This window comes from Gossypium arboreum, chromosome 13, assembly GCF_025698485.1.
Source record: "Gossypium arboreum isolate Shixiya-1 chromosome 13, ASM2569848v2, whole genome shotgun sequence".
NCBI classification, from domain to species: Eukaryota; Viridiplantae; Streptophyta; class Magnoliopsida; order Malvales; family Malvaceae; genus Gossypium; species Gossypium arboreum.
The window spans coordinates 96,514,135-96,586,223 of NC_069082.1; the positions used below are offsets into that span (position 1 = coordinate 96,514,135).

General features: G+C 31.8%; 1 protein-coding gene across 4 annotated transcripts; it reads left to right on the plus strand.

Annotated features, from left to right (window-relative positions):
• The first annotated feature begins 12,452 nt into the window (after window positions 1–12,452).
• On the plus strand, window positions 12,453–32,935 carry LOC108470155 (uncharacterized). Of its 4 annotated transcripts, XM_053023989.1 has the most exons (21): window positions 12,453–13,067; window positions 14,390–14,443; window positions 19,747–19,814; window positions 20,933–21,037; window positions 21,188–21,244; window positions 21,370–21,440; window positions 22,173–22,272; window positions 22,584–22,654; window positions 22,759–22,859; window positions 23,040–23,143; window positions 23,252–23,305; window positions 23,400–23,455; window positions 23,593–23,631; window positions 23,939–24,083; window positions 24,456–24,631; window positions 24,719–24,786; window positions 25,423–25,495; window positions 25,582–25,643; window positions 25,711–26,638; window positions 31,854–32,144; window positions 32,468–32,935. In XM_053023989.1, the coding sequence occupies exons 3-21, from the start codon at window positions 19,752–19,754 to the stop codon at window positions 32,754–32,756; spliced, it is 2,853 nt and encodes a 950-aa protein (XP_052879949.1). In that variant the 5' UTR covers window positions 12,453–13,067; window positions 14,390–14,443; window positions 19,747–19,751; the 3' UTR covers window positions 32,757–32,935. The 4 variants fall into 4 exon arrangements, with proteins under 4 accessions (XP_052879949.1, XP_017626890.1, XP_052879950.1 ...); XM_017771401.2 differs by lacking the exon at window positions 14,390–14,443; XM_053023990.1 differs by lacking the exons at window positions 14,390–14,443; window positions 19,747–19,814.
• Window positions 32,936–72,089: the final 39,154 nt, after the last annotated feature.

The following is a 72,089-nucleotide window of genomic DNA, read 5'->3' on the forward strand; positions in this document are numbered from 1 at the left end:
AATTCATCCCGCCTCCCCAAAAATGATTTCTCAAATATCAAGCTGTTTAAAATGATTTCTCACTCAATGAACATATATCATAACTTTAATTAAAATTGTATTAATTAATTGATATTTTCGCCGCTGCATCAATAAAATTATTTACTTGATATTATTGTTAATTTTATTTTCAAAATTACATCTATGAAATCAATCAATTATGGTATGTGCATCCATGAATCCAAAAGGATTAGCTTCTATGGAGCATAAAAGGGACACGAGATAAGAAACTAAATCCTATTATCTTTATCAGTCAATATTTTATAACATACAAGTCTTAATTTACGTCAATGAATAGTAATATTTTAAATTGATTTTTGGTTCAAAAATATAATTTTCTTTGTTTATTAATAAACAAATACCATATAAATATAATTTATATATAGTAAACATATTATTATATAAATCTTACAAATATTAAAATTTAATTCAATCTTAAAAGTAAAAAGGTAATTTATTTAAAATTTTAATAAAAGGTAAAAAAATAACATATAAAATTAAAAGGAGTAATTTATCTAAATTATAAATAAATTTGGAGATGGATAGTGAACATTGAGTAAAATAAATAGAAGATTCTATTTGAAAAATAAAATAAGGGAGTTGATAAGAGAGAAAATGGTGGTTTGGAATAAATCTTGATTCCAAACTTGGAATTCAAATCTATAGTTTTTGTTTATAGTAAAACGCGGAGGGTTGAATTTGGACCCAATTAAACCCTTGGAGAATACGACATTCATCACATCATCATTTTCTTTGGTCATATATGACCACTCAATTTTCATTCCAATAATTTAATATCAAGAAAAAGGGAGATACGTTTCCTTATACATAGGAGTGAACGAAGAGGACCGGCACCTAAATAAGACAATTTTAAACATTTCCCATTCCACTAAAACTTTATCATAATTACTTTTTACATATTTAAAATTATTTATAGCATTTCCTCAACTTATAAACAAGAGAGTAATGCACTTCAACTATAACTAAAATTTGAATGAAAATTATGGTAATATTTGATTTTTGTGACATCTTTACGGAGGATTCAATGTTGATGTATACAATTTGATAGTGTTATGTTTAAAGTTTTTTTTATAAAACAAAAATTTGTTTTATAAAAAATTTAGTAAAACTATAATTTAAAAATATTTTTGTAATCATAATTTTAAGTAATATATTCGTGTAATCACAATTATGATCAATAAATACAATACACATATGAAATTTATAATTACCATTAGATCAAACAATTAAAATGTACAAATGAATAAACTGATAATTAAAATATATCTAGACAATTCTTACAAATGATGAGACTTATACTAAAACAAAATCTAGATTGAAAATTCACGCATGATATTTATGCATGATGGGACTCGAACTTGATACTCAAGGTGTTTGTCAACATTGCTAAGGCTTTATTTGTAAATGCAATTCAAACTCTTTAAACCCTATCTTTTTTTTTGCACCCTTGAATTGAAAAATTATAGAAAAATATAGCTTACGAAAATATAAAAATAGTAAATATATTTTTACCATTTTTGCAACAAAAAAATTAAAAATATATATTGAACTCAATCAAAGCTTGATGGAATCAAACATAATGATTCAAAACAACTTTTTCCTCTCAAGTTTTTCCCAAAAGCGTTAAAAACCAACATGTGTTTTTTGGCGTATCATTCACCAACTTATCAGCGTCAACATTCACTATTCCGAGAGCATGGGAAATAAACCATGTTTTTTAGTTCATCTAAACTTTTTTTATGTCAAATTGGTGAACAAAGTAGGCTATTTTGGGAATTCTCTTAGGTCATAGATAATTTTCTAGAATTTTTATTTTTATTACCTTTTATCAATTTTATATTTTATAATTTTTATAATTTTAATTTTAATTTTCTATAATTTATTTTTATATTTTTAATTTTCTAATATAAATTTATTTTGGGAAAATGAAAAAATTTATAATTTTCTATATTTTTATTTTTAATTATTATCATTATTTATTATTTTTAAAAAATTTAAAAGTTTCTGTAATTTTTTATAATTTTTACGATTTTGTATTAAATTTTAATAATCATTTTATTATTTTCTTTTTTAAATTATATTTTTTTGAAGTTCTTATCATTTATATTAATTTTTTATGATTTTTTAATTTGTTATTAATTTTTATATTTTTATATTTGTTAAAATTTATAAAGAAAATATCAATTTTATGATGTGGCACAATTATAGCATGTCATTTAGCAAACATAACCCCAAATGTAGAAAAATATGGAATTGTTAGACATTACCGATCAACTGTTAAAGCGAACGATTAATGGTCCTAATTGGATGTAGCTTTATAGTTTAAGGGTACAATTGAGTGCAAAAAAGTAGGGGATTAATTAATGTTTTGGAGAAGTTCAATAGCTTTGTATACGCTTACTCCTTTTAAGTTATAATGCAAGTAAGGTATCCAACAGTGGTAGCAATGACTGATCCCCATGATCGCCTATAAACGCATTATTGTTTATAGAATAAATATAACACCAAACATATAAAATTAAGAATGGCGGTGTCCGCAAGTGTACGAGTCAAATTGTAATATAGTTTGTACAACGAAATATTTGGAAGTATTTTGAGGATCATACCCAAGAGAGGATGGAATAAATAATGAAAATGTTTTTACAATAACAAGTCTAAGTAGTAGTAATTAGTTCCTATATTACGATAAACCATAAAATAAGTTGAAGAGATAAAAATAAATAAAGAAAGAAAAATAAACAAATGAAATAAATCAATAAACCAATTAGGAAGATTAACTCGCTTTTGGATTTGTAACTAACTTCGGATTAGAGTTTAGGGTAGATTAGCCATCGATTAACCAATTATTACCTCCTGGCCTCTAATTAACCAAACGAATGGTTGATGCTCACTTATCTCCCAACCTCACTTTCTCAACCAGGATAAATTATGATTTTCTCGGTTCGACTTATCTCTCGACCTCGTCTAGCCTATGATAACTTATTAGGGTTGTTAGTCCTAACAATTTAAGAACACATAATTTATACCAACCAATCCTTCTCGAAAAACCTTAAATCCTTCATTAATCACATCTCCATCCACTCGTTAATCTCCCCTAAGGGATTTAGTCACTCATGCTATTCATAATCTCAACTCCGATTGAATAAATCATGTAATTAACATAATCGGTTTGAAGAAGAGAAGAGATTTGAATAATCATGGATTTGAATACCAAATAGGGAACAGAGTAGTAAATCTCTTGATTGGAATAAAGAAATAAAGCGCATGCAAAAGAACATAAACTGAAATACTTGAATAATATAAATAAACTCTTGAATCAAAATTTATTTTAAGAGGAAAACGAGAACGTATTGAAAAGCCGAAAAGAAAAGAAAAACTAAACTACTTCTAAACTAATAGGGGTTTTGAAGGCATCTAGGATGATTTGATTACATCAATCCCCTAATGTCTTATTTATAAAGGTGTTGGCAGGCCAAATTAGGTCTTCAGCACGTCCTAGGTCTTTATATAAGTTTGATTATGTGGACGAAAATAACCTTAATAAACTTGGGCAACACGTTGACGTGTGTCGCGCCACACCCCTTGCGCGGCGTAACATGACACCAAAGATCTACCTTGTGTCGTTCATTCGGTGCTTTAACATCCTAGGAAGCTTGTGCATCACTCGACTTTTGCTTCCATGTTAATTGGGCCTTCATATCTCTATCCTACACACTCAATTGAACCAATTAGCACAACCTAAGGCCCATAACGGCCTATTGGGTCACAACACCTACAAAATGTGTTAAAAAACACTTATCTTATTAACTTTTTATCCTAAGGCGTAATTATTGAAAATGAAATATAAAATCCTAAAATGCCTAGCAAACAAACTCCTTAAGTGCAAAATTGACCCGAATTGATTGTTACAATTGACGATAAGTCAAATACCCCTACACTTAAGTCTTTGTTTGTCCTCAAGCTAACTACCCAAAATAAAAAAAAATGAAAATAAACTAAAACTGGAAACAAGAAATAAACATACAAAGAAAAAGAAATGTACTTGAGCCGGCTTGATACACAATATTGGATCGGAGCATCAACACTAGGATGATTTGCCTAAATATATAACTCTAGCTAGAAATTTAGGGTGTGTTTGTTTACCAGTAAAAAATTTTACGGAAAACATTTTCACTGTTTTCCATTATTTGCTTGGTGCAAAATAAAATTCCACTGTAAAATCTTTTCCAAAACACGGCAAAAACAAACCCTTATTTTAGGAAAACGTCTTACCGTTTTCATTTCGATAAGACATTTTCCAATGCTTTTCAATCGAAGCCCCTTTCCTCTTCCTTTTTGCCACACCCTAAACCTTAGGTTTGCTATCCCTTTCTTTTTTTTTCCTTTGCAAAACAAATAAAAAAAAAAAGGTTTTTGGGTTTAACTTTTCTCAGCATCAAGGTATGTTTTTTTTTTCTTTTTTATTTTTATCAGTTTAAGATGATTCAATTGATTTTTAGTCCATGCATGTTTGGGACCAAATTATATGTTTTAGGATTTTTTTTCTTACTTTCATTTAGGGCAATCTAAAATGGTTTTTTTTTTTTATTTGGTTAATTTATGTTTGTTTCTAGGTTGATCTTGTTGCTTTTAATGGATTTTAGGGTGTTGGTTTTAACGAAAACATGAATCTTTGAATCGTTTGTTCTATTCTTTTCTTATTCGAAATCAAATCTATGCTATTACTATTTTTTAATTGTTTGAATCTTTTTTTTATTCTGTTGTGGCTTTCAATGGCTTTGGGTGTTTACTGCCGTACCTTTGCCTTTGGGTGTTTATTCCTGAAAAATTAGGTGAATAGTCTGACTTTGATGTTTAAAATGTTTAGCATTCTCTATGAGTTTCTAAGATCCTTATTAACTCTCAATAGGCAAATACCACATGAGTCGCCCATTGCTTTTCTTCTCTTACTTTTGATATGCTCCAAACATGATCTCCTTACTATAATGATTTATATCTCTTCCTTTTATTGTACTTCTGTTAGAGTTTGATGCCACATTTGCCTCTTAAACCTTGGACCATTGATTCCTTTTGTAGCATAGAAATGATGTTAGTTCATAATACTGATCAGATTTGGGTCAAATAAAATACTAGATGGCTAGTGAGCTTTGTCTCAAATTAATGATCATAGAATATTACCATGAAGTTGTATAGAGCTAAGCTTACATGACAATTAGACCATCATGTAGAGAGTTTACCACGAAATATTGTTTTGTTTGTGGGCCTCGCAGACCAAATGCAATAGAGACTTGTGTTTTAACCTTTTCTACCCAAATGTGTAATATTATTCTCTATAATGTTGGCTTTAATATACCCAAAGCAAGAATTAGATTGTTTGTGAGCTTTGCTAATTATAGCAGTTGTTTCTAGTTATTAATTCAAAATATGGATCCCTCAAGAGGCCAGAACATCTATAAGTAATGAATTGCCTAAATTTTATAAATTTCTTTTAACCATGAATAGTCTGAAGACTAAATCAGTGCTTTGCTAATTACTGTACTTGTACATTAGAATATTATGATTTATATATCAAAATAGTATAGAAAATTGCTCGATTTGTATTGTTTATTGTTGATTTTGGCTTCGTTAATTCTTGAGCTCAAACACAATTTGAAATTATTTTTTTGTAACGATCAAATATTTGTATGGTATTATTTTGTGTAGATGGATTGTAATCAAGATCATAATGCAATTGTTGGGGTCGTGGCTTCAACTTTAGCTTTTGGCGCCCTTTGGTTTAAAAAATTAAAAACTAGGAAGGAAATCTCCTCACGCTCATGTGAATTGAGATTATGAAAGAGAAAATTATATTAATAGTATTTTATATAGATGTGACCAGCATTGTTTTGATGTAATAAGGATAAGACCGGTTGCCTTTTTTAATTTGTGTGACATTCTTAGTAGGAACAATTTGTTATAATCAACTAAATCGATGAATATTAGGGAGCAAGTAGTTATATTTTTACATATAATTGGTCATAATGTAAGGTTTCGAGTGATTGAGTCTAGATATTAAAGATCAACTGAGACAATTCACCATTACTTTAGGGTTGTATTGAGAGCTATTTTGAAATTGTATAAATTAGTTATTAGATTACCTGATGAGTCAACTCCCAAGGTTTTATCCTTATTTTAAAGATTGTACTAGAGCATTAGATGGAACTCATGTTCGTGCATCCGTTCCACTTAGCATTCAAGGAATATTTTGCAATCGTAGAGGGGGGACGACACAAAATGTATTGGCTATCATTACATTTGGTTTTAAATTTTCCTATGTTCTAGCTGGTGGGGAAGGTAATGCAAATGATTCTATATTTTAAGTGATGTACTTTCATGCCCAAAAGGATTAAGAATTCCAGAAGGTAAGAATTAACATTAAACACCAAATAGTTCAAGTAAGCTCATAATTTATTAATAATAATTATATTTTGTAAAATTGTAGGTAAATATTATCTTGTTGATGTTGAATATGGCATCCGAAATGGATATATTACCCCATATAGGGGTGTCTGATATCATTTAAAAGAGTTAAGTGATCAAGGGCCAGAAAATGCGAAAGAACTCTTTAATCTTCGTCATTACGAATCATTGTTGAACATGTTTTTTGGATTTTGAAGAAATGGTTTTGTGTGTTAGATGCTGAACCATTTTAGAATTTTCAAACTCAAGTAGGAATTATTTTGGCTTGTTGTATCATTCATAATCATATAATGGGAGTTGATCCTAATGATTTACTTAATTAAGGATTATATGAGGAACCTAAGTTTGATTTATTAATATCAACTCTTACGGAGCGAGAAGAAAGAGAAGAAGCAAGAGAATGGTCTACTAAGAGAGAAGAAATTGCATAAACTGTATGAACTGACTATATGGTTAAAAACATTAGGTAAGTTTAGGGCTCAAGGTTAACATTTTTATGTTATGTATGTTTTAGTATTAAAATTGTTATTTTTTTTAAATGTTGGTTGGATATTGATATTGAAATTATTGTTGGATATTGAAATTATTATGTTTTAAGCTTGTTAGATTTTGAAATTATTGATAATGACAATTATTACTGTAGAATGGGTAAGGGCAACAAAGAAGGGACAATAAAACAATTCAGGTGGACAAAACTGATGGAATATCTTTTTCTCAAAATTCTAACAGAGGAGGCAAGGAAAAGAAATAGGCCTTTTAACACTTTCCAAGTATTTTTTATTAATCAAGTTACTGCAACTATTTCTAAAAGATTCCAAGTTCAATGTGATGCTAAGCATGTGGAAAATCATTTGAAGATTGTAAAAAACCAATGGCAAATTATATGCATAATTCGGGCAAAAAGTGGTTTTGGATGGGATGATAACATGAAAATGATCATATATGATATATTGGCATATGATGCGACGGTGATGGTAATATATTTATATGTTCGGTTTGTATTTATGCATTATATTTTTACTTGTTATCCTAATTGTGTATAATATCCAACAGGCACACAAGAATTATGAACCATTTTTGAACAAAAGCATTGATCATTATGATGAAATGGCTTTAGTTGTTGTCAAAGATATGTCAACAGAGAGTTTTGCTAGAACATTTGCTGACATAGACTCGGATTATGGTAACCAAGATTCAGTGCCTGTAGACTGCGACAATGAGGAGGTTGAGAAGGTAAGAACAAATGTATCTTCATCTGACGCATCTAAATGTAAAAGAAGAAATGCTCAAGAAAGTGTCGTCGATGAACAAATTAAATTTGTTGGTGAACAACTTGGTAAGATTGCTAATGCATTGGAATAATTTACTGCGAATAAGACATCGCCTCTTTATGAAAAAGTAATGTCGATGGAGGTGGAAGGATTTGATGACGACTTCCTTTGTAGTGTGTTTGATTATCTTGTGGGTTGTGAATCCAATGCCGAAGCTTTCTTAGCCAAAAGTACGAAGCATAGAAAAATTTGGCTTCAAAAATTTTCTCAAAGTTGAAGATATTAATACTTTAATGTGGTTTAGTACTAATTATGTGATGTAATACTAGTTATGCACTTGGACAATATTGTAGTTATCATATAGTGTACTACTAATTATGTACTTGAATAATATTATTAATTTGTAATATTAATTGTGGTTTGGAAGCTAATTTATTATTATTATTCAATCTTTGTTTTTTTTAATAACACAATTAGGAACCATATATTTGCTTTGGTTATTTTCAATTTATGACTATTAATATATTTAATTTGATGTATTTATTTATAAATAAATCGTTGCAACATATGTAAAAACAATATAAAATATAAAATTAATAGATATAAAACATACTCAATTAAACAATGAAAAATAATAAATTCTCAAATGTATATTTGTTTCATTTAAAATTGCTTTTATGAAATACTTTTAGAAATCTACCAAATAACAAAAAATATTTTACATGATTCATTCAAATACCAAAAATTATTAACTATTTTAGAAAATTAAGTCATGTTCCGAAATAATTTTTGGAAACCAAGTTCAATTAAACAAACATGTCCTTAAACAATTTACGTTATTTACATTTAAATAGATTAGTTAAAGAAATTACAAAGTAAACAAGTTAAACAAAATTAAATATATTTCTCCATCAAAATGTATATACAAATATAGTATTTATTTTTATGGAATATATATTTTTCCTACTTGTTTATTTTCATTCATGTTTTGAACTTTAATGTAGTAATATTTCCCCGATAACCCTCATGATGATTTTTTTATTTGTGTCAATACTATTGAGATTTTTCTCAGGCACTTTTTATAAGGGTTATACTAGTCATATTGCATCGTTCCAATAACCATGAGTTTAACGAGTATTTTCTTTTAACTTCAAACATCTTATACTTCTACAATTATAATTACCTATTCATATCTACATTTATCACTTGGTATATTTAATCTCTTTTACCCATTTATAGTCCAATCAATTAAACTAATTAGTCTAAATATAAACAACATAAATTATTTAATCTCAGGCTAAATTTACAATTTAAACAAACAACCTAGTTATCTGCTCCTAACCAATCACTTGTATTTTTACAAGCTCAAGCACAAACATACAATAAAAAATAAAAAATAAAAAATAAAAACTAAAAACAAAAGAAAAGAAATAAAGAAGAAAATTTTTAAAATTTCCTAAGTCACTCCCATACTTTATTTGACACATTGTACCTAATCTGCAAGAAAAATATAAAGGAAATAGGTTATTTGATTGGCGTGATGCATTCAATCTCAGTTGGTGGGACTATTCCTCCTTTTGGTTTTGGCTCGTAATGATTGTGCTGTCAAAAGTTGTGGGGTTCCTTGATCTGCCACAAATTAATGTGACAAATTAGACTTTCCAAGCATAGTTAATGAGCTTTTTCTTGAGCAAAATAGCATTTTTTGCATAGTTTTTTGTTATTTTTAGATTTTAAGTTAATGAGTGAAAATGTCTCGTTTTTACTCATTTTGTGACCCAATTTGACCAATAGTGCCATTGGGTCCTAACGTGTGATTGAGTGGTGTAGGGACATGTTGGAGGTTAAAAACAAGCAAAAATGACACCAAAAGAAAGTGTATCGCGATATCCACTCATTAGAATTGCAATACCTCCAACAATATGGAAGATTAGAGACACTCTTCAGTGGTATCGCGATATCCTTTTTGGATATCATGATATCCACCCTTCAAGAAGACCCCAAGGCTCGACACTACCCGAGTTATTGTGATATCCTCTTCTGGGTATCGTGACATTGACATTGTTAGGGGGAAAAATAGGACAAAAAGGGTAGTCTTTGTCCACCTGATCCACCAATCACCCAAGGCTTGTGTAGGGGCATTTTTTGCAATGAAAACTCATAAGAAAATAGCCTAAAACAACCAAATTTGGTTGAGGAAGAGAGAGACACACATTAGCTTAGTTTTAGGTTTAGTTTTCTTTAGGTTTTCTCTAAGTTTTTCTACACTTTTTCTAGTGTTTTTATTTTATTTTCTTCTTTCTTAGTTTATAGTTTATTTTTTTGCATTTTCTTCTTGTTCTTGATGTTCTTAGAGTTAAGTTAGTTGTCATTGTAGATTAGGTTTATTTGCACTTTCAATCCCTATACCTTGGCTGTAAGACATTTTTAGCTTTAGTTTAATATATTTCAGTTTTTTCTACCTTAAATCTATTAAAGTTTTTCCTTTTATATTTATTGCTTAGATTTTCTTGTTGGATGTTTTTAGTTTCATATTCTTTAAGTTTTATTGCATAAAAATCCCAACTTTATATTTTTTTTAAGCTTTACTTTAATGACTATTTTGTTTCTCGTTTCCATGTTTATCCTTTTTATTTTTAACATGAGTAGCTAAACCTATAAGGGGGTTGGTTGATGGAGATAAGGGTAAGCTGATTTTTGGATTAAGGACTAATCGAATAAATTGGAGTAAATAAAATAGACCTAAAAACTTAGGAAGTGACGCCCCTAAAAGAATATCTAGGTAAGTGAGACAGAAAGGTAATCTTGTTACACACCTGTTTATTAGTCACAAATTAACCGGTGAGATCGAGAGATAAATTAGAACTAATTTGTCTAAGTCGGTAAAATTGAGATCAAAAGATAAAATGGAGCCACTTAGTAATTTAAGCGATTTAAGTCCCTTGTTTGAGAACCGATGAATCACATCAAAATCAACCAAGCACAGTTAGTCATTTTTTGGTTAATTTCTTAATTTCATACTTTTTGCAATTTAGTCCACAGATTATCATAATTAATTTTCTTGCACAAATTGTTTATTATGGTTTGTTGTACTATAAAATCGTATTAGCAGCCACTTAAATTTTCTCGTGTATGCTATTTATCACTCAATCACCATCTCCTTTGGGCAAAATGAAACATGGATCATTGTTTCTAAATATGCAAAGAAATGAATTAACCAAAGAGGAGTGGTAGTTGAAGTTGAGCACAAGCCTGGGTAACTTTGGGCAACCCTATAGATATCTATATATACTAAGATTTGTGGTGTTGATCAAATATGACATCTCTAATACCTTTCACCATTTTCCTTCTCTTTAGAATCTTATTGAATTAAGCATTGGAGGGTGCTCTAGAGTATAAATTCTAATACCATCTAACTTATTTCCTACCTTGCAGATCATTTGAAGCACCATCCTGTCCCTTTCTAACCATTTGTCCAAATGACCTCAACATAACCATATTATCTTCTATATATTTAATAATAACAAATGTCTAATTAAAAATTAAAATTGAAGTTACACATATATGAGTATAGTAGCCATTGAAGATAATATGGATAAATGAAGGTGCATAAGATTTAAACAAATACACATATTTATACTATTAAAATATTGATATTTTATATCATAAAATATTTGTTATTAAGTATTTATAATTTTTTAACATATTAAGCATTTATAAATTATAATATGTATTTATTAATAAAATTTTAATATAAAATGTCTTTTAAAAATTAAGAATACTACTTAAAATTTAAAATAATTATTAATAAAATTTATTATTAAAATAAATTATGGTATTAAATAATTTTATCAAAATAATATTTGTATTAATTTATTAATAATTTATTATATATTATAAAATATAAATATTTATATTTAATAATCATGAAAATTATAATAGTTGATATCAATTTTTTAATATTTTAAAATTAAAATTAAAAATTTATTATTAATATAATAGCATTTTGATCTATTCAAGTTAATTTTTATCCAAAATTATGTTACTTTAATTTTTCAAAAGGAAAAGATAATTTCTAAGATGGGGACTTATTTTTCCATTAATCAATAAGTCATTTTTCGCATAACAAACAAGGTAATAAATTATCATTCGTCCACTATGTGGGTGATTTTTTTTATATATTTCAGCACTTATAATTAATTATTTTATATGAGTGAAAACATGTTTTAAAAATAATAGTTGAAAAAGATAAATTAAAACAAATTAATAAATTTTTAAAAAATATATTAAAAGAAAATTATGTTATGAATATCTTATTAAGTAGATGTTCATCATAATTAAGATAAAATTTTAATGTACTTTAAATTTTAATAGTTATTAGAATTAGATCTCTACTTTTTTATATTTTTATGCTTATAAATAGAAACTCGATGAAATATTATAATCATCTCAATTGATCAATAAAGTACATTATCTATTACTTTTATATTCTCTTTGTTCTTTATTCTTTATTCCTTAATCTCTCTTTATTTTATAACAAATTAATTTTTTTATTAAGGGACTGTTGTTTTAGCTTTAATTATTTATTAAAATTTAAATATATTAAATACCCTTAATTTTATTTGTTATAATAATTTTGAATTAATCCTTTTTTCAATAAGAAAGGACGTCATGAGGCAAGAACAATTATCAACACAAAGCACTTAGGAGAATGCTGGCGCAGAAACTCCAGCAACCTTCTCTTGCTCAATAGTGGAAATTCTGCGAAAACTTGCAGCATACCCGGATTCTGGGATCTCATTTTCGCAACCAAATCAGCAATAGACGTGGTTTGTGTTGATATTCCAGCATCTATTTTGGAGCAGTTTGATCCTCCTTACCAGAGCATCATTTGTTTGTTTGTTTGTTTTTAAGTTAATCTTTCCTAAGTGAATAGATTTTCCACTTACTCGTAAACCTAAGTAAATATATATATATAATAAAAGTGGCCAAGGGAAAGGGACAAATCACATCAGAACAAAAAAAAATTGTCAATTATCAACCAACCTTTTCTCTTTTTACTTTTCCTCGCTTATTATTATTTTTTTGCCTTTCTTTCTCATTCCCGTGCTCCACTTGGTTTTGGTAGTTTCTGAAATGTTCAAACAAAAACAAATTCAACCAAAACCAAAATGAATTGAAACGCAGGTCAAGCCAACCCAAATTCCTATAAATCTATCTGATTCCGATTATTCATCATCAACTTCATACAAATACGAAGAAACGCTGTTTTTCCAGGTTAGACATGTATCTTCTCGCCACATCTTCCTTTATTTATTTATTTTGTCTTCCGCACTGTGAGTTCTACTTACTTTCATTCCCAATATTCAAAGTTAAAAGAAAAAAGATGATACATAAATGGATTCTTTGTTCTACTTTTGAGCTTAATTATATATGTATTATTTAAATATTGAAGAATGGCTCTGTGAGTCTCCAAAAAACCTTGCTCTTAACGATTGCAAATAGGGAAGGTTGGTTTTTATGAACAAACAATCATTTATGAAGCAACTTTTGTTTGTATTTCTTTAACATCTTTTTAATTTTTCAACTTATATACATTGAAGATTTAAATTTATAGCTAAATAATTTTAAATTTTAAATAATTCAACATCATAGTTTAAATATGAATTAAAGTATAAAAGTTTATTTAAACATGAAAATTTGTTTGAATAAAATGGTAAGATTTAACTACCTTTTAAAATAAGTTAGCCTAATAAATAAACACAATTTTTTCCTGGTTTCTGGTAACTGCATTTTAATACTTATATTTTCTTGGTTGATTTCACTTTTACAACATCTAAATTCAGATATTAAAATAAATTAAGTAGTAAAATTTAGGAATCAAAAGTGCATAGTAAAAATATAAAAAATAATTTAATTATCAAGTTATATAGGTTAAAAATTACGTTAACCCATTTTAATTTATATAAAAGACTATACAAGTAATTTAATATATATTTCAATAAATAATTATAATATTTAATATTATAATTCTAAAATAATTATTTTTATTGAACTATCCTCCACCTATTAGTTGACTTTTAGGGTTTTGTTCTTGGTATAAGATTAGAGACAGTAGACGGCTACCAGTTGAATGTTTGAAAATGTATGGTTATTTTACTAAATTAATCCAAAACAACTAAATATTTGCGAAAATAACTCAAGTTGAAAAACGCTTGAAAGAATAGTGTAGTCTCCAATTCCTAAAAACCCACTTGATGGGTGGAACTGTGATCAGAACAATATTTTTTTTGGTGCCGGCCATTGTATTTCCTACACCCATATATGTATTTATTTTCCACTCATATTTTATATAATACGTGTAATACCAGGTTTAAAAATGTTTTTTTAGATGCCGTGTGCTGTATAAAAAAAAAAAATTCCCCGTAATTTTTTGTGCCGGTACCCGCACTGTAAAAAAAAATTGCCCTTCCATTAAACCCCACTTGTATAAGCAACAGAAGCTTTTGAAATGCACCGAATTGAAGAGCTTCCATTAAAGCTTTTTCATCACCCTTACTCAGTTTCCAAATGGCTGAAATAGAGTACTCTGTTGCCAGTGCTGGAACTCGTAATATCTTCTTCACTTAAACCGGCATCACAAGCGCATCATTGTAAGCAAATCCCCTTCCCTGTTCTGTCTCACAAAGCTTGTCTATAATGGCTAATGCCTTTTCACATATTGTTTTTTTGGGAATCGATCATGGTTTCTAAAAGTAAAGGGATTAAACCCATGTTGATGAACTCTGTTTGGTGTTTTCATTTGAAAGTGAAACCATGTGGTAAATCAAAGTGAGAGATGGTTTGGTAACGGAAGGGCAAATTGGGTTATTAATGAAATGGAAAAGGGTTTTGTTGATTCCTTCAATGGTTTGTCAATTCTTGGGTGTATTTTTGGTTACAAGACGGAAGCTCTGCGAGGACGATAATGGCGTTCTCTTTCAATGATTTGTCTTTGGATTTTTACTTCGTGGCTGCCGGACCCAAAAAAAAATATTTTTTATAATATGTATCTTTAAAAATACGAATGGAAAAACTACGTATGAGTGCCGAACACTGCAATGCCGGCATCAAAAAGAATATTTTATTAATCACATCAAGTGGTTTTCCGGGGACTGGGGATATGGGTGCGGGTTATGGAGTGGTCATAATCTCTAGGCACTGTTTTTTCAAACAATTTTTGAATCTAAGTAATTTTGTAAATATTTAATTATTCTGGATTAGTTTTGTAAAATATAGCCTTATGAGTGATATGATTGAACCTAGAAGTGGATCCGTTTAGACGAGAATATTAAGTGTAGGCTTTTTTTGTTTTCCTCTTTAAAGAGAAATCTATCAAATTACTTGTACGAAATTGGTAAAACTTGAATACTATTCAAAAGATGGAATTGAATTTGTGAAAAACTAATTCACGCATTTTTAATTCAATTTCTAAAACTGACCAGGTCGAGTTCGGATTTAGCTCAACTAAAATTTAAGCTTGTTTGCTAAACCCGAATCCGACTAAAAAAATGGGTTTAAAATTTTGCTCAAGCCTGACCTGAATAAAATAGTAAAATCTAGACCCGACCAGGCTCACTCATATTAATTTTTATCTAATTTTATATAATTTTAAAATATATATAATACATCAAAAATACTAAAAATATCAAAATAAACATTTTCAACAAATTAAAAATAAATTTTAAAAAATATGTATACTTAAATAACACTAAGATAGATGCAACTTAACAAGCAGATGTCTCTAGAATAATAAAAAATTAACAAATGTCTTTAAAATAATAACGAAATTAATAATAAAATAAGTTTTATACAATATCCAAACAAGAACAACAAAATTGTAGTAATATAATAGTAAAATGGTAGCAAAATAAGAAAAAAAAACAACAAGAAAATAATATATATAAAAAAATAGATTTTTTTGCCTTTAGTGAATTTGGGCCGGGCCGAGCCTGGGTCAAAAATACCTTACCTGAGGCCCAGCCCGTTTTTTAAACGAGTCTTATTTTTTTGTCCAAACCTATTTTTCGAATCTATATTTTTACTTAAACCCTCCCATATTTCAAGTAGGTCTTCGGGCCAGCACGTGGCCCAACCCATGAGCAGTCTATTTCAATTGCAATCATTTATTTTTTAGTATATCAATTAGTCATAATTAATTTTCAAATTAAAAAGAATTTTTTGTTTTTTTCCAAATTCTTTTACTAATTTTAGAACTAAGTTTGTTTTAATTATTCTTTATTTTAAAATAAAAATATATGTATTAAATAAAAAATTTCCTCATAATATTATACTAATAACCAAACATAGTATCATTATTTTGATATATGAAACTTTATTTGAACACAATACTAATATAATCAATGAAGCTTTAAAATTTTATATAAATTATTATAAAAATAAAAAAATGAAATTTCTATTAAAATGAAATAGTATTTAAATTAAGATTTAAATGATAAACTAATATCTAAACTATATATACTCTATCATTTTGGTACTTAAATTTTTAATTAAAAGTAATACTCAAATTAATGATAACCAAGTGATAATGTGGTTCAATCAAATAATGACATATGCATTAAAAAATCACATAAATATTGGTCGTTGACTTGGTGTTGATCATCATTGATCGGTCAACCCCGAACAACGTGTAATTTATTTTTTAATTTTTAAAAATATATATTAAATTTTAATTATTTATATTTTATATAATCTTATATAAATTTATTCATATATAATTTATATATTATAAAATATATAATTTTAAAATTTTATTTTAAATATTTGAATAATTTTAAATTCATATATATCTTTTAAATTTATATAATATATTATAAAAAACTTGGTAAATATATTTTTAAAAATATTTTTTATTTTTGAGATTTTTTGATACAACTAAATGCATGGTAATGATTATTATTTTTGTGTGACGTGAGAACTTTTAATTGGATGATTTTTTTAACGTTATAAGGTTTGGAGTAATTGAGGTAATAAAAGTATAGTTTAGAAATTACTTTTGACAAAAAAAAGTACCAATATAAAAAGTTGGTATAATTTAAATTCTAAATTATCATTTTATAAAATATAAATTTTATATAGAATTGTATGTCTTATTTTATATACACATATAAATATAGCTCAATTGTAAACAGAAAAATATTTATATGTAAATATAAGTTTTAAAATTATAAATATTTAATATTCAAACATTTTTTGGACATAATTATGAGTTAAATTAAGATTAGTTTAAAAATAATTAGTAATTAGATTTTAGTGTAACTACTTGTAATTATACATTTGGGACACGTTTAGATAATTACTGTAATTAGTAGGTCTAATTAAATTGAATGTAATTGAAACATTAAAATTACACCCTTTAATTTTTAGGGAAGAGTAAGAATTTGAGTAATTCCATGAATATTACACTCAAATCCAATTATCTTAATGCATTCTAAATATGTTCATATATAATTTAAGTTTAAAATGTTGTTTTTAAAAATGATATTAATATTTTAATTTTAAGACATTTTATTTTTGAAATATAATTACATTTTTAATAATATCCTTTGCATAATCTGAATTTTTTATTAAGAAAATATAATTTCCTAACTTTTTTTTGTAACATTCTAACTCTTTAACGTAATAAATAATTCATTAAATTATAAGTTAATTTGGATATTTTTATTTTTAAGTGTAATTACTAAAATATAAAAATATAAAAATTATCTCTCCATTTAATTTTTTTACCTATTTTAACATTTAAACTTGTGTTGTTTGTCAAATCATCTCAAGATGAATAGAAAATTTTATTGATGTGGCAATCCAAAGATGTCATATCAACAATTAATTAATTTTTAATTTAAAATTCAAAATTATTAAAAATTAAAATTTATAGAAATATATTTTAATTTTAAAAATTAATTAATTATTGATATGATATACACATAGATAAAATTAATATATTAATTTTACATCTATTTTTAGTGATTTGATAAAAAATATAAGTTAAAAGATTAAAATTTAAAATTAATTTTTTCTAAAATTTAATGACGAAATAAATCATTATGCTAAAAGTTAAATGGTAGGCGTTGGCATGTGGGTGGCTCTGGCAGTCGGCCGCTAAAATAAAAAGAATTCATGTCTGACTGTAAGTTATAAAATTGCGTTTTGATGTTCAAAAATCAAAATTATAAATTAATAAAATGATAAAATTTTATTTTAATTTTTATAAAAATATAATTTAATTTCTATTTAAAAACAATTTCACCCTAGAATGAATAGTATCGTTATAGGCTAAATATTGATAGTTATACTGATTGATGACTTCAAATCCGATTGATATAGTTATGACAACTATTATAATTGGAATTCCGATTGCAATGATTTGACAATTTAAAATATTGTTTATTTAATCATAAATTTGTTGAGAAGAGATGGAGATTATTTCCTCTTAATTATGATTTATTTATTGTAATCATTTAATACTATCTTTTCTACCAAAAAAGAAAAATGTTTATTCATATAATTATTATTTTTAAAAGTATTCATAGATATTCTATATTTTATATAAAAATTTACATGTTATATTTTTATTGAAATATAAGTCTCTATTACGATTTAGTAACGCCAAATTTGATGAAAAACTAATTAAAAAAAAAGGAAATGGGTCAAATTTGATATTTAAGAAAATAGATTGATTTTAGAGAGAAAGAGCGAAAACACGCCTGCATTCTTTTTGACTCTTTTGATATATTAGTTCTTTTGGTTAGATGATTAAATATTATTGGTTTTGTCAAGCCTTAAGTTTAATTCTTCTCTTATTCACATTTATATTTTTATTTCATGTTGTTTAAAGTTTTGCTTTTATTTTTAATTATTATTTTAATACATTAATTTCTCTAGTTAGATAATTAAATAATAGTAATTTTATCTTTAAGCCTCATGCTTAATTCTTCTTCTAATTATGTTTGTATTTTTATTTTATTTTGTTTCAATTTTTAATTTATATTTTAATTATTAAATATATTTTTCAAGTATCACGAGAAAATAAATAAAACAATGCACAAAGTATGATATGACAGAAGTATGACATGAGAAAATAACAAGAACGCTGAAGTGTGAACACATGTGCTTCCCCTAGAATTTTTACAATTTATTTTCCATTGGCCAGAAACTAAACTCAGTATTTGCTTTTTTTTTTTTTGTTAATGTTTAAAAACGTGAATGTGACAGTGTATTGAATTTTATTTGCTATGCATACATTATGTATAAATAATTTACAATTTAATATGATTATATATTTTCTTAAAAAAAGTATGATTATATTATTTAAAAATAAAAAATTAATTTTAAAATCACATATATTCATAAGAATTTCATTTTCATCATTAAATATCCTTCACAAATCTATGAATTTGTTGACGAAGGAAAACGATAATACAATTTTGAAATCTCATTTTCACGGTTTAGTGTATTTATTGAAATTATTTAAATGTATTCTAATTTGTTAGTTTTGATAGTTGAGTTATTTATTTATATATGAATGTAATGATAGATACGTGACTATATGATTATAATTTCTCTCCTACTTGTAATATAAAAATGAGAAAATAGTTATATATTTTTACATATATATTTTATTAACAATTTATACTAAATTATTTAGAAAAATAAAATTTAAGTGATATATTACATTTTAAAAGAAAACATAAATTAATTCAACTTTTGTAGATAATATTATAGAAAAGAACAGCCACATTAAATATAATAAAAACCAAACATCACTTTTTTCCTCTCTACAACACTCCAATCCCACATAAGGAACTTTGAGAATCTGTTATAATATGTATAGAGAGATTTAAGCGTACTCTAATGAGCCAAAGCTCATTATATCTTGTATATCTTTAAAACTTTGCAGGTAATATGGAGAATGGAGTCAAAGATACACTTGAAAACGATTTCACTAGCTGTTCTGCTTCCCTAGAGGTCAGTTAGACAAATCATTTATTCCAACATAGATTCCCGTTTATAATGTCTTCCCTTTTTTCCTTGTGATGTAAGGTATGTATCGGATACTCTTATGTCTGAATACATGTATCAAACACAAGTATTTAAGGAAGAAGAAAAGAAGCCCTTTTTTCTATATATCCTTATTGATAAATAGAAATACAATTTTTTTTTCTCCAAAATCCCATAATTCCATTGCAAAAGAAGCCTTACATGTTCTTTTCTGTTGCTTCATGAAGGAAGAATCTCAAAGATGTTAGATTCTAGCAATATAAAAAGAATTCATGTTTTGGATACCTTCAATTTGACCTAATGTTGTTTTGTGAGTAAAGCTACGAACAATGATTGTTCTTTCAAGTATCAAGCTCAACCTTGAAGTAATCATAAACATAGATTGCTTAGCAAATGACATTTTTGTGGATATATTGATGAGACCTTACATTTCTAGCCTGGTTTCCACATTGTATTGGTAAATGATAACTGCATTTTGTTTTGAGATTGCTCGGATAAAGTTCCTGGAATCTCAGTAGTTTTCATCGTCTATCGTTTCTGACGTAAACTATGAATTATGGTTCCATAGAGAAGCTGCTGCTTAAGCCAGAAAAAGCTTAGTCCCACTGCCTGCAAAATGTTGGATACAAGTTCTTGCCTGATCTCCTACTTCTAAAGCTAAATCTTCTTAATCACTTTATATTTCTTCAAGATGCTGTAGCTGACTCAAATCTCTTCATGGAGCGTTTCTGTTATTATATCCTTTCTAAACAGATTATTTGCAGTTGCTTTGATGAATAATGCAACGTTGGGTCTTAGCACTGGCTTGTTTCTTGGTTTTAAGTTGATGAAATCAACTTAGATGCTTACTTACTGACTAATAAACTGCCCATGTCAAAATTCATTTTTAAATGTAGTTGTCTCAACGTGGTCAACATAAACAGATATGATTACACAATTAGGTTGAAGGCACTGAATAAGAACAAAGCATGAAAGAGCAATGAATGATGTATATTGAGCAATTCACTCACTTTCATCCATAAAGTCGCATATTCATGTTTCGTGCTTCCTTTTGAACTGGCCATATTTGCTTTGCAAATTTCTAGGTTGATCCGGCGAAACCTGCTTCACTCACATGGCTACGGCAATTGAACAGCATTGGAAAACCCCCTGCTGGTTTTGGCCTAAGTTTTAAAGAGATAATGTATTTGGTATGTCTGTAGCTTCCTAAAATTTACATAGCTAATGTTGTAATCTGGTAAGTAGTCTTCCAGCAGAAGATTAGATTGTTGAGACAAAACCTACTTGATGTTATAGATGCTAATAAGAAAACCTCACTTGGCTGCTTTATTTTCTGAAAGGCACCTATTGGTTTCCGGCTGTGGCGTTACACGAGAGAAGAAGAAGCAACAGGGAGAGTAATACATCTTATCTTTTAATGTCTAAACCTGTCTTCACTCTTCCGTATATCCTGCTCTTTCAAATGCCTTTCATTTCATGATTTTTTTAAGGCAATCACCGCAACATCTTCCTTTCATTTCAGATACCAATATTTGATTTTTTCAGAAAGCACCTTGTTACATGTGATCATGGCGTTCCTTTGGGTGGTATAGGGTATGTTTTCTCTTCTACTATTATTGATGAAGTAAGCCTATGAATTTATGTTGTTTGTTAACCCTGTTATAGAGAAGTTCCTCCAATTTTTGCTCGACAAAAACCAGATTGAACACCTTAGCACTATGTTATGAATCTAACAAATTAAGTTAGTATTGCCCAGGTTATGGCAATTGTAATATGTTTTTACTCCCTGGAATGAGTATCATACCAAATATTTTCAGATAAATTGGTCCATCTCATGGATAACGAAAATTTCTCGTTATTTTCGGTTTAAGAGAAAAACATAAAGGTAACCAAATAGCAAATGTATTTCTTTTGAATTCGAATTCTAGGATTTTGGTGAACAAGTTTACTGTTGGTACTGAAACCTTGAACCCCAGACTAGAGAGTTCAGTGTTTTTGCTTGGCATGTAAAGGACCAGGACTCAATTTAGGGTTTAGAGCTTAATTCTAGCCTAATTATTCCATTTTCTTGACAAGCAGCTGGTTTTGTAACATATTTGTTCCGTTTGACAAAGATCATACTATGAAGAACGATAAGCAACTATTGGTTAAATAAAGACTACACTGGAAGTATAATTCGATTATGAGTCCTGACAATTTCAATGAAGCCTCGTTTAATCCATAATTCTGCTTATTTAACCTTTCTAGTTCATACAATAAAAATCTTGAGAATGTTCGTACTGTTGCTTTACAAATATCGCTTACATTTTAATGCATCAATTTTAGGGCAGGAAGCATTGGAAGAGGTTACAGAGGGGAGTTTCAACGCTTCAAACTATTTGGTACAGTATGTGAAGAGGGTCCGATCCTGGCAAATCAGTTCTCTGTAAGTTTTCTTCTCATAGTTTAAAGCCATAGCTGGCTTAATACTTGATCTGATATGGCTACTGTACCCACTAAGAAAAACATAAGATCAAAAGTCAAACCCAAGAACATGAAATGGTCCAAGATCAATTTTCACAAAAAAAAAAAAAGAAAAAGAAAAAAAGAAATGGTCAAGATAAAAATTATTTTAATCCAAAATTATTGTACCTAAAATGCTCTGACAGTATACCAAATAATTTTCATATATATATATATACACCTTTGATATCTCCCTCGATTTAACTGAAAACTTCTGCACTACTTTCTCATCAGGCATTTGTATCGCGTCCGAATGGACAAAAGTATTCAACCGTATTATGTGCAAGAAGTCCCGAAGTTACCAAGTAAGCCAGCAATAATTGATAACCTTGATTCTTTTAATATTTTGAAACTTATTTGAGTTAATAGATGCACTATTGATGAATATAACAAACCGCACTATCTGCAGAGGAAGTACAGGTTCGGGCATTGAATCTTGGGACTGGAATTTGAAAGGGGAGAAATGTACATACCATGGTTTGTTTCCAAGGTCATGGACTATTTATGAAGGTATAACAACATCAAACACTGTGGATCAGGGTTTTGAATTGTCATTGCGGACTTGTTATTCCCCTTTTTCGTTGTTCTGATCATAACATCACCTTGCAACCGCTATTTAAATCTCTGCTATAGATAGTTCTGTTTTGTTATACCAGTATATGGAATCTTATATGGTTTCTTGGAACGCAGGTGAACCTGACCCGGAACTTAGAATCAGTTGTCGTCAAATTTCACCATTTATTCCCCACAACTACAAAGAGAGCAGTTTGCCTGTATCCGTGTTTACATTCACGGTAGGACATAGAAAATGCTGGCTTAGGGCCTTCAAGTATAATCACTACCTTTTCATATACAGAATAGATTGTTATAGTTCTTATTGAATTGTTTTGTACCTACTTCAGCTCTCTAATACTGGAAGAACCTCGGCTGATGTCACCTTGCTTTTCACGTGGGCTGTAAGTTAAATCTTATCCTTCGTTGCTCATTGCTTTGTTCATCATTTTCTGTTGTAATCAACAATTTTGAAGCATATTTCTACGACTTTTTCAGAACTCAGTAGGTGGAGTCTCTGGATTTTCTGGTGATCACTTCAACTCAAAGATGAAGTAAGATAGTAACCAGTGGTCTTTAATCAAATTATATTCAGATTAGTTTATTGTATGCTATTCTTCTACTTATATTAATTCATCCCTTCATCGTACCAAATAATCCTATTCCATTAACAATGTTCTCTTGCTACCAGAATGGTAAATGGGGTTCGTGGAGTACTTTTACACCACAAGTAAGTTTTTTCCTTGCTTTCAGTAATGATCTTCCAAGAGTAAAAGAAAGGTGCAAGCTGAGGAAAAGATTAGAGCAATAATTAATAAAGCAAAAATCTATGGATGTTAAGATACTGGGTGGTGATGAATTAAAAGGAAAATAATGGTTAAGATTTTATGCAAGTGCTTTGATACCATCATGTTAAATTGGGTGACGAATTATCTTCAAAACTTAACAGGAAACAAAAAGAAAAAAAAAAAAACATTATTATTTTTAAATTTGAAGAAAACGTCATACATCACTAATAGGAGGTACATCTTTCACAGAACAGCTAAAGGACAACCTCCACTTACTTTTGCCATTTCTGCAAAAGAAACTAATGAAGTCCATGTCTCAGAGTGCCCTTGCTTTCTCATATCTGGCAAGTCTAGAGGAATTAGTGCCAAAGATATGTGGCATGAAATTAAAAAGGTTGGTGATATTCTTCATCTTTATCTCCTCTTTTTTTTTTTTTTTTAGGTAAATTAATTCATTGCATTTTCCCATCATTTGTAAGTTGTGTTAGATTGTGACTGTAGCACTCATGCATGAACACCTATGGCACTTTTTTTTCTTAATCACAGTATTTCTTCATTTCACTTTATTGAATTTGTAGAAATAAAATTGTGCTTGATCAGTTGAGTGAAGTTATAACTAAGGCTTTTAGTAATGGTCGCAACGTGAATTGTAGTTGTTATTTTATGATTTTAGTTTTCTCCACACCTAGTAAACCAGAGAAAAAAAGAAGAAGCTGATCTCTATCATATCTAATGATTCCTTGATTCCTTTAATTCATTGTTACAGAATGGATCATTTGAAAACCTTAGTTATGAAGAATGTTCACCTTCAGAGCAAGGATCATCCATTGGAGCAGCTGTAGCAGCCTCTGTGACTGTTCCTCCCGGTTCTGATCGTAGAGTCACTTTCTCGCTTGCATGGGACTGTCCAGAAGTCCGATTTGGTGACAAGACATACTACAAGTTAGTTTCATTCTTTTGGGAACTTATTACATCTAATTTGTGACTGTTATACTACTAAGAGCTAATCAAAATATTCTCTAATAACAGGCGCTATTCAAAATATTATGGCACTTTAGGCGATGCAGCTGGAAATATTGCAAGTGATGCTATTTTTGGTATGTTTACATGATCTAGCTTGACTAAATGTTTCTTAGGGATAAGGTTCAGTTTACGACACTACTTAACCCTGATGGATCATATTTACTTGCCATCTTTGAACGGCTGCAATTTTACTACTATTAATTTTAATTAAGCTCAAAGATGGTCAAAATATGATGGCAAAAGAACATTCATGTTCGTAAATAAAGAAATGTTTTACAAAATATTCTAACTTTTACCTTTTTTTTAATCAAATTAGAAACTATAGCGGTAAAATAGCTCCCATTCGATGTAACTTAGGCAACTTAAAAGATATCTACAAAGAACTTGTTTTGATCTTTTACTCACGTACAAACTAGCCTGGAAAATTTCTGAAACACAATATTTATATGTGGTAGCTAAAAGTCTCTGAATCTTTTCCCGGAAAGTTATAAGTATTCTATAAAGCTAACATGTTGACTTATCTTCATCTTTGTGATAGTAAATTTGTTTAATTTGGTACCAGACAGTGTCTGCGGTCTGAATGGCAGACATATACACTAGTACAAAAATAAAACAACCATGGAAATAGTTTTATTTGAAATATGTCATTGGGTGAAATAGAAAAATTGCTAACTAGGTGAATATTTGTGTTTTGATAATTTTGAACCTAGATCATTCCACCTGGGAATCGCAGATAGAATCATGGCAAAGACCAATTCTTGAAGACAAAAGGCTTCCTGAGTGGTAAGATTAAATGAATTTTGTGCTCCGGAAATATGTGATCATCCAACTTGTTGAACAAGTTCTAAAAGCAAGAAAAAAATTCCCAGGTACCCTGTCACTCTTTTCAATGAGCTCTACTACCTTAATGCAGGGGGGACGATATGGACAGGTATTTATATGGAGCTTAATAGATATATTTAACCTGAGTATTGAAGGCTAATTTTTACTTTCTACAGATGGATCAGCTCCAATGCAAAGTTTAGCATCCTTGGGAGACAGAAAGTTTTCTCTTGACAAGTCCAGATCACATCTGGATAATGCAATTAACACTGCAAATCATAAAAATATAGCTATTGAAATCCTAGAAAGGATGACATCTACACTTGAGAAGGCACATATTCCTCTGACATCAAATTCTGCTTTAGGATCCCAGTTGCTTCAGGATGGAGAAGAAAACATTGGTCAGTTCCTCTATCTTGAAGGGAGCGAGTACCTCATGTTTAACACTTATGATGTTCATTTCTACTCATCTTTTGCACTACTCATGCTATTCCCAAAGCTTGAACTGAGCTTCCAGAGAGACTTTGCAGCAGCAGTTATGATGCATGATCCAAGCAAGATGGAAATTATGTATGATGGAAAGTGGGTTCCAAGAAAGATTCTTGGTGCCGTTCCACACGATATTGGGCTTAATGACCCTTGGTTTGAAGTAAATGCTTATAATCTATTTAATACAGATAATTGGAAAGATTTGAATCCCAAGTTTGTTCTCCAAATACATAGGGATATTGTTGCTACAGGAGACAAAAGTTTTGCACTAGCTGTTTGGCCTTCAGTGTATACTGCAATGGCTTTTATGGATCAATTTGATAAAGACAGTGATGGGATGATTGAGAATGAAGGGTTCCCTGACCAAACCTACGATGCATGGCCTGTTGATGGTGTGAGTGCATACAGTGGTGGGCTATGGGTGGCAGCCCTCCAAGCTACTGCATCTATTGCTCATCAAGTAGGTGATGATGAAGCTGCTGCCTATTTTCATACCAAGCATCAAAAGGCAAAATCTGTATATGCAACATTGTGGAATGGGTCCTACTTCAACTACGACAACACGGCAAATAGTTCCAGCAGGTGTATTCTAGCTGATCAATTGGCTGGACAATGGTGAGCACATAGTTACTCTCCCCCACTCCACCCCTCAACTTGCATTAAAATACTGCATATACGGAAAAGAATTTGACATATTAGTACTAACATTTGATAATTATGTTCATGCTTTCAATCATTCCCCTTGCGCTAGTTCAAGTGCCATTAGACAACATATCAGTAATTAGTATAATACCATTATGTTTACCTCTGAAAAAACAAATTGCAGTTTCTACGATCTGAATATGTTACAAGAGCCTTTATAACAACTGTTTCTTTTCTTTCCCAGGCCCTGTCCATACCCTACTTACTGGTCTATATATGTTTGACATTAATTATTTGTGGAAGTAAAGTAGTTATTAATAGCTCATTCATATCTTTATCTTGCATTTCCAGAACTTTCTACTTCTTTAGCTGATCAAGTGAACCTTTATGCACTCCTAGGATTACTTTCATAACTTATAAATCACATATGAGAAGTATTTTAGTTAGTGTTGGAATTCCTTAAATTAAGCAGATTTTCTACCTTAGTTCTAGGAATTTTCTTGTACTATTAGCCATAATCAAATTACTAATTTTTAGGGATAGGCTAATTTCTAGAGATTATTTCCTTTTATTTTTCCTGCTATTTTTAAAAGGCTATAGTCGATTAGAAAAATAAGAATAATTCTTCTTCCTAAACTTGTCCATGGTATCTAGAGCATCGAATTGATTGATCCTACTCTTTCTTCTCTTTTCTTGTTCTTTTTCTCTGTTAGAAACCCTACTCCCATGGGTGACACCGAAAATTCCTCTGAGACTCTTCATAAACTTCGCTAACAAAACTCAACTTGAGGCTCTTCATAAACTACTCAGACTCCTACAGCCAAGTGGGTCACTAGCTATTCAAGGTCTTGCTTTAAATACTACACACGAACCTATCACAACTTCCGGATACTAGACTTGGGTGCATCCGACCACATGACGTAATCTAAGTTTGTTTCACACCTATTTACCTTGTCATGATCACTCTCGGATTCGCATAGCTGATGGATCTTACTCACTGGTGGCTGGAATTGGGACAGTTATACTTACTGAAAATTTTTCCCTTGATAAAGTTTTACATGTTCCAAATCTTTCCTATAATTTACTCTCAATTAGCAAGCTTACCAAGGATCAAAAAGTACTTGTTGAATTTTCGCTTTAGGTTGTGTGGTTCAAGAACGAGAATCGGGAAGATGATTGGCACTTGCTAAAGTTGATGATGGCTTATATGTTTGGAACAAAACAGTTCACAAGAAGGGATGGCCTTATCTACATCAAAAGAAGATTCTATCATGCTATGGCAACGAGACTAGGACACCCAAATTTCATGTACTTGAAGAAATTGTTTCTCTACTATTTCTAAATAAGAAAATAAGTTCATTGAACTGTGAAGTTTGCCAACTGTCTAAACACACTCGTGTCCCTTATCCTTTGAAACCTTATGTTCAATCTCAACCTTTCTCTTTAATCCACAAAGGATCTATGGGGAGCCATCGAGTAAAAAACATCACAGGGGCTAGGTGGTTCATAACTTTCATTGATGACCACACTAGAGTTTGTTGGATCTATCTCCTTAAAGAAAATCCAAGTCTCTAGAGTCTTCAAAATTTTCATTCAATGATTCGAACCAGTTCAATTCAAATATTCACACCCTTAGAACTGATAATGGGAGAGAGTACTTTAATTCTATCCTAAGTCCTTATCTTTACGAGCAAGGAATCATACATCAAAGTTCTTGTCCCGACACCCTCAACAAAGCGGGGTTTCAGAGAGGAAAAATAGACACTTTGTAGCCGTGGCTCGTGCTCTTATGTTTACTATGGGTGTACCAAAGTATTTATGGGGAGAAGCTGTCCTCACTGCTTGTTATCTTATAAATCGACTCCCATCTAAGGTATTAAACTTTCAAACACCTTTACCTACTCTTCAAAAAAATTTTCCCTTGTTTCGTGTTCCTAATCTCCCAACCAAAACATTTGGTTGCAAAGCATTTGTCCACAACCATCAACCTAACCGATCTAAACTTGATCCTAGAGCCCACACTTGTGTCTTTATTGGTTACTCACCTACACAAAAAGGGTACAAGTGCTACTCTCCAACTTTACACCGGATGTTTGTGTCCCTTGATGTTACTTTCTTCGAAAACGAGCCATATTTTTCAGCCTCTCATCTTCAGGGGGAGATACTTAGTGAAGATGAGACCTTGAGCAATCTTCTCATTATACCTCAAGACTCTATCAGCCCTACCACCACTACAAAACCTGCTGAAAATCCTACAGCCAATTGTTTTTCCTGTTTTGGAACCTGTTTTTCTTATCTCCACTGTTCAGCAACAAGAAACAAGGGTGATTAACCATACTAATGAAGAAAAACAGCCCACTCATTCTGAAAAACAACAAGAAAAAACTCGAGGGCTTGTGTATACTCTCGGAGACATCACCGCTCAAAGCGAAACAGCAATGCTAATGCGATCTTTACTCGAGGACTGTCTTGAGGAAGAAGTTTCATCTCCTTCATCTTCCATCTATCTTCCAATTGCAGTAAGAAAGGGCACTAGGTGCTGCACTCAACATCCCATTTCTCGGTTTGTATCCTATGGAAACTTGTCTAAATCCTACAATGCCTTTGTTTCTAATGTTGACTCTATAGAAACTCCAAAAAACATAGAAGAGGCTCTTAATTCAACCAAATGGAGGCAAGCTGTGTTGGAAGAAATAAAGGCTCTTGAAGACAATGGAACTTGAGAAATATCTAAACTACCTACTGGGAAGAAGACCGTGGGTTGGAAGTGGATTTTCACCACAAAATTTAAATCAGATGGGAGCATTGATCGATATAAGGCTAGACTTGTGGCCAGGGGTTTCACTCAAACATATGGGTTGGACTATGAGGAAACATTTGTACCAGTGGCCAAATTGAATACTATTCGAGTGCTTCTCTCAATTGCTGTCAACTTAGAATGGCATTTGATCCAATTGGATGTAAAGAACGCTTTTCTCAATGGAGAATTAAACGAAGAAGTCTACATGAATTTTCCGCCTGGATTCGAAGGAAGCAAGGGCCAAGTATGCAAGTTGAAGAAGTCCTTGTATGAACTAAAGTAATCCCCTAGGGCTTGGTTTAATCGTTTTGCCAAAGCCATGACTAGTAGACATTATACTCAAGGTCAAGTTGATCACACCTTATTCTACAAACACTCGGATAATGGGAAGTGTTGTATTCTCATTGTCTATGTAGATGACATAATATTGACAGGGGATGATTCTATTGAAATTGAAAGACTAAAAGAGTTCTTAAGTCTTGAGTTTCAACTTAAAGATTTGGGGAATCTTCGATATTTTCTAGGAATGGAGATAGCAAGGTCAAAGGCAGGTATTTTAATCTCTCAAAGAAAGTATGTTCTTGATCTACTTTACGAAGTCGGACTGTTGGGTTGCAAACCAGCCGAGACTCCTATGGAACCCAACCTTAAATTAGGAACCGATAAGGATGGAGAAGAGGTAGACAGGGGAGATATCAGCGGTTAGTGGGAAAACTTATCTATCTTTCTCACACTAGTCCCGACATAGCTTTTGGAGTAAGTGTTATAAGTCAATTTATGCATGCTCCTAGGAAGAAACATTTGGAAGTTGCCTACAGGATATTGAGATACTTAAAAGGGACTCCTGCTAAGGGGTTGCATTTCAAGAAAGATGTAAATCAAGCATAGAAGTCTACACCGATCAGATGGCAGGGCGATTAATGACAAAGCGCCCACAAGCGGTTATGCAGCTATGTTTGGGGTAATCTCATGACATGGAGGAGTAAAAAGCAATCTGTTGTGGCACGCAGCAGTGCTGAATCTAAATATCGAGCTTTGTCCCATGGTATATGTGAAGGAATGTGGTTACAACGGCTAATGGGAGAACTAAAATTATCCTATCTGAAACCTATAACATTATCTTGTGACAACAGAGCAACAGTTAGCATAGCTCATAACCCTATACACCATGACCGTACCAAGCATGTGGAAATTGATCGCCACTTTATTACGGAGAAAATTAACAAAGGGGAAGTTTGTGTTTCATATCTACCTACAAGACAACAAGTAGCAGACGTGTTAACCAAAAGCTTGAGCAGAAAAATGTTCGAAGAAATTATGGGCAAGCTTGGTTTGATTAACATCTACACTCCAGCTTGAGGGGGAGTGTTGGAATTCCTTAAATTAAGCAGATTTTCTACCTTAGTTCTAGGAATTTCCTTGTACTATTAGCCATAATCAAATTACTAATTTTTAGGGATAGGCTAATTTCTAGAGATTATTTCCTTTTTATTTTTCCTGCTATTCTTTAAAAGGCTATAGTCAGATTAGAAAAAATAAGAATAATTCTTCTTCCTAAACTTGTTCAGTTAGGACTACTTCGTGTAGATGATTTTGGAGTTGAGCCTGGATTATATCCTTGAAAGCCTGCTATGCATCTCTGGTTCCCATGCTTCCTTCTAATGGAAACTGTTAACAGAATAGATCTTTAAGTAGCACGACTTTACCATAATAGATTATCCTTTCCGTATCCAATTTACCACAGTTGAACTGGAACCTTCCTTTTATGTTCAGAAAAATCATAAAAGTCGTATATTACTCTAACTACTTCTAGTAAAGAAATGCAATAGGATTCGTGGATCTTATCCCATTTTTTGGTTGAAGGTTGAGCTAGTTTAAGTGCAGTTATATCAGTCTTTGAGTTACTACCTGGTTTTGTAGTCCATTGGGAGCAATTTATTGTTGAAATGCTAGTCAGACATGTCTCTTCTTTAACCTTGGAATGTCTGTTGAACGACATCATGCATTATGTGAAATGTAATAAATCTGTCTTCTCCGGAAGCATCTATGCAATTCCTTTTTGAACTTGTACACTAAAACTTTCGAAGATGCAAATTGCAATCCCTGAAAACTTTGTCTGGTTTCGAGTTGCGTTAGTTGCGTTTTTTGTTCGAGTTTTGTCCTGTTATTGTAATTCACAAAAAAAAAAAAAAAAAGAAGAAGCTTTGCATGATTCGTGAAGTTGGACTCCCTTTCAAGTTTGATGCAAATTCGGATTCTAATGTCCTTATGAATACAATAATCACATTACTTTTTGAACTATGAGTACCACCATGCTACCTATTCTACGTAAGGACTCTTTATCTGTTTAAGCCATGCAAATGTGGACTAAATTGAGTGATGATATAGGTATACTGGAGCAAGTGGTCTCATGCCAATTGCTGATGATGACAAAGTGAGAACTGCACTTCAAAAGATATATGATTTCAATGTCTTAAAGGTGAAAGGAGGTATGCGTGGTGCGGTAAATGGGATGCTTCCAGATGGACGAGTTGATATGACTGGTATGCAATCAAGGGAAATTTGGGCTGGAGTTACATATGCTCTTGCAGCGACGATGATTCAGGAGGGGATGGTGGAAACGGCATTTAAAACAGCAGCTGGTGCCCATGAAGCTGCTTGGTCACAGCAGGGTCTCGGGTAAGTTTCTATTCTTTCAAGTTTCGAATATCAATCTTGTGAGGTGAAGGCACTTGGATTCGCTTCTGAAAAACAGGAAGTTCCTTTTTTCCAATAATCCGAAGGAGCACCATGGTATTGTGAAAACATAACAGATGAGATGACATAATAGAACAGCCTTATTTTGGCTGTACTTATGTGTGCGAGTGTCAGATATGTTCATGTGTCCAACATGATAAAAGAAAACATAGGTTCCAATACTAGGAAAATCCAGCCAAGTGTCTCTCCCATTTGGAAGTTTGATTAAATTAAATTAATGACTAGTGCCGTGTTTTGTTTTACAGATACTCTTTCCAGACTCCAGAAGCGTGGAATACAGATGAAGAATATAGATCCCTGTGTTACATGCGACCATTAGCTATATGGGCAATGCAATGGGCACTGACAAACCCAAAACTCTCCACAGAGGAGACAAAACATCCATATGGAGAGATTGATGAGTGTTTATACCAAAAACAACATCTAGCATTTTCAAAAGTGGCTCACCTCTTAAAGCTGCCTAACAAGGAGGAAACTTCTAAAACCTTCCTACGATCTCTTGTTCAGTTCATTTGCAGAAGACTTCCGATTTGATTTCTTTTACACACTATTTAACAATATAGATTGCTGAAAGTAAATACGCTTAAAAGAATAGAGTGTAAGATAGTTGGATTGATTCGTTGAATATTGCTAGATTTACCATAGATTAAATATTAAACAACTAAAGAATAATCCTTTATTGAGAGAACTGAATAAGAACAATTTTGTTGTTAGTGTTGCTGGATTTTTCTATTTATCCCATTACTGGTTTTCTGTTTATCTTGTATGCCCATTGAAGTTTAAACCCACATGCAACTGCCTTTTGGAAGTTTGGAACACTCCACATTCTGATTGTGAGAGTTCTCTTTTTTCTTTTTTATTTATTTAAAAAAAGTAGTTAATGAAATCTTGGCTAAATAATAAGGTTAAAATTCTAAAAACTTTTAGAGATATCATATTTGAATAAATTGCACCCGTAAATATTTAACACTTGACTTAATTAAGTAAAAATAAAAAGTTGCTGTTTCTTTTTTCTTTCAAATCTTTATTATGAAAGTTATAATTAGGTTTTATTTATTAAATATTTACCTTACAAAATCCTTTCTCAAAATTCCACGGAGTCCAAGTCTTACTTCATATACTTGAATCATAAATTACAAACATCGTTATTCTCATGATGCGGCTTTCAGAAAATGGATATAAATACGGATAGAAAAATGAAAAATAAATTAAAAAAACAAAATTTATAAACATTTTAAAATATATAATATTACAAAATTTATAATAAGATTTTTTTAAAAAAAAAATATTATTAAATGTGATGTCAACAAAGTTTTTTTTTAGCACGAGTGTTTTTGTTAGGGTTTTACAGTCGGCTAGGGTTTTATTTTTTATTTTTGGAAGATTTGGTTGTTGTTATTGTGTGTGAGTAATGGAGAAGGGTTTGGCTAATCTCAATATTGTGGATGAGGAGGAAGATCCAGTGGAAGTAGTAGGGGATGATGTCATATTTGGTGAGAATTATAGTTTGTATCTAGTAAAACGGGTTCTTACGGATAGTGTTGTTCAATTTCTATCATTGAGGAATATTTTGGTAGATTTGTGACATCCATTGCGAGGGGTTTTCATTATGAAAATTGGTGAAAAACGAATCTTGTTTCATTTTTATAACGAGATTGATATAAAACGGGTAGTGGATGGAATGCCATGGTTCTTTAATAGGCATCTCATTGTGTTCCATAAGTTGGCAAAGGGTGAGGATCTGAATCAAGTTCCTCTTTTTTTATGAATTTTTTGGGTGCAGGTGCATAATTTGCCGGTTGGATTTATGATCGAAGGGATGGCACGAGAGTTCAGGAATTTTATTGGGCAGTTCGTAAAATATGATGTTGTATTGATAACGAAGGGGGTAAGGAAGTTCATGCGAATTAGGGTTATGCTAAATGTTCGTCTCCCACTAAAGAGGAAGAAATGTGTTGTTTTTGAGCAAAATAAATTCACATATGCATTCTTTCAGCGTGAAAAGTTATCGTTATTCTATTTCTTATGTGGAAAGTTAGGGTATGGGGAAGGTTTTTGCCTAGTAAGGTTATCGTTGGAGAGTTAGAAGGTGGTGTTTGGTTGGATTTGTCCTTGCAGGCTATTCCAAGGAAGGCGGTGTCGGTGATGAGCAAGTGGTTAAGGACTCTGAGGATGGTAATTGGATAGGGATGGAGGTGGATGGGATAAAATAGGGAGGAATTTTGGTGATGATCAACTAATCTAATTTATTAGATAGGGGAAAAGGTCTAGAGGGTTATCTGATTAAGGAAGGATGAATTGTTTGGCATACTAGAAGAGTTATGGGTAATGGGCTATTAGGTAGGGTGGGCCATATTGAGGAAAGGGGAATGAACCCAGAATTGGAAGATAGGCCTATTGAGTTTATAGATGGGAAGAAGAGGTAGTGTATACAAGCTGAGGAGTTTAGGGTTTCAGATGGTAACATGCCTTTGAACTCGAAAATGAGGAATGGAATATCAACAACTCCTGTTAAGCAGACCAACTGGGCGTAATGACAATCCTCAGTTGGAATGTCTGTGGTTTGGGGCAATTGCAAATTGTTAGATGTCTCAAGAATAAATTGAGACAAGTTAAGCCTCAGTTACTGTTTCTTATAGAAACAAAGGTTTGTGGTAGACGTATGGAGCAAGTAAGGAGGAATTGTGGGCTTGAGTATGGAATTGATGTGGATGCTAAATGGAAAAGAGGGGGATTATCTTTAGGGTGGAAAGATGGGATGTTTATTTCTCTAAAAAGCTTTTCGAAGTCACATATGGATGTAGAGGTGGATGAAGGGGATGGTAGGGTAGTGTGGAGATTTACAGGTTTTAATGGTTCTCCTATGGAGTAAGCTAGAAAAGACTCATGGGATTTATTAAGGCATTTGAAGCATAGTAGTTTGTCGTGGCTGGTTTTGGGGGATTTTAACAAAGTGTTGTTCTCTTTTGAAAGAAAGGGTGGACGGTTCCGTAAAGAGAGGCCAATGGTTGCTTTTAGAGATATGTTGGAAGATTTGTGAGCTAAGTAATTTGATTTGGTCAATGGTTTACGTGGGAAAGTGGAAGATTGCCTGAAAATAATATAAGGGAGAGGTTAGATAGGGGTTGCTAATCCAGGGTAGTGGGATATTTTTTTGAGACATTCGGTGACTTATCTTCAACATAGCTTTTCAAATCATTGCCGGTGGCTATTGATACGAAGAGGAGATGGGGGATTTCTAGTCAAGTCGGGTCAAGACAGTTTCATTTTAATGCTGATTGAATTATAGAAGAAGGTTTTGAGGATCATTTAAAATAATGTTAAGAGTCAAATAATAGGGAAATTCTAGTGAAACTTGAGGAGGTGGGAGTGGGTTGAGTACGTGGGAAAAAAATTCTAAAGCTTTTTGGGACTGTAGGAAATTTGATTTAAATTCTAGACTTTATAAGCTGAATGGAGAATATCTAAGCGACGAGGTTTTGACTGAGATTTTCGAGGTGAAATTGGCGTTGAATTTAGAAATTGATAGGGAAGAAATATTCTGGGAGCAGAGGGCAAGAGTCAGCTGGCTTCGGATGGGAGATCGTAACACATTGTTCTTCCATAATTTTACTTTTAGCCAAAAGATAAGAAATATGGTTAAGGGTTTGGAGAATGGAAGTGAGGGATGGGTTAGTGGCTAGATGAGATAGTTGATATAGCAATAGGTTATCTCAAAGATTTATTTACATCAAGGGCGGTCAGAAGATGTGATCGGTTACTTACTAGGATCCAACCATGTGTTACGAAAAGTCTAAATGGGAGTTAATGGCTGAGTTTAAGGCGAAAGAGGTAGTAGAGACAATTAAAGCTATGGCTTCTCTTAAGGTGTTTGGTAATGATGGTTTTCCATCGCTTTTCTTTTAAAAGTATTGGAAATGTGGTTGGGATGAGGTCACTAAGTTTTGCTTGGATGTGCTGAATGGTTAATGAAATCTAAAGGATGTGAATTGCACAAATATTGTGCTTATTCCTAAGGTGACTACGCCGAAAGCTATGGGCCAGTTTAAACCTATCAGTCTTTGTAACGTGATTTACAAATTTATCTCGAAGGTGATTGTTAATAGGTTTTGAAGGGTTCTTAGTTTCTGTATCAATGAAATTCAAGGGCCGTTTGTGCTTAGAAGGCAAATTACTGACAATATATTTGTGGCTTATGAGATTCTACATTCGTTTAAAAAGAGTTAAAGCTTAAAATGAGCAAAGCATATGACAGAGTTGAATAGAGTTTCTTAGAAAAGAAGATGAGGCAATTAGGTTTTTGTGATGCATAAATTTCACTTGTAATGAGGTGTGTCACTAGCGTATCATATTTGGTAATGCTAAATAGGATTTAGAAGGAAGAGTTTCAGCCTATGCGAGGGTTGAGACAAGGGGACCCTCTAAGTGCATATTTGTTTATAATTTGTGCTGAAGGGTTTTCAACGTTAATCAATATGGCTCAGAGGGAAGGGAGGATTGGTGGGGCTAGGGTAGGAAGAAGTCGTGTATCAGTTACACACTTATTTTTTTGCTGATGACAGTGTTTTGTTTGGCGAGGCCTCGGTTGAAGGTGCTAATATCATGAAAGAAGTGGTAACTGAGTATGAAGAGGTGTCAGGGCAGTTAGTTAATTTTGATAAATCCCTTATTTATTTTAGTGGAAATGTGGGTCATGAGGTTCATAAACAAGTAGGGAGGGTATTGGGGGTGCGGATTTTAAATAAATCGGAGAGGTACCTCGGTTTGCTAATAATGATGGGACGTAGGAAAAAGTATGCTTTTGTAAAAATTAAAGAGAGATTTGTCAAGAAGATGAATAATTGGAGTTTGTGATGTTTATCTTTAGGGGGAATAAGGTGTTCCATAAAGTCAATTTTACATGCTATCCTGATTTATATGATGCAATGTTTCATGATGCTTGTTACATTATGTCGCGATTTGGAAAATATGATGTGTAAATTTTGGTGGCATAATACAAAAACCAGTAAAGGTATACATTGGTGTAAATGGAGTGATATGTGTACTCCCAAAGCGAAGGGAGGGTTAGGTTTTAAGGAACTTTCTAAGTTTAATATGGCCCTGTTAGTGAGAAGGGATGGAAACTTATTACGCAGTCTGATAATTTGTTTGCATGAGTAATGAAGGCTAAATATTTCCTGTGAGGGGATTTTATGAGTGCATGCTTGGGTTTTTACCCTTCGTATACCTAGCGGAGTATTTGGGGAGACCGACGGCTTCTAAAGAAGGGAGCATGTTGGAAAATTAAGGATGGTTCAGCTATAAATATCTAGATTGACCCCTAGTTGCTGAGACCTGAAGATGGTAGAGTACATTTTCTGAATATGGATATTAGATATATTGTTATTTCTGATCTAATAAATAAGGAAATGATTACCTGAAAACGAGATGTTATTCGAAATTTATTTAGTGAAGAGCATTCAGAGAGAATTTTATTGATTCCACTAGTGAGCAGTGTACAGAAGGACACAATAATTTGGATGAGCGATAATACAGGGAATACATAGCCAAGAATGGGTATAAATGGCTCATTACAGGGAAAGATTTTGTGCTAGGAGGTAATTATACATTGTGATATGCTAATCTATCTAATTTTTATACAAGATTGTGGAATCTTAATGTTCCCAACAAAATTCGTATTCATCTATGGAAGGTAGCTAATGCATTTGTGCCTACATTATGTACACTAAAATCTCGTAAGCTTGTTGTGAACATGCTTTTTTTAGTCTGTAAAATGAAGGAGGAGACAGTGAACCATTTGTTTCGGGATTGCATCTTTCGAAGCAAGTCCTGCGAGAAATATGGGTGGTTTTCTTGACCACCAACATGGAAAACAATTGGAAGCAATGGTTAGTAGTGGAATTTGTAAATAGCAACAGGAGAATGTGCAGAAACATAGCCATTTCTTTTTGGGCTATATGGTATAACTGCAATAAGATTTATCATGAAGGGATAAGGGAACGGGTGCAAGAAATTGTGGGGTTTATAAGTGCATACTATTCAAAAATTGAGTAGTTAGGTGAGTTGACGATGAGCATGCAGAAGCCAAAATATGATGGTTGGGGACCACCGATAGATGATGTTATTAAGATTAACTTTGATGTATTTTATAATCAACAATCATGCAAATCAAGTTCGAGTATAATAACGTGTAATAAGGAGGGAATGGTGATGGTGTTGTGTATTTACCCGTGAGAGAATATTCTAGATTCGACTATGGCTGAGGCACGAACGTGTTTGCAAGTGGTTACTATTGCAAAAGAAATGGGTTTTAGAGATGTTTGTGTTGAAGAAGACGTGCTGAAGGTAATCCGAAAGCTAAATTTTACAGAAGAGGATAGATCGAGTATAAGTAGTCTGATAAAAGGAATTAAGGGAAAGGCACCCAAGTTTAGAAGTCTGCAGTCTAGATTCGTACTGAGGATGCAACGACACATGGGTTGGCGATGGAAGGAAGGAAGTATGAATACCCTATTTATTGGATGTAGGAAGTCCAGTGTGAGTTGGAAGGGCTTGTTAATTGAGATAGGAGAGGAGTTGGGGGATGAATAGATACGATGATTGAGTTTGGACTCGGTGGCGATTGGTAGTCCGTCGAACTTGATGGCTTAAAGAAAGGTTGAGGAACAGTACGGTGGTACCTGATTTAATTTACTAGGATGGTTGCCTCTAAGTTTCATTGATGCAATAGAGGGTAATGACAGTCTCTTGGAGATAAAAGGGGGGGTTTTAGACTTGGGTTTTTTCTTTTACTAGGTTTAGTTGTTTCATTTCTTTAGTTGCTAGTTATCTTTTGTTTTTTGATTTTTTTTTAATTTTTTGTTATGTGGTCTCCAAGGCGTCGTTTGGTTGGCCTTTGTTTGATGGGCAAGTGTTTGGTCAGACAAAAAGTAAGGGTCTGTAACCGTTTGCATTTTCTCCAAGTAATTAATGGCATCAGTTGGCATTTTTAAAAAACAAATATTATTAAAAATAAAATAAAAGAATTTATAACTAGATTTAGAATTTTTTTAAAAGAGATTTAAAACACTATGAAAAAACCAAAAACAAAAAGAAAACATAAATTTTAAAAATTGAACTCTTAACAAAAACAAATTTTTTAAACAGTAAAATATTTCTTTTTTTTTTGTTTGTTTGTAATGGATGTGTTGTCTACAATGGTTTCTGCTGAAACATGAGAACAACTATTGAAATGTTTTAGGTTAAATAGGTTTTGTCATCACATTTGTTTTATTTTATTGCAAATGATTCAATGTTTTTTTTATTAAGGTTGTTGTTGAGAATTGTAAAATGTTGTTGAGGATGATTGAGTAGTTTGCTATGGCTTTTGGATAGAAGATGAATTTATAGAAGTCGACTTTGGTGTTTAATGCTAATTTTCAGTTGAGTGAGAGGGATGAGATAGGAAATGTTATTAGTATTTTAGTGGTCCCTACTTATAGTATGTTGTGTATCAAATTTCCTAAGAACACTATTAAATTTGGTGCCCTTAGTGTAATATATTCGTTTGTAAACTTGTAATTTTTTCGAACAAATTAGTTCATAAAACACTTCATGGATTACGTTAATATACTTTGTATAATTATCCTTATGTGGTTTTTGCATGCAAAGCAAAATAGAAGCAAATATTAACTTATTGGTCGTCTAATGTTTAAACTAATACTTAGTGATATAATGTGGTCGGATGGTAACATGAAAATATAACTTACAATAGTAGACAAACATAAACATTTCCTTAGTCTAATTGGAAATAAGCAAACCGATTGAAAGACTAATATGCTGCCTATCAAGTCCAATTGGGGAGATGCTTTGTCTTAGGCATCGAAGCAGATGACTCCCAGAAGATATAGACATAGATGTGACTGCCTAGACTAACAATACATCAAATTGGACCCGAAAGGAATAAATCATGAATCAATTTATGGATTTATTCACTTGTGATGTTCAAAGTGTAACATACCTTAATCCAGAATAGATGGCAGATTATGTATGTGTGACTCGTCTATTTTGATGTAAGTAAAAGCCTAAGTTCAAATAGATAAGGAATTGAAAGCTGGTGTGTTGGGTATACAACTTCTGTAGTATGTAGCGTCATTCACAACAGTGGAATTCATAGCTTGAGAAATGGGTTAAATGATATTCTCTCATTGGCATTACATGGTTGATGAAAAGTAAATGTGGCCATGGGTCATTTATTTTTGTGATAAATGACTTGATAACCATTTGATAGTAATTGACTTTTCATGAAGGAAGATGTAATGATTACCATGAGATAAAATGGGATAATATTGGGTGAACAAATTTATCCTAAAGAGATTAAGGATATCCTATGAGGGTAACAAACTTATGGAAAAGTCATTAGACGAGTACTAACCAAGTTGCTTTTATAATGGTATGTCATTGGGGAGAGCTCAATCACGATACCATAGTGGAATGACTTAATGACTAAATGAGTTTATAATTAATAGGAGAAAAGCTAGAACTTAATTATAAATCATTTGATCCCCAATTGCATATGTGCAATTGGTCTCTCCGCTAGCTCATTGAAACTAGAAATGAATTGCATGTTGAACCAAAAGAACATAAATGGTAGAAGTAGATAAATGAGAAACATTTGGAAATAAACGTTATTTTCTCCAAAATGAAAATGAAAATGAAAATGATTTTTGAATTAAATGAAGTTTGAAAATGAAAAAAAATCATTTGCTCATAGTAAATCCATTGAATATAGAAATATTAAATATATTTTCTCATAGATTATTTTACGGTAAAGTCGTCATGATTTTAATTGAATTAGAATTGGGTTGAGAAATTTATTTAATTGAAAAATTAATTAATTAAATTAATTTAGATATTTATTTTGGGAAATAGAAAAAATATCAAGTTGGATCAAATTATAAAATCTTGAGTTAAAAGTTCAAGAAATATTTGTAATTGGATTTGATATGGGAGAGACCCAAAAGCCCTTCATGTTTAAAGAAAGGGATGACAAACCCTAGTTTGTTTAACTAGGGTTGTTGTCCCCTATACTATTTGTTTGACTAGGAATATGTTTTTCTTTTTGTAATAGACTTCTACAATTCAATTAGGTTTTCACCTATTATCCATATAAATAGATGACACTGGTAAGGCTAAATAATAGGTTTTGAGATATTGTTATTTTGCTCGAAAATGGTGAGAGTTTATTTCTCTAAATATAAATTTTATTTTTTAGAATAATAATTATATCGGTTTCTATTGAGAGAGTGATACAAAGTTTAACGTGGAAGAGAATCTTAGGTTTGTCCAAATTGTAGATTTGGCTTAAAGCTCTAGATGATCGAAAAGAAACCTGGACTTTGACACAACCTGAAATGCAAACAAATCCAAGTCAGAACCAAGAATTTAAAAATTAAAGAAAGCAATTAAAATAGATAATTAAGATAGAAAAAACAATTAAATAAATCAAAGATTTGAATAATTAAATAGGAACAAAATAGAATAAAGAAGAAAGTAAAGAAAATAGATGAAAAAGATGGAAAGTGATGTGTAGAAGTCTTAAGGAGCCTTGGAAATAAGATGGATCCACAACCCCTTTCAAACGACTCTAATTTCCCTCTAAGAAAGAAACTTAGCAAGAAAAAGCTTGAAGATGATCCCCACAATATGAAAAGATTGTTAAAACTCTTCTAAAAGAAAACTTAAGATAAATTCTTTAAAAAAAACTCAAAGAGAGTTTTACTTAAAGTGAAAAATGAATTATTTTTATTGAATTGTGTATAATAAAAGACCTTTATAGAGGCTAACTAAGTACATTTAAATAAAACTCTTAAATATATTGAAACTCTAATTAACCTAAATAAGAAGTAGTTATAAACTACTAAAACTCCTAAATAACTTAAAATACTTAAAAATTATTCAAAATTCAGAATAAAAAATAAAAAAAATAAAATTTAATAAATAAAAATATTGAGCTCATATATAATAAAATTAAGCATAAAATCTAACCCAATATGATTTAAGCTCGAATTAAAAACTCCAAACTCGTAATTTCCATAATAATCCCATCCAAAAATTCTACATGTGCAGTGTTCACTAAAACATTCATAACTTGAGCTTCTGAAGTTGAAATCGAGTGATTAAAAGTGCATTTCGAAGCTAAGATATAGCTCTTGAAACATTCTGCAGACATATAAGCCCATAAATGCTTAGATTCCATCCAAAATTTGTCACAAGTTTACTAATATTTTGAGCTTGAAAATTGGTAGCTTGGTTGAATTGACTTTAATAAATTTCACTCATTTCGTGCATGTATCATTCCTCTTTTCCTCAAAAATATTCATCCTCACATATTGTCTTTGATCGAATCTTGGTTTGATTTGCTTAACTTTTGACCTTGTTATTGGGTCTTGAGGTAGTGTAAGCCTATCACATCCATTGGCTTTAAATTGGGGCTTCAGACTCGCATTAGAGATATTTTGCTTTCAACTAAAAGCAAAGAAAATTATTTCTGGTTTTGTTTTGGTTTGAATTATTCAAGCCCACATTCGAAGCATTTTTTGGTACAAGAATAATGAAGAAGGTCATTGGTTGAAAGCCAGGAACAATAAGGATTCGTCAAACCAAAAACACAAGTGCAATTTCGGTAAACGGTTTATTGCTATAAATATCACAAACCTACTTGATTTTCAAAATTTTTATTTTTCGTTATGCAAGAAAAATATTTTTGAATCATATTTTTCCAACACTTATGTGATCAAATTAATATAGACATGGCTAAATTTTGGTGGGTTAATGGAAGGAGATGGAAGAATTCATTGGAAGAGGTGGGAAGTTTTAATTGGTGCAAAGGTGGATGGTGGGTTAGGATTTAAAGGTTTGAAGAAGTTCAATGATGCTATGCTGGCAAAGCAATTTTGGAAAATGTTGCAAGAGCCTAAAGCACTATGGGTTAAAGTTCTGAAAGGGTTTTATTTCCTAGTTGTACAGCTTTGAAGGCTAATAAAGGTGCAAGAGCTTCTTGGTGTTGAGTAGTTTATTGAACGGTAGGAATTTATTAGAGAAAGAATTCTATTGCAAGTTGGAACTAGGGAAGATATCTCAATATGGCAGGATAATTAGGTTCCAGATTTTAAAAAAGGAAGCTTTTAACTTTTATTGTTATTACTAGAACATATTTCCTTGAAAAGGTCGCTAAATGGATTTGTAGAAAGGAAAAAAGTTGGAATGTTAATGCTATGGGAGGTTGGATTGGCGAGGAAGAAAATCAAGCAATTAGGAAAATTCCTATTAGTTTGAGAGGGAAAAAACAAGTTGATTTGGCCTTATGAAAGGGATGGGCTTTATAGTGTTAAATCAAAGCCATCAGGGTGCTGCTCCTTCTTCCTCTATTTTTGTTTATGTAAAATTGTGGAAAATATTATGGGGGTTAAATATGCCTAGTAAAGTGAAACTATTTATCTGGAGATTGTGTAATAATTCTGTGGCTACTAGGGAGAACCTTTACAAAAAGAAGATTAAGGTCTCTCCTTTGTGTGTTTTGTGCGATAATGAGGTCGAGTCTGTGGAACATATGATGTTGATATTTGAATGGACAAGAGGTGTCTGGTTTGTTGTGAGGTTGGAATTAAAATTGATAAGGAGAGTAGTGCAAGTTTTGATAGGTGGCTTCTGAGTTTGTGGATGCAAAAAAAGGTAAAGGTTGAAGGTAGAATCAAAATTACTTTAGATTGTTGGCACACTTGGAAAGCTCATTGTGCTATGGTTGTAGGAAAAAAGGATTAAATGTGTTTGGTATTATTGAAAGGATTAAGAGAGCTTACCAAAAGGTGGTTGGAATTCTACCTTTTAAGGTTGGTAGAGAACACTATGTGGTTGGATCTGAAAGTGTGGAGAGATGTAGCCCTCTTGATACTAGATGGGTGAAGGTGAACTCTGATGGTGCAGTTTTGAAGAATGGAGGTAAGGGTGTTATGGATGTGATTATAAGGAATGAGAGGTGATAAATGCCAAAAGTAACATGTTTTAGCCTCATTCTGAATGCGTGTTTGGTTGATTATTCGATTTAAAATAGTAAATTTTATGCTTCTAATCCTTTAAATTCATGTTTCTATACTTAGGAGAGTATTTGGAAGCAAAAGGAGCGAAAAAAAGCAAAAATTAGAAAATCAGAGCAAGTTTCAGGAGCCACACGGGATGGGCACACGGCCTTGTGAACCATATGGGCATGTGCTAGACTGTGCCAAAATCGTGATTTGCACTCCAAACAAGTGAAAAAGGCAATTTTTAGGTTTTTTGAGCATTTTACGACCTATATATACCAAATATAAGAAGAAATGAGTAAGCTGTCAAAGAATATTAAAGAAAACCACTCGAAAAACACCATCGAAGCCGACTCTGAAGTAGATTTCTATCAAGATTGAAGATCTCCCTTTGAATTTTGAAGTTTATTATGGGTTTCTTTATTTCTTGTGGTTATATTGTCTTTGAGATGTTTTTATTTGCTATCATGAACTAACTTTCCAAATACCTAAGGAGATGAACCCTAAGATGGATTATGTTATTTGGTTTCTATTTTTACGTAATAAATACTTGAATCTTGTTCTCAATTATGTATGCTTAATTCTTGGTTTAATATTTCTAGGCTATTAATCCATGTTTGATGTGCTTAAATCAGAGAAGGAATAGACCTTGTTTAAGAGTAGATCTAGCATAATTGAATGCAGTTGCATGCAATCCTAGAAATAGGACGACATAAATCTATCGGATTAGAGTCAAATATAATAGGGCAATCCATAGATCGAGTTAATACGATAATGAGAGTTTTAATTAGAAAGAAATTTCAATTAATCAACCTAGAGTCAGTTGCTGTTAATCTTGAAGAGAGATATTAGTATAATTTAGGGATTTCTACAGATGAAGATACTAAGTGAATAAATTGTGTAATATAGATTAATAATGACAGATGAAGTCGAGGTGCATTCTTTCCTGGGAATTGTCTTGCTTCTTGATTGTTAATCGTTTATTTTCCTGATTTGTACTTTGTCGTGTTCTTTAGTTAAATAATTAACTTAATATTTACTTTTAATCAATCACTCCAATTTTTCGGTTAAAAATAGAAAGACAGTAATTACTAGAACTTTTAGTCTTCATGGAAACGATATTTGTGCTCACTGATACTATTGATTGATAGGTGCACTTGCCTTAATCAGATTTTAAGTTGGTTTATGATTGCATCAAGAGGGGTGGTATGGTTGGGGGTAGAGGTAGGAAGTGTAACATCCTTTACTTGGGTTAAACTGATAACCTAAGCAACGAATATCATATTTGACACTAAGTCACATAATTATTCAAGTCACTATTGTCACTTCATTTCAAGCTTATTGAACTCAATTTAGGCTTCTTGGATCATTTCCAGACATCCCCTACATTTTGGTTTGATCCAAGATTGTTCGAGACCTTTCTTAATCAAAATAAGACAATTTCTAGGTGCAAGCATGTATGTCTCAACTTAATTCATTACATTAATAAAATATTTTAACCTTCTAAGTATTTTATACTAGAACCTCTTTATAATATATCTCAGTACATGTCATATCTAATTCCAAATGATATGTAACATACTCATTTTCAAGCCTCAAAATGTGATGAGATGTGTTGAGATCGAATCCTCAATAAAAACTTATTATGAATCATTTATCTACACATTTAAAAACAACTTATTAAATTTGCGAAAGCTTAATAAGTACAAAAGAATTTAATCTTACCTTAACTTAAGCAAAATTAAATATATATAACCACTAATTAATATTGTAATAATTAAACTTAGATAGCAATTTCAATAAAGTTTCCAAAATTATTACTTACTTATTTTTCTATTAATTATAAATCATATTCATATTATCCATTGCACTTTTCTTTTATCCTTAATTATTTTATCACCAAAGCCTAATGTAAACTTAATTGAAAATGTAAGATAAATGGAAATAATACAGAGAAGCATTGAAGTATAATAACGGAACAAAGTGGTGTCGAAGTGTAATACCAAAAGAAAATGACATTAAAATGCTTTAGCAGAATAGAGTGACACTGAAGTGCATTAACTAAACAGAGAGTGTGCTAAATATTTATTAATGGCATGCCATCTATATCCTACTAGTTCATATATTGTCTACATGAACATATAATAGACTCAACTTCAGTTTTACATTTCATAACATTACATATTTTAGAATTCTTTTCAATTTAGTTCTTATTATAAAAATTCAATAAACACTATAGTTATATTCCTTTGACACATGAAATATATAACACACTGACTCATAAAATTCCATATCCACTGCTAAGGTATTGTTACATTTCACCTATTACTTTTACACATTTGCAATTTATTCCTTAATTTCATAAAATTTAATATTCAATGACATGTCACTTTAATCTCACTTAGCATTGAAACATACTACCATAAACATTTCATTAAAATTCTCCATTAATACTTTATTACACATATCAAATTTTGATCACTTTACTATCTAGTCTTCTTTGCATAAATTTCACTTCACTTATTTTACAATCTTTTTGATTTAGTCTCTACTAGCATATCTTTCATTAATCATCATCCTTTCAGTTAGTGTTCACTTCACTTCTATATATCACTACACTTGAATATTTTATTTCAAAATTTTAGTACACTTTGTCGCTTTTGTATATTTTACAATTTGGTCCTTTCAAATATGAAACTCGCGTATCATTAGAAATTCACTTAAATTCCACTTTGTAATTAATTCACTAACACTTAACACTTCATTTAATCTTTTTGTCATAATTTTTTATTCCACACTTAAAATTTTGTAGACTTTTCAATTTAGTCCTTTTGTTATAATTTCACTCGACTCGGTTTATTTACTTAAATCTCTTTGACTAAAATTTCACTATTTTTTCTTTAATTCTCTTCCTTCTTCACTTTTTTCATTCATCACCTTTACTTTGCTTCCAATACTTTCATCGTTTCTTCTCTTTTTCTACTTCATGAAAACATAAAATTCATAATCAAAAATCACACTAAAAATGAATTATATAAGAAATACTTGAATTTCTTACATTGTTCTCTTGATATCTTGCCTTAGCTTGATTTTCTCTCTCCTCCAATTCTTTGTTTCTTGGATCCAAATTGATATTGATGTTTACCATCTTTTCACCATTTTTCCTTCTTAGTGGTTATGAAAATTCTTTTAATTTCTAGATGAAAATAATGAATTTTGATGAAAAGGATCAAATTACAAAGAAAAGAAAACTCTCTCTTCATAAAAAATATGGACGACAAGGCTAAGAAAGAAAGAAATTTTCTATCATTTTTTATTTTTAAAATTTAATTAATTAATAAAATATAAAAAATAAAATAATATTAAAATAATCTTAACTAATCAAAATCTAATAAAAATATTCATAATTATTCTAATTGAGAAATGACTAATTTATCTTTCAATATTCTTTATATTTCCTTCCTTTAATTATCACTTAATTTGATAAAATTAAGATAAACAATATTCATAATTATCATAATGTTTAATCATAATTATTTTAATTGGGAAATGACTATTTTACTTTTCAATACTATTTACAATTCTCTCTTTAATTATCATTTAATTTGATAAAATTATGATTTAACCCTTATATTGATCCACTTATTTAATTTAATCCTTAATTATTAATTTATTTTACACATTGATCCTTTCCACCTTTGCACTTTTAGTCCTTCAATGTTTTGAAATTTTCACTTTAACCCCTCAACTTTTACTTAATTTTACTTTGACCTATCATCGTTACAATTTAAAGAATATCTCAGATTTATTTCTCAATAGGAGTCTTTTCAATTTCTTCCTACATCCAACTGTCTTCTCTATTAACACTAATAATTTCTATTTTCTATTTTATTCTTGACTCATGCTACAGAACATGAAGGTTGTGTTGATGATGCTTTAATTGTTGAAATGATGGCTGTGAGAAAGGGTTGTTAGTAGCTGTGGAACATGGCAATAAAGATATTATTTTAGAGTCTGAGTCAATAATGGCAATTGATGAATATGATGGCAGCTTAGACCTTCACTTGCGAATTTTGATGATTTAGTTTCTAAATGTTACAAGGTTCAGTTGTCAAAGGTGAGACGTACAGCTAATGAAGTAGCAAATTGGCTTGTGAGACGATGAAGGGATGGATTTGAGGCTGAGGGCTAGGTTAAGAAACCTCCATCCTCGTTGATTGCTCGCATTGATTTTTTTATTTTTTTGGAGTTGCAGGATTTTGTCACACTTGCTACTAAGAATACAGGACAGGTGGATGAGCCAAGTTAAGTGGAACCACGTAGGAGCAAGAGGGAAAGAAGAATTCCAACCTCCCTAATGGATTTTGTCCTATCTTAAGGAACAACCTATAAATAAGACGCGTGTGTAAGCCCTGAGGGCATATGAAAAAACCTGAATTTACTCTTTTCATTGAAATCTAAGCTTTTTTCTTCCTCATCTAATTCTTTCAATTTCGACACTTTTTTTTTTCAAATCTGATCATAACAAATTGGTGCTTTCATTGATATTCTTTATGGTGAATCATTCTGAATCCATTAAAGCCCTTTAAGACTCTACAATTCACCATGACAAGGTTCTCACCTTGTTACAAAATCATGTTACGTCTCAGGAACAATGGAACGCAACTACCCAACTCACACTTCAGGACATGCCCAGTTAGTTACACGCCATCTTTGCCCAGTTGGGAATCTCGGCAATTACATCAAGAGGAAGTGACGTCACCATCGATAATAGTGTGGTGCGGGGAAAGGTAAAGGTTCGCGCCAATTCAGATGATGTTTTCCCCTTTGCTCCAAAACTTGTTCAAGTGGAACTTCCTTTGTTTACTGGGAAAGATCCAGAGGAATGGTTAGCATCGGCCTATGATTTCTTTGAGTTCTACGGTATGGAAGACCATCACTGCGTCACCATGGCTTCTTTCGAAATGGATTGCACGCGAACAAATGGTTTCGGTGGATGTAATACCGATGGCATCTGGCCGGGTGGAATCACTTGGTTGACTCGATTAGAAAGCGATTCATTGTTTTAGAAATTGAATCACCAACGGGGCAATTATCCAAACTGACTCAAACAACGACAGTGGAGGATTATCAATCTTAGTTTGAGGATTTAGCTTTACGTACTCATAATTTATCCGATTAGTTTTTAATGCACTGGTTTATATCAGGCTTGCAGGCAGATATCAAGAATGAGGTGCTTAGTCATTGTTCTTCTTCTATGATCAAGGTTCAGGCACTTTCTTAATTTTAGGAAGCTCGTTTACACGATAAACGGCAATTGGGTCGGGCCTCCTCCAACAAGCTACCACCATTATTACCCACTCCCAATCTAGTTGTTACTGGGCCTAAGTTTCAACCGGGCTGTCCCCCTCCAGTAGATCAACTCAATCCAGTAATTTCCACTATTCCAATGCCTCGACATATTTCTTCGGCTGAAGCTTAAGCAAGCTGTGAAAAGGGGCTGTGTTATTACTATGATGCCAAGTATATGCCTGGGCATAAATTCAAGACCCTCAACTATTTCTTTTGGATGACGAAGGCACATCAGTTGTTTCAACTCTACCACAACCACCACAACTCATTGTTACCTGGGACGGTGATGACATTGATGAATCTGGTCAGGATCAATCCTTGGTTTTCTTGAATGTCTTGGCAGGTTGTATTCACCCTAATACCTTTTGAGTCGTAGGGAACATTTCTGGTTATCAGGTTCAAATTCTCATCGACGGCGGTAGTACGCATAATTTTATCTTCAGTCTCGCGTGGCTAAGCATTTGAGACTTTCGATTACATCTACTTCTAATTTTAGAGTCATGGTAGGCAATAGTCAAAAACTGTAGAATGGGGGGTGTATCAAGGATCTTCGTTTACGTGTTCAAGGGACTGAAATTGTGATAGACTTTTATGTGCTTCCCTTGGAAGGTACCAAATTGGTTCTTGGGGTCGCGTCGCTAGTTACTTTGGGTTTAATAATAATGGATTTCTCCAAATTATCGTTTCAATTTCGACAAGGCACCATCGACATTCATTGGTTAGGTGAGTCTAGTTCAGTTCCTTAACAGATTCATATGCAGTTTCTTTGTCGGATGGCTGACGCAAACGTCATTGCCACGTGTTATCTGTTGCATCTTCAACAAACACCATTGGTTGAGCCTTCGGTTGAGTCGACTGACATGGTAGCTCTCTTGGAAGAGTTTGAGTCAATATTTGTTCCCCCTCAGGGCCTTCCACCTACTCGACAAAATGACCACGCCATACATCTCCAACCAGATGTAAAGCTAGTCAATGTTCACCCTTATCGTTATCCATATTTCCAAAAAGCGGAGGTCAAACGCCAAGTTCAACAGATGTTGGATTAGAACTTAATCCGTCAGAGCACTAGTCCATTTTCTTCTCCGGTCATCCTCTTCAAGAAAAAGGATGGCACGTGGTGATTCTATGTGGATTATAGAGCGTTGAACACCGTCACAGTCAAAGACAAGTTTCTATTCCAACGGCCGATGAATTGTTTGACGAGTTGGGCAACTCTCAATTTTTCTCAAAGCTTGATTTGCTTGCTAGCTACCACCAAATTAGAGTTTAGGCTGCCGATGTTTACAAAACTGCACTTTGCACACACAAGGGCCACTACGAATTTCTTGTCATGCCTTTTGGCTTGACCAATGCTCCATCTATTTTTCAGGCTACGATGAATGATATTTTTTACCCATTTTTAAGCAAATTTGTAATGATCTTTCTCGATGATATACTAGTTTACAGTCGTTAGTGGCAGGACCATTTGGAGCATGTTCGGCAAGTCCTCTTACGATTGCAGGAGACTGGATTTGTTGGCAAGCAAAGCAAATGCACATTTGGGCAACCTACAGTTGAGTATTTGGGACATATCATTTCAAGGGAGGGTTTAGCTATTGATCCGGCTAAAATCAAGGCGATACGTGATTGGCCTGTCCCCACAACATTACGGGAAGTCTGTAGCTTTCTTGGTATTATAGGGTACTACCAATGCTTTATAAAAGGTTTTGCTTCCATCGTTGCTCTGATCTCGGACTTGTTATGAAAAGATCACCCTTTCGAGTGGACTCCTGCTGCTCAAACGGCACTAGAGCACCTTAAAACATGTCTTTGTTCTGCTCTGGTGCTGGGTCTGCCTCAGTTCGATAAAGAATTTCAGGTCAAAACAGACGCATCAGGTATCGGCATCGGGGTTGTTCTCATTCAGGAGGGTAGACCTTTGGCCTATTTTAGTCAGAAATTATGCCTTCGTTTGTAGAATTCCTCGACCTACTCTTGCGAAATGTATGCGATAACACAAGCGGTGGGCAAATAACGCCAATATTTGGTGGGTCGTAAATTCAGTATTCTTACGGACCAACATGCCCTATGTGAATTAAACCAGTAGACCATACAGACCCTGGAACAGCAACGATGGCTCTCCAAATTGGTCTGTTATGATTTTGACATTTACTATCATCTAGGGAAACAAAATATGGTCGCGGATGCCTTGTCGTGCGAAACATTGGCTAGTTTTATTGCTCTCTCTCGGCCTATTTTGGGGATTATTGAAGCAATTTGTGCAGCAACACTCGCCGATGGCTAAATACAATTGCTTCGAGCTAGTTTACAACAAGGTGCCACTACTTTAGTTGGATATGATGACAAAGATGGTTTAATTTTATTCCAAGAGCGTGTTCTGGTTCCTAACGAGATAGCCTTGCGCACATTGTTTTTGCGTGAATTTCATAGTTCAGTGTTGGGGGGTCATGCTGGAATTACAAGGACCTTCCATCGTTTTGCTGCTGGGTTTTATTGGAAAGGAATGCGTCAGAATGTTCGCCGTTTTGTTCTTAATTGTCAAGAATGTCAATGTATGAAGAGTGACAATTTATCGCCAGTAGGTTTGCTCCAACAAGTTTGCTTCAGCCTCTTCCTATTCCTTCCGAAGTATTTGAAGATATATCTATGGATTTCATTGTTGGATTGCATATGTCTAATCATAAAGAAGCTATTATGGTGGTCGTGGATCGTCTTACAAAGTACGGTCATTTTTTTGCTTTGCCTTGACATTTTAATAGTGCCTATATTGCTCGTGTTTTTATGCAAGGAGTGGTTAAATTACATGGTATCCCACAAACAATTGAGAGTGACAGAGATCATATTTTTCTGAGTGAATTCTGACAGAATTGGCCAAATTACAAGGAACAAAATTATATTTTAGTTCTACCTACCATCCCCAATCCGATGGTCAAATGGAAGCGTTAAATCGTTGCCTAGAAATGTATTTACGCTGCATGATGGGGGATGATCCTAGTGAATGGGAGAGATTTTTAGCTTGGATGGAGTATTGGTATAATACAGCGTTTCAAACATCTGTTGGCATGACACCTTTTCAGGCATTGTATGGTCGCGAACCTCCTACCATCCTTACATATTTGGAAGGTAGCTCTTCCAATGGGTAGCTAGCTCAGGAACTCTTGGAAAGAGACAAACTCTTGAAACTCTTGAAACACAATTTGAAAAAGGCTCAAACTCGCATGAAGCTCCAAGTGGACAAGCATCATCGCGATCTTAAATTGGCTGTTAGCAATTGGGAGTTTGTGAAATTATAGCATTATCGACAACTGTCTTTGCGATTGCAGCGGCATCAAAAACTTGGGCCTCGCTTCTTTGGTCCTTACCAGGTTTTACAACACATCGGGTCGGTTGCTTATAAGCTTGACTTGCCAGACTCGACAAGAATTCATCCAATATTCTATATTTCTTAGCTCAAGCCTTGCCTCGGACGACCACTACAGCAGATCACACCTTTGCCGCTGATGTGCGAGAACATTTCGCTTGCCTCTGGAACTTCAAACCTTGAGGACAACGTTTCTTCTCCAGGAGGGGGTAATGTCACAGCTGCTATCAAGAATATAGGACAGGTGGATGAGAAAGGTCAAGTGGAAACCACGCAGGAGCAAGAGGAAAAGAAGAATTCCAGCCTCCCTAACGGATTTTGTCCTATCTTAGGGAACAAACTATAAATAAGATGCGTGTGTAAGCTCTGGGGGCATATGAAAAAACCTAAATTCACTCTTTTCGTTGAAATCGAAGCTTCTTTCTTCCTCATCTAATTCTCTCAATTTCTAAACTGTTCTTCTTCCAAATTTGATCATAACAATTCTTTTTGTGCTCTCTTTTATCTTTGGTATGTTTGTGTTGCTATGTGTTTCTTGTTTGGTTTTGGTTATGGAGTGGGATGTGTTTTTTGCTACGTGTAATTACTTTGAGTTTTGTTAACATTTTTATTTTTGAATGCAAATTTCTTTTGGACAAAAAAAATTGTTAAGAATATTTAAACAGATTTTAAATAGTTAATTAAAATTTTAATTTGAAAATAATGATTTAAAAATTAAAAATACTTTTAAAATAAAAATAAAATACTATTAATTTTTAAACTTTTCAATAATGATTTTAAAATAAAAATACTATTAAAAACATTTCATATTTTTAAAATTTTAAAACAGATGTAAAAATATATTTATTTATTCATTTAAAATAGAAAATTAAAAAAAACATAGCATCGATAATTTAAATATTTTCAGTACACAATTTTAAAATTAGAAAACTACATATCAAATTTATAATTAAAAATATCTCAAAATTTAAAAAATACATAACCAATTTCATTTCAAATTTATCTTTTACTTATCTAAAAAGAACTTTATCAAATTTAAAAAATTAAAATAAATTTCAAATTACATTATCTATTTTACATTTCGCTCAAAAATATAACATGTTAGTTTAACATTTTTTAATTCCCAAACAATATGTTTAAAATCATTTCTCATATTATTCATAAAGTTTATAAAAGATATAAAAATATTTAATATTATTTTAATTTATATGTGCAACTAACCCTTGTATCTCACAAGTAAGCAACTAGCATATTTATATGTAAATGTAAAATTTAAAATTAATAATCAAGTTTTATAATTTAATTATATGATTATATTTTATTTTAAATATAATTATAAAATCCTTACATGTAAAAAATATGTAGGGTAAATTTCAAGAATAGTCACCCAATTATGTAAGTTGTTCACCTCAACTCATCTTTTTCTTGGAATCATGTATGTTCTCTAGATGAATTTTCTAATTTGTTTAGCAACTACTGGTAGTGGTAGTGGTTTGGTTATTCATAGAATGAATGTTATCTCTTCATTGTTATTATGCTATATGTTTCTTAAATTAATTGCTATTCGTATCATGATTTTTTAGGGTTTTCTTTTTCTTTTAACAAATGAGCCTTTTCTAGCTTAGGATTTATGGCATGACAACAGTATTATTGCAACGTCTATAAACTATCAATTACTATGCCTCTTTCTCTTTCAATGTGTTGTGATAATATCTTCATCTTTGCAGATGATTTCCAAGTTATATTTAAGATTTGATGTTGATGTACAGTATTTTATCCACTACCATATATAGAAATTGGTTTTGGTTTGGTCACAATGAAGTAGGATTTTGACCTCAATTTTCCTTCTGTTTTTTAAGGATGAGGGAGGTTAGAATTTTGATCTAAATTCTTATTAAAACAAAATACAAGTGGTAAGATAGGGGATCCACGAGGTCAAAGACCGAGGGGATTTGTAGTACAGGCTGCACAAGAAGAATCTGTATTTTACTTCCTCTATTTGATATTGATTTGGATGAGGTGTTTTAACCTTACTGCATTACTTTTATTAGATGTTAATTAGAATAAAGTTTTCTAAACCTATAAATAGACGCAGTCTATATTCGTTGTAATCATTCGAATTCGACATAGTGAATTTTCTTATACTCTACCTATGATTTTTTTTTCTCAAAAGTGTTTTCACGTAAAATTTATGTGTTCTATTTTTCTTTCTTTTTAGTTATTATCGACATTCTATTTTTACAAGGTAAATTTTAATCTCTAGAAATAAAATATATGTATATGTTAATGGAATTAGTATAAGATATTGGAAGTGGATTATGTTGGTATGGAGAAAAAGTCTATAGGCAAATCATGTGGTACCACTTCTGGCTTTAATATGCTTTCGTTTGATCTTCACTTTTCAATTTCTGGTTTCATGGCCTAAGCTTCAGCTAGATTTATTTTGAGGTGTATTATGATGCCTCACGATGTACATTGCATATCAATGAACTAGGATTTTAAACTACTGTTTTCTGTGTGTGCTGGACTTCATCTCTATGGTTTTTACGCAAGTCATCATTACCTTTTCATTTTTTTCTTTGTGCATTTCATATTGGACTCTTTAAGAAATTTTATTTTTTGTTGCAATGTGCTACATTTAGGATACTATACCTAAATGGTAGTTTTTGTTATTACTGCGAAACGAGTAAATTTATGCAAGTAAATGAACACATGTTCTACCTTTAGATAGGTAGTACCTACCAAAAGCCTAATAAACCTTATAAAATCTTTGTGAATTATTACTGTTATTATTATTATTATTATTATTATTATTATTATTATTATGTATAAAATAATAACAATTACACATTAACCATAGTGTCTTAAGTTAGAGGAAGAATTCTCTCTTTGTAATTGATTTGCTATCACTAAAGGTATATCTTGAAAAACATGTGAATTAAAGGAAATTGCTTCATCAATCCGGCAAGAGCATGCACAATCGTATTAGCCTCCTTCGAGACATATTAGATCACTACCTTATATTGTTTGCAACACAGTTCAATAATTCTTATAGCCAAATCCTTATTCCATTTTGCCTTCCATGCATATTGGAGGCCATCATAAATAACTCATAACTCAGCTTGCTCAACGTTACTTCTTCTAATGTTTCTTCTAATTGCCCAAAACCAATTGTTACGTTCATCCCTAACCACAGTCGCCGAAGACGCTACCCCCAAATAAGGATTATGTGCCCTATCGATATTTAATTTAATGGATCCTGGAGTAGGTGGCTTCCACTGATGATTCTGAATTTGCCGCATATTCATACCCATCTGTTCGTCCCAACCTATGCTTGATGACTTTTGCCCAACACCAACCATATTGGATAATTTTAGTACAGTTAAACTGCTCATCTTGGAAAACATATAGGTTTCTTTGTTTCCAACTTTTCTAGCATAAAATCCCCAAAAGGGACTGCCAATCAACCTCGTGAAAAACTAGTACAAAATTATTCTCCAAATTAGCAATTACCCAAGATTTCAAAGGATAGAAAAAGAAATGCATCATAATCCTTGAAGGAATAAATTGCTTCCAAACTTCCATAGCTTTACGGTAGTCTCGAAGAACATGAATAATGGATTCATCAGCACTATATCACAAAGCTTATATGAAGGATTATCAGGTATACCGATCTTTGTGCATTATTAAGTCCCTCAATTCTTAAATATCTTTGTAAATCTTTAGTTTACGAATATATCGTATTTTTTAAACATATTTTCGAAATTTGTAATGTAATTTTGTTCTCTTCTCATTTTTGACCTTTCAAACTTCATAAAAGTTATTCTCTGAAATCATATAACATTCCCGCTGAAGGGCACCGGCATTATCTAATAATAATATTGGATAGCTAAACACTAATTGTGCTTTTACTTTTTGGGTTAATTTCGACTTCATCCCTAATAATTTATTGTATATACGATCAATCCCTTTTGGTAGTCTTTTCTTGTATAAAATATGACAAACCCGGAACCAAGTTGTTGGCAATGCATCCAGTCACTTCTCGCCTTCACCGATTTAGAAGTAAAAGATTATCCCACCAAGATTGCCCAACCAAAAAAATCATCATTACTATAATTTGCTTGACCAAAAATAACACCAATTTATAATTTATGGAAGTACAGTTAATTCAAATTAAGAGCTTTAATTTCAATAAAATTCTAATGATATTTTGGTTAGATGTAAATTTATATATCAAAAGGCTTAAGGTATAATTAGGTATTTGAGTTTAATTTTTTTAAGGTATAATAATTTCACCCTTCAGTTTTATAAAAATATAAAGTTATTTTAATTTTTCATTTATTTATTAACTATTGAATTTATTCTTTTATTGATATGTCATCCACGTGACAATTCATGTGTCTGCCACATCAACGATTAATTGTTTTTTAAATTCAAAATTTTAATTAAAATTCTAATAAATAGAAAATTATTAAATTTATTTTTAAAATCTTGTAAAAATAAAAATATTATAATTTTTTAAGAATTTGGAATATATTAAAAGTATAATTTTTTTATTATTTTCATCTTTTTCAAATTTATTTTTCTTCTAAATATCAAATAAAAATAAAGTGTTAAAAATATATAAATTATAAATAAATAATTGTTATAAATATTTTATTATTAAGTGGATGTCCATCAAGATTAATATGAGTTTGATATATTTTAAGACTTTAATATTTATTAAAAGTAATTTTTTTCATATATATATATATATAGATTTTTTCCATAATTATTTTCTAAATCCTCTGAGGTTTTGAACTAGAGGTGCTTATGGACGGGTTGGTCAAGTCTAAACATGATATTAACATACTTCATGCTTACCCAAGCCTGGCCTAACCCGAAATCTGGGTCTAAAATTTTGCCCAAACTTATCCATATTTGCAAAAGACTAACCAAGCCTATTTTAGCCATGTCCATATTATTTTTAATTTTTAAAAAATATTTATTTTATTTTATTTTAATATTCAATAATTTTATACATTTTTATTTGTTGAAATTTTTATATAGTAATCTTAAATTATTTTAATGTTTACATTAGAGTAGTATTATATATTTAGTACATGTTTATTTTTTAATGTGTTCTAAATTAAATAATATATAAAATAACATAATATAAAGTATTATAAACTTAAAACAAGTTAGGTCAAGCTTGAGCCTTAAATGTTCAAGCTCAAGCCTAACTCATATTTTAAACGAGCTTAATTTTTTTGTCTAAGCTTATTTTTAGGGCTTAATATTTTTATTCAAACTCTCTTAAATTTTGGCCAAGCCTTCAGATCTGAACGAATAATCTAACCTATAAACTTTTTTATTTTTAGCCGATGTTGGAGCCAAAACTTTTTCCTATTCCTTCCCAACTTCAAAACCAAACCCCCCAAGAAAATTCTCATTCGAAACGCATAAACCAATGCCCCCATACAAATATTTTTCCAAAAATTCCAATAACCAATTAAGCATCCAGGGATTGAATCCGCATCCCAACTACCTACTGTATTTAACCCCAGCCATCCGCCTCCCCACAATTTATTTGAGCTATTTCGTCAAGAAATTTTATAAACCTGTGGCCTCCAGGGAAAACAAAAGAAGGGGATAACCACCAAAAGGATTCAAGCTTGCGATCACCTTCACCTTTAATGCTACCTCAAAATTATTAATATATTGTCTCAAGAAATTTATAAATTTTCATTTATATGTTCTGAATTATATTTATTCTGCAAGTATTAAACACAAGATGTGAAAATTTGGAGGAAGTCTTCTTTCTATATATTATGTTTAGATCAATTTTTATTTTAATTCATTATTAATCATAATTGATTTGATTGATTTGTTTTGTTTTTATCTTTCCGAGAACGGTGAAAGATCTTATCTCAATATTGATCTTGATTTTGATTTTTATCTTAGTTTTATCGGTAAAATTTTAGATTGATAAACAACTTTGTCCTTTTTTTAATTAATGTATGATTATTATTATATGTTTTAAATTTGATCAAAAGTTTGCTTATTAAATATTGATGGGTTCATAAGGTTATTAATGAAATTTTGGAGTATATTAATTTCAAAAGATTTTCTAATGTCTTAAAATATTTGAAAACAAATCGTATGGTAATATTCTTTTAATATTTTAAAAGCATGAGTTCTGATATAAATATATTAATAAAATGCTAATTTATATTTAAGTACATATGGCTAATTTTGTTTGGATTATTTAAAAATATTCTCGATTTTTAAATATATATATTGATTGCTATTTCAAAGATAAGTTTTGTGATATTAGTTCTCTTTAATAAAGAATATATTGAATCGTTTAAAAGTTCATGCTACTAGATCAGTTGCATTCTCCAAACTGAATGCAAGTATTAAAAATAATTTAAAGGATATAATCATTTACACGATAAGTGACATAATAATAATCACTAGAAGTGAAAACATAGTAATAAGTAAGAGAGTAATGAGACTTCTCAAGATAACCTTTTAAAGGGTATATATAACTTATTTTATCAATGTAATATGAAATATCATTGGTCACATATCATCATATGCCCAAATATTTTGTTTCATTATTATTCTTTGAGAAAATAAAATTATTAAGTTTTAAAAGATATTCATTGTAGTAGATTTCATATTGAGAATGTGAATGAGGAAAAATTATATTTGCTATGAATCACTCTTGCAATGAATCTACCTATTTTGATTTTTGAAAAGATAGAGAAAGATCCAGTTCTTAAATTATATTATGCATCGTCCTTGAATGTTTAAAGTTTTGATTGATTATCAAATTATTGGTTATTAAATTTATTCAAAAAGTTAAAATTGATTAAAATTGTATGTAAAGAGATGAAAGAAGAAAATGTGATCATGTAGTATCTGCTTGGATTGTGGGATAATTTAAAACAAAGATATTCCTTAAGAATATGATAATTTTATGATTGAATAATTTCATAGGAATATGATAATTTTATGATTGAATGCACTTAAAGTTGTAAGATCTTCTATCTATATCTCGTTACGATCGGATGCACTGAAGTTGCAAGATTTTAAAATTGTGAGTGAGTATAACTCTGTAGTATTTAGGATAAGTTATCATTTCTCACTTAAATTATGTAAGAATATTACTAATGAGAACTTGTTAGAGAAATTTTTTCATGCTTCAACTATGCTCATGAGTAGTAATATCATGACAAATAGATTTTAAGATATATTTTAATGTTTATTTGTTATTAAATAAAATAACAAGTTATCAAATGAAAAACCATAAAGTCATCGTATTAGATTTGCTCCATTCCCTAAAGCAAATGTAGTAATATATAAAGAAGTTATCTTTGACGTGGATGTAGTAAGTGACTATATAATAATCCTAAAAGGGATGATCATAATAATTCTTCTCATTGCTGTAAGAGAAGAAAAAAAGATGATAAATAAGAGAAGAGCAACACTTCTCAAGAGAACTCTTTAATGAGTGAAGATAACTTATGTTATCAATGAGGTATGAAAGACTATCGATTGCATACCTGTCTTACGCCTAAACATTAAGTATGAATTGCATCTTTTTTGTAGACTGTGACACTAATTATTTAATTATTGGATTTCTTACTAGTTATAATTCTTTTTACTATTAGAAGTGAATATGTATAGATAAATAATAGAACAACAATAGTTTTCAATATAACCTTTCAAAGAAGAGAGACAATTTATAAAAAACCATTGGTTATCTACATGTTGTACTCCTGAATATTTTATTATTCAATTAATATTTCTTAAAGGAAGGGAAACATATGCCCCGTGAACAATACAACAATGCATACTATCCTTAGGGATAAGAAGTATTTTTCTTATTTAGTTATGAACAAACTAATCTTTGGTGGTAAAAAATTAATTTAAGGCTCCATAAGAGCTAATTATTGTTAGCCTAAGTAAAATGCAGTAATGGTACATGTTTGTAACTCGGTCACCAAATTCGAGCTAAAGAATGCTATATTTGTTGCCAGAATAACTACAGTCAAATTTGCAGTAAACAATCATTCACATAAGCAATTAAGTGTCAAACACATTCAAATCATGTTAGACAATCAATTTTAAGTCTTAATCGAGTTCACGAAAGCTCTTTTGTCAACCCTAATACGAAATAGGACCAAATTGTAAAGTTTTAAAAGTTTAGGATCCGTGTCGTGACATCATCTCTTCCACATCGTGACGTTGCCAAAATAATATGTCACATCGTGACCTCAAGCCATTTGATGTTGCGATGTGACTCACTGTCAGTCGACATTGCGATGAGGTAGGTTGGTCATCAGGACGTGGATTCTGTTTTTGCTAAAAATGAACAATTTGGTACCTATTTCAAAGTTTCCAACCAAACCTAACAACATATTTAAAAAACAAAATATCAATTTCAATTGAACCAAAACATACCAAAAGCATGCCAAATAGTTGAAGCATCTATTTTCAAGTTCTTATCAAGTCAATCACTACTAATACACCATTTAAACTAAATAATTCAATGCCATTACAACCTAATAATCAATTCATGCAATTTATAGACTTTACCTATGTCAAACCACTTTCAAACATACTATTTCAATTTCATTATAACCACTTATGAACACATATACGTATCCATGACTTATAGGAATTAAACATAACCATCAACTATCCAAATTAGGCCACATTTTACTAGAATACTTCAAGCTAATAATGTTGAAATACATTTTCATCTCAGTCACCTATCAAACAAGCTACCATTTCTATCTCATTCAATGCCATTCCATATGCCACACACTTAGTGTAAAATCCCTTATATCTAGCCCAACCGTATAGAACTGATACAAGGCTATTACATTTCATGCCAAAGTGATTTTGGCTAGACACTATGTAATTTAAACATTTACCCATAGTGTTTTAACTCATTTAACCCAACAATTATTATTATAAACATATGGGGTCATTAATGGATATTTTATTACGTTTGGACATGATTTTAAAATTATTTTTACTCAAAACAAGGGTCAAGTATCGATACTTAAACAAAAGGTATCAATACCTTATAGGTATCTATACCTCTTCAAAAAATCGATACCAAAATAACATTCTAGAACTCTAAAAATTCAAATTTTGATGAAGGTATCAATACCTTGGGTTTAGGTAACAGTACCTTGCCTTTAAAATTAATACCAAGTGCGATATCGATACCAAAATTACATTCTGTTTTGAAAATTTTAAGTTTCAAAGCCTATGTATCTATACCTAGGTAAATTTTGATAAAAATTAGTTGAAATTTTGCTAAATACCCCTGCAAAGTTTTGGATTCTTTACAACACATAAAACCATTACAAAGTGCATTAAGGCAATTCAAAGCAACTCAAATTCAACCAAATTATCACATTATCAAACCACAATTGCAAGCATATATATGACTACCAATAATTCTTTTCATATAGAACTAAATTATTTCAATTTAAAATACCAAAATAGATAAATTTTTAGGAGTTCGCATTCTAGTCCCGAACACTTGGGAACACATTTGGTCTACATATGTACTTGTCATTTTAACTCAAAATATGATACCTACTCTTGTAGCTCTTGGAGATGTGATGAGATGAGAGATCTCCTAGCTCGACTTTAGCTCTTCAAGTCTAGCTGTACCTACGTGTTGAAATAAACGCGTTAAGCCAATGAAGGCTTAGCAAGCACTATAAGGTGTAATAGGCCAATTTTGGCCTGGCTCAGTTTATAAAATAAAACCCAAAATAAACATATTAAATTAAGAGTCCATTTACAAATAGCCAAAGTTAAAACCCAATTACAAAGCCCACAAAACTAAACAACAAAGAAAAAGAAAAAAACCCTAGGTGTGCCGCACCTAGGTCTCTCTACTACTGTCCCTAGCCCTCTCCAGCATCGCACGTCGGCAGGCCTCTTCCAACCACGCCTCTTCCACGTGTGTCTGACATTGTTACCTGCAAAACAAAGCCAACACGCAAGCATAGAAGCACAAGCAAGACAGTAGAAACAAATAGCAAAGAGACAAAACAATAGAAGCTAACAGTCTATAACTCGGCTATAAAAGCCGAAATATATCCCTTTGTAATTTTTTACGCACACTGATAAATCAAAAGTAGAATAGAAGTTTGAAAAGGTGTTGTTTTGATATCTTTTTTTGTTTCTTTTTGTTTTCCTGTTTCTTTTTATTTTATTATTATTATTATTATTATTATTATTTACAAATCTATTTTAAATATAAAAGAGGCAAAAAATAAAAGGAAAGGAAGGCTCACCTGGAGTCACCCAGTGGTCTCGTCGTCGGAGGTCCCTTATCCGTCGTCGAGGCTGGATCTAAAAGGGGTTGGGGTTCTTATCTTTCGACTTTTGGGTTGAGAGGGCTTGGCCTTCAAATACGAAAAGAAAACGAGGGTTAAAATGCCCATTTTTTGCAATACCGGCCACTAGCCACGACGGCGGTAAGACGGGCTGCCAACAGGACCCAAGATCGGAAAAGGGGTTGAGAGAGTTTTGGAAGAGTTTTAAAGTTTTTTTTTAAATGATAGGCTAAATGAATTTTTGGATAAAAAATTTGACTTATATAGCTTGTATAAACGGCGCCGTTTTGAAGTTTAGGTTCAGAGTCGTTTTGGCCTCTGACCCATGACCCAATCCGCTCCAAAAGGGGGATCTGCGTGTTTCACTCTTTTGGGTTTTTTTCGCGCATAGTTCCTCCGCTTTGGCAATGCGCGGCAATCTGGTCCGCATAATTTAGTTTTTGTTTCACTTTGCTCCATTGCAAAATGATGCACCTTGAGGACTGGAAAAATTTCCCATTTAGTCCCTCTCTCTTGGCGTGCGTTTCAATTTAACCCTCTATTTTTGCTCTTTTTCTTTTATTTATTTATAATTTATCCTTTCAAGTTTATCTTAATTTCGATTTCATCCTTTTAATCAATTTCAATCTTTTAGATAAGGATACTCTATTTTCACTTATTTTTGTTTATTTACCCATTTGTTTTACCATTTATTTATCTTCATGTTATATTTAAAATTTTGTTTTCACCTAATGCTTATTTATTCATTATTTATATATGTTATACTTGTTTATTTATTTGTTCATTCACTTTTTATTTATTTAAATTTAATGTTAGGTATATTTGTTTTATTCGTTTATTCATTCATCATTCTTTTACCCTTTTTTAAATATTTAAAATTAATATTATTCACTTGTTTTATCTACCCATTTTATTTATTTACAATTTAAACCCAATTTTGGTTCGATTTCAATCTCACCTTTAGCCTATTTAATTTATTTTTTTAAAAAAAGGGCTCTTTTATTCTTATTTATTTTAAGTTTCTTTCATATATTATTTATTTTAAACTGATACATATATATTATCTTTTAAATTTTTATATATTATTTTTAATTGTTTTATATGTTATTTCTTTTATATTGTTCATTTTAAACTGTTTTATTATTTATTTTAAGTTTTATATATCATTTATTTGAAACTTTTATTTATTTATTTTGAATTGTTTTGTAGATTATTTTGTTTCGTTTCTTTGATTATTAATTGGAATTAAAATGATGTACATTGTGTGATTATTGCCATCTTGTGTACTATAATTCATTTATTTGTATTTTCATATTATTGTCATTCATTAATGTAACATTTTACACATAAATCGTTATTCCATGTTCTATATTGTTATTCCATCGCATTTCATCACTTCAAAAGTCGTGTTTAAATTTTTACATATCCATATTAAACTGTTTTATTTTATCCCAAACGAGATAAACGCACATCGTTTAAGTATTGTACTCGCTATTATTCAAAGAAGGAAAAAATTTAAAACAAGGCAATCTTTCGCGCTTTGGAGATTCGAGGAATCATACCCTAACTTACGGGGTTTCAATTCTCTCGTTAAACCTAAATAGCAAAATATCCTTTTAAATTTCAAAATACACGAAATTTCAATAAAAATTAAAGGCTAGCTTATTCTCGAGGGTTCCAAGGGTCGTGTCTTAACTTACCGGATATGACATTTTGTTACCTCGAGACGAGAGGGTCTTCAACATTCTTTTTGATTTATTCAAGCATTTTTAAAAATGAACATTAATAAAAAGGGATCATATTTCTAATTCTTTCCAAATTTTCAACATTCAACATTAAGACATTAATTAATCAATTAGGTACCAATTTTGGGCGTGACGAGAGTGCTAATCCTTTCTCGCACGTAAACGACTCCCGAGCCCATTTTCTCGAACTTAGTGGACCAAAATTATCGTTTTAATAGATCAAAATATTTTATTAAAAAATCAAGTTACGAGGTGATCCGATCACACCTAAATAAAATGATTGGTGGCGACTCCAATTTTTCGTTTTTAAAAGTTGAAGTCGACCCGTTTTCAAAAAAATGGTTTCGACAGCTTAACGACTCCACTGGAGACAAAATAAGAGAGTCAAATCGCAAATTGATTATTTTCTGTCTTTTTGTCGAAAATTGGAAATCCGGTTTAAAATTACGATCTTTTTGTTGCATTTCATTCGTCATTTTTTTTTGTGGTTTTGGTCATAATATGTTTGCTTTATTGATTTGAGCCTTTTTGAAATATCTCTACATATGGCATTGCATGATCGATCAATTTTACCTTTTTTAAGTGGGAGTGAGAAACTATTCCTTCGTGAGGTCTTCACCTCCGTATAGGATAGCGGATCACTTTCGGGATACATCTGTACCTATATCTTCGTGAGATTTCATCTCCGTATAGCCATAGGAAAATGTATTCCCTTGATTTGAACTCGGTCCATATGAGCCTATAATGGGTGAGAATTGAGGAATCTGTCGGTTCAGGTACCCTTTCTTTAGAACTGAACCGCATATAACGAGCCTTAATAGCCCGCCTTAGGTAGAACCATACCAAACCCTAGTGAATAGGTGCTCTATTTATTTTTCTTGCTTACTTTTGCTTTGTACTAACCTATTTCATTTTGTTATGATTGCATTGCATTTTTATCATAGAAAAGAGGTGTTGATTCACGTTCAGTTACTAAATAGAGAGCTTGTCATGGGAAATAGATTTCTTGATAAAGTGGAAGACAATGCGGTCGATCGAATATGGTCTGAGAAAACATAGCGAAAGAAGGGTTATAGTCTGATGAATGGATACACGACTTTGCTTCGTTGCCCAAGGATTCAAGCCAACAAAGATTATTCGAGATCCGTTAATGTCTCAATTTTCTTAAAGAAACTAACGAGCATCATGGGGATAAGTGAGCCAGGTCGCGGTCCAGATCAAGCAAAAAGGAGATAGTAGAAGCATCCCTTAGAAAATTCGCGAGATTCGATTATAACATCCGGATATGAAGAAAAAGATCGATGTCTTCACTTTGAATATTAGGTCAAGGTCGTATATGTAAATATCCATTTTATGTAAAGAGATTTATTTTCTAGTAAAGTTGTTCTGACAGAATTGAATCAGAATCAACACCTCTTTTTGCATTCATTTCATGCATCTGCATTGTATTTCATCATATGCATTAAATTTCACAAAATGACCCTAATTAATTAGAATTATGGCAGTTACCCTGGAAACCAACGAGAGTTTACCAACTAAATATCGCTACAGTACCCGCCGCATAACTAAGGCAATGGATCAGAGATTGGAAAGGTTGGAACAAATGCAAAGGGATATCCAAGAGCAATTGCAAGCACAGATGCAAGAGCAATTAGCCAGAATCCAACAAGACATGAGAGAACAAATGCAAGAATCCTAAAATAGTATGGTAAGCCAGTTGACGCAATTGCTGGTTAGATAACCTAAAAAAGGAAAGAGCATTACGGTTAACTCGGGGAACGATAATGAAGACCTTGCTTATCCTCCAGGCTTCACCCTAACAAACACTCTAGCACAGCCAAACGTATATCCACAAGGGGCATTCGTTACTATCAGACCCCAACAATATCAGACCGATACCTTGGTACCAATGAACTACCCGACAGGATCAGGTTCCAATTCGAGGGACAATCCAACCAATCCTGTAGTTCCTGATCTAGAAGAAATAGAAGAAATAGAAAAAGTAAGGGTGGAACTACCAAAGCAACTAGAAGATTGGTACAGGTGGTTGGAAGAAAAACTCAAAGAAATGGAGAATGCTGATTATCATTGCAGGGTTGACGCCAAAGATCTGATTTTGGTCCCAGATCTGGTACTCCAGTTGAAATTCAGGACTCCAGAATTTGAAAAGTATAATGGGACTAGTTGTCTTGAAGCTCACAACACGATGTTCTGCCAAAGAATGATAGGATACATTAATAACTATCAACTGTTAATTCATTGCTTCCAAGATAGTCTGATTGGGTTGACTGCCAAATGGTATAACCAACTGAGCCGTGCCAAAATTCACTCATTAAAAGACTTGGCACAGGCTTTCATGAAGCAATATGGCCACGTAACAGACATAGCACCCGACAGAATCACGCTACAGAATATGAAAAAGAAGCAAAGTGAGAGCTTCAGGCAATATGCCTGATCGCGTTATTTTGTGATAGGTTTTAAATATTTATAATTAATCGTTCTTGAAACTAACTATTATCACGATGTAGGCAAGTGTACCTATAGAACAGTAGTATAGTTTTAGCAAGACTGGATTGTCGAACCCAAGGAACTAAAAGTACTAGTAATGACTGTCTTTTTATTATCTAGCCTAAGAATAAGGGGGTTTTGTTTTAACTAGCTAATTATCTAAACTAAAAACTCATAGAGAATAGATTTGGGGAATTGCTTTTGGGAAAATCGATTGAATTAAGATAATACCTAAGGAAAAATCCACCTAGACTGTACTTGTTATTTTGGCTCCGAATCGGACGATTTATTCATTTAACTTGTTCCGTAGAGATCCCAAAGTTAAGTTATTATCCCTATTAAAGACTAATAACATCTAATCCCTAGATTAAATAACCGAGACTTTTCTCTAATTAACATTCTAATGTTGCATTAGCTCGATCTATGGATCCCCTTATTAGGTTTCACCCTAATCCGGCAAAATCTTGTCTCCCTATGTCTAGGCGCGCAATCAACTCCGCTTAATTATGATAAATGTACTCTTAGACAGGGTCTATTCCTCTTCTGAATAAGAGCTTATCTTGAATCAGTATCTTGGGATATCAAAACAAGAATTAAGAACACATAATTAAGAAAAAGTTAAATATTTATCATACAATTCAGAAAATAATAACAAGATTCGTCTTAGGTATTTAGGGGATTTAGTTCATAACTAAATAAGAAAACATCTCAGAAAAATAAAGAATACAAAACATAAAGAAAACCCAAAACTTTTGAAGGGGAATTGAGGAGAGATCTTCAGTCTTGATGATGAATCCGACTTCTGAGATGAATCAATCAGCTTCCTTGGAGTAATTTCTTACTCCCTATTCTGTGTGTCCCCTTTTCTCCTCTTCTAGGGTGTATTTATAGGCTTTGGAATGCCTATGAGCCCTCAAAATTAGCCTTTTCTGAATTGGACTCAACTTGGGCTTGGCAGGGACACGCCCGTGTACGATTACTTTAGGCCGTGCTCAAGCCTGTTAGAATGGCATGGGCGTGTGGGATGCCTGTGTGAGGAAGTCTAGGCCGTGTTGAGTTTGTACTTTAGCCCATTTTATCCGTTTTTTGGGTCGTTTCTCGTTCCTTTTGCTCTCCTATGCTCTCTTAAGTATAAAACGTGAAATTAAAGTATTAGGAGCATCGAATTCACCAATTCTAATGGAAAATCATCCATAAAATGCGTTAAACATGGGGTAAAAATATGTATAAATTACGGTTTATCAGATACCCCAACACTTAAGCATTTGCTTGTCCTCAAGCAAAATTCTTAACTCATAATCAAAATAAACTCTTCTCAACTTATAATTTCTATCGATAATATCTCAAAATAATCCATAGGTAATCATACATTGAGAATTCAACTAAAAGAACATAAAAGGTTCGACCATTCCAAGTTGAGTATTTAGTCATGTAAACATAGGTGCCTCCCCTTGTTTAAGTAATTACCTTTGATTCAGAATATCACAGAGTTTCACATCCTCGCAGAAGATTCACACAAATCACTCGAGGTGTTTAAGAACAATAAATGAAGCACTCAATAGTCAATAATGAAAAGTCATTACCATAGGCTTGCATGAAAATCAAATCTCCACCACTATAATTTAAGATGATACATCAATCAAAAGGTCTTTAGAGGGTTGTAGTGAGGCTTGGTTAGGGGTGTGTAGTCACAAGGTGAAAGAAAGGGTTAGAATCGAGATTGAATTGAAGAATTACCTAACTAGAAAAAGAGTTAATCTTCACTTGCGTACAACAGAGCTTCTTCTCAGAATATGGAATTACTAATATGTATACATAGTTTTTTTTTATTAATTTTTTTAAGAACACATAATTAAATAATTATAGACTAATCTTATTACAAACAATACATAGCTAAGCAATTTCTTCAACTCAAATCTCGACAAAAAATAGTGATCAAATTAATTTAGGGGATTTCAACAATAATGAGTTAAAGGTTAATATTGAGGTTAATACAAGGAATGGCTTGTTTGTAACACCCCGAACCCGAGACCATCGCCGGTGTCGGACGCGAGGGGTTAACGAGCCAAGTCCTCTTAAAGCACCGACCAATTTGGCATTTCCAGACAGGCTGGAAAACTGCATCACTGTCGCCTTAAAAATCATATCTCGAGTTTCAAAACTCGGAAACTGATTCCGTAAATTTTCCCTGAATTTAGACTCATATATCCTTCCATGGATTTATTTCTAGAATTTTTGGTCGGGCCAATTGGTACAGTTTATTAGTTAAAGTCACCCATGTTACAGGGATCAACTGCTCTGACCTTCGCACGTTACAACTTGAATATCTCTCTTTACAGGGATTTAATACTGGTGTCGTTTGTTTCTAATGAAACTAGACTCAAAATGGAATCTGCACATATAAGGCATGACTTCTAATTCTTTCTGAATAATTTATAGTAAATTTTTAAAGTCACGACAGGGGACCCTGAAACCGTTCTGGCCCTGTCTCACGATAACTTTAATATCTCTTAACAAGTAACTCCTATGACCGTGTCGTTTCTTCCATATGAAAGTAGACTCATCAAGGTTCATTTACATAACTTATTCACTATTTAATACCATTCCTACAAATTTTGGTGATTTTTTAAAACCACATCACTGCTGCTGCCAGCATCTGTTTTCAAGGTAACCTTTACCTATTTCATGATTTCCACGATTCAATTGCCCCTCTTTGCATACATAGCACAAAGTGTGATCATGATTAACCATTCCAATGGCTAATCTTCTCAAAACAATTCCATACCCCATAATGATCAACATACAACGATTATAGTATCATACCAAAAACGTATATAAGCCATTTTCGCATGGCTATCCAAGTTTACACAAAACCGAAAGGTACATGACCTTCAACAATAGGGTAGTCCTATACATGCCATTCCAAAGTTCAACCAAAATTATACCAAAATGGAGGCCTTGATAGTGTAGATGACTTCGACTTTAATGATCCTGAATCCGATCACTAACGAGCAAAATCTATAAAACAGAGAGCCAAAGCAACGGGGTAAGTATTTTTATGCTTAGTAAGTCTCAAGCAATAAAATCAGCTTTAACTAAAGCATTACATTCACATAGCCAAATGAATCATTTCATTAATACACATTCACATAATCATACTTACTTCACACTTCATCATTATATACTTTCACAAGATATCAACCAATTCAATAGCTGAAAACTCGTTAGTCGATTGAGCGAATATTACTCAAACATTTCGACTTTTCCAATGCACATATAAACATACCTTATCCTTTGGGCTTTTCGAGCGTACTAATTAAATTTATTACAGCAACCAACGCTCACCTCCAGCCCAAGCTTCTTCGGAATACAACCGGATATAACCACATGCACGAATGCCTTGGTCTTAGCCGGATAGAACGACTTGCACAAATGCCTTGGGTATTAGCCCGGATTTAACAACTTGCACGAATGCCTTGGTCTTAGCCGGATGTAGTCACTAGCAGAATTGCCTTGGTCTTAACCGGATATAATTACTAGCATAAATGTCTTGGGACTTAGCCGGATATCATTCAATTGCTCATGCACACATACATCAATAATCATTACACATCCATGTTTCATTTTCGTTACTAAGGCTCAAACACAAACATATCACTAGCATAATCGCCGGGACTTAGCCGGGTATCATTCAAATACTCATACACACATAAATCAATAATCATTACACATCCATGTTTCATTTCACATAATTCGAGTAGGGTCATTTCTTGAGGACTTACCTCGGATGTTGTCGAACAACTTCAACGGCTATTCGATCACTTTTCCTTCCCTTTATCGGATTTAGCTCCTTTTGCTCTTGAGCTTAACGAATACAAGTAGAAGTATTCAATATTTCTATCAATAATGTTTACTAGTCAATCACATTCGGCATCTCATATCATCTCACTTTATTATAATTTATCATTCAACCTTTGAACCCAAAACGCCATTATATGGCCACATATACATACATCCATATATTTAAGCTCAAGAATTTTAACATAACATCAAGTGCTCAAATTACTCATGTGGCCGATTATACATGGTCATAAATACACAAAATCAAAAATAATTTCAAGGTTTTTCACACTATACATGTACTAGGCCGAATGTACATGCAAATTTCACAACATTCTTCAACAAATTTCTTCTTTAAACAAACATATTTATCACTTTCTTCATAATCAAAATATCATGTGCAAACATATATACACATATAGGTGCAAGGCCGAATTTCAAGGTGTCCATAACCGTCCAAAACACAAATTTTAACTAACATGCAAGAAGCATAAACCATGCTTATGAATGCATCATGGCCGAATACATCACAATCATGCCCCTTTCAACTTCGGTCATGGTTAAACAAAAAAACTCAATGTCTTACTTAAGATTGCTACAAAGAAATTTCAAGAGTAGTCAATCCATCATTGCATGCATCATTAGCA

Coding starts and splice junctions, on each gene's coding strand:
- LOC108470155 (XM_053023989.1), top strand. CDS start 19,752: ATGGAGAATGGAGTCAAAGATACACTTGAAAACGATTTCACTAGCTGT. Junction 23,632..23,938: donor GGAGTACTTTTACACCACAA/GTAAGTTTTTTC, acceptor CATCTTTCACAG/AACAGCTAAAGGACAACCTC. Junction 32,145..32,467: donor TGGTCACAGCAGGGTCTCGG/GTAAGTTTCTAT, acceptor TTTGTTTTACAG/ATACTCTTTCCAGACTCCAG.